The sequence below is a fragment of the Protopterus annectens genome, chromosome 6.part0 (genome assembly GCF_019279795.1).
Source record: "Protopterus annectens isolate FY-2018-M chromosome 6.part0, PAN1.0, whole genome shotgun sequence".
NCBI lineage: Eukaryota > Metazoa > Chordata > Ceratodontiformes > Protopteridae > Protopterus > Protopterus annectens.
In genome coordinates, this window is record NC_056737.1 from 1,457,250,519 (window position 1) to 1,457,322,607 (window position 72,089).

Below are 72,089 nucleotides of genomic sequence, written 5' to 3' on the forward strand. Positions count from 1 at the left end.
AGAAAAACAGTGGCATATAATCAATCTGCAGGAAAATCTCCAGAGATAGATAGTATTCCTGTAGAAGGTGGAAAGCTTTGAGGGAAGAAAGTGATAAAGGTCTGGACGGTTTTATTTAACATTATTTGAAAAGTTGGGGAAGCACCGACATTCTTGAAGAAATCTGTGTAGGTGTAATATCTAAAGATTGTAAAGAGTCATTGGACCCAGCTTCAATTTTTAAACCATGGTTATAAAGTGTTTATGTCTATAATAACTAAAAAATGGCAAATGTGCAGCCAAAATTGATAGATATGGATTAATGTGGTTTTGTAGAGGGGATGCAAAGATTTGACAACATTAATAGGACAACAATGATCCAGAGAGAAGCAGAATGTAAGTGAATACTGCTGCTATCGGTGGGTCTTGATGCACAGAAAGCATTCAACAGAGTAAGCTGAGATTTTATGAGTAGGGCAATGGAAGCATTTGATTTCCCTGATACAATAATAAGATTAATTTGGAGGATATATGATGGATCAGAGACAAAAATTAAAGTGGAAGTGTACTTCTCTGATAAGCTGTATCTGAGCAGGGGAACCAGACATGGGTATCCTCTTTCCCCTTTGTTATTGCATTATATTTAGCAACACTGGCAAAGAAAATAAAGGACTCAGAAATTCAAAGATAAAATTAGTATGGTTATCAAGTTAAGTTGGTTTTATTTGCAGAAAGTATTATTTTGTACCTTATAAAAACATAAAAGGACATCTCACTGTTATGGAACATTCGGGTCTATATTAAATCAGTGAATGCTTAAAAAAGCGAACACTGATTTATTGACCCCATGTAAGCGAAAGCTTGCAATCTCGAACACTTGGAACAGCGATTTGTTTTCTCCAGAAAAAAAATCACTGTTCCACAAAAAAATAACTAACTAAATAAATAAATAAAAATAAAAACTTCAAAACATTACATAAAGTGGGGGCTTCACCCTCCACAGTCCCCTACTTAAGTATACTAACTCCGAGATCGCACTACAGTGAGGAAAATGGCAAACTAACGGAGGCGGCCAAGTGATTTCTTTCCGAGGGAAAGAAATCACTTATATGCTGTTTCACTATTTTGCTGTTTCGTGCTTTCAAGTTTGATCAAGATGCATTTGAAGGATTGCGTCTTCGGTTATATAATAGGAACCCAAACATTCTGAGACAATTTCAAGTTTTTTTGGGATATAAAATTAATGAAGACAAAAAAATGCTATAGTTGTAAATGATATACCTACACATGAACTGGTTCAGCAATACTCATATTTATAAGGACACAATAAAATGAAGTATTTAGGAGTATGGGTTAAAAAGGATTCTGTTATGGCAGCTAAGGAAATGCGGTAAGAGATTAAATAAGGATAGTACAAAAACTGAGAAACTGGATGCTCATTTTTATGGATATGGATAGCAAGATGTAAGCAGCAAAAATGTTTTTAGTCCCTTTAATTTTATATACAGGTTTGGCATATTTTTGTCAACAAGAGGAGAAGTTGTGGACACTTAAGGCAACCACACTGCCCTAATCAGTTATGTTCCTATCAACCCTTTAAGTCAGAGATGGTTTGTTGTTATAGGTATACTTAGGCATACGGACTGTGTCCATACTGTGGGGAGGGGATGTAGGGGGACACGTCCTTTATCTGACATACTTACTACACCCCAAAGGCTGTGCATACTGATCCCTGCTATCATTGTCAGAGGATAAGGATCCTCAAACATCAAACAGTGGTAGGCCCACACTGCTGATGCCAGACAATGCTTCACCTGTAAATGCACCATGAAAATTAACAACAAAAATACCCATAATGAATATGGAAAAAGTCCACAACCATACATGCAAGTGGTAGAAAGATAACTACTAAAGATAACAAATACATGTAAGTATGCCCATACCATGTGCAGGTGGTCATTACAACTCAATTCTAGATGTACCTAGGTACATTACATGATAAAATAGTATAAGTGTATATTGAAAGTTGGATTTAAAAATATTTGAATGTATACCTTGTGCATCATTAATGGAAAATTTTTGGGACTGTGTTCTCCTCAATCTTCAACATCTATCAGCTCAGTGTGAAACTTTGATGAACCACCTGCATACTTGAATGATGATACAAATGCCTCCATTTTGGTAAGTGGTGGTTTGCGAGACTGCCCCCTACCAGTAGCCCTCTTCTCCTGTGAAATGGGCTCTGTTCTGAACATGGCCTTGCGCCTTGCGAATCAAGTCACTGACCCTATGTCAAACCATTACTTATATTCATCTCTGACCACCAACACCAATGACATATTTGCCCACCTGCTCCCAGACACAGTCACAAGAGGGTTTGTCAGAGGTGTATGTATCGAGGAGCCATCGGCAACCATATCCCAGTTGTAATGAAATAAAAATGGATATCACAGCACAAGTTACCACACAAGGTAGTACATCAGGAACTAAGTATATCAGTACAACAGTCAGTAAATAGCATGGTCAAGAGTAACAGAAACATGACAGCACCCATAAATAATAGAGACACAGTCTAAACAGGAATGCGAGTTGTCTAGCATAACACTTAACATAACCTGTAATCTGTAGAAATAAAAACAGCACTGTGATAGCCTAATGAATCCCCCACCCTCCAAAAAAAAAAAAAGAAATAGAACACTAAAATGAAGACTGGATAGAGGAATGTCCTCCTATCAAGTAGACAACATCATGCGCATATCAAATAATGTAACAAAACCTATAACTTACAGTGTCAGCGGTGTTAAAGATTCTTCAGTTCCCCATCATTGCGCCAGCACATGTAAGCAGACTTACATCTCCAGAAAATGAACCTATCAACTGTTTGCTTGTTATATAACTACAAAATTCTGTATCCATGAGTGTGTATTGCCCCGACCCAATCAATTACATTTCAAATGAATTTAACAGATTAAAGTGAAAAAATATGAGTGGACAGAACAAAGCAAATATATATCACCATAGTACAAATGAGCAGTTGTATGGAAGAAGACATATCTTCTGACAGTTTTCCTCCCTAATTGTGCAGCAAAGGTGTTGAAACAAGTTAGTTTCAGCAGTACTTGAGAAAGAAGGCAATCTTCCATAACACGATGGAAGATCTGTAACCTACTTCATGATTACAAGGTATAAATAAAACCCTCTAGGCATGTGGACTATGCTAATTAGCTCTCAACTCATTACACTTTCTGAATCACTTAATCTGCGTAATGAACATTGGAGGTAAATATTATGTTGATTTCTATTGAATGACACACACCCATGCCTGTCCAGCAAAGAATATGGATTAAGGCTTTGACATGCTAATGCCTTCCAGTTGTGCCACATTATCAGTACTGGTGAGACAATGATGTGTCCAAGATCCAACCTCATCAAAATCACACTTTGAAAGAGTGTCAGGCAGGAAATTCTTTCAACTATGTTTAAATGAGACTGATAGTGAAATCTAAATGAACCTTGATTAATATACTGGCCATGTCACATCAACTTTATGTGAGGTGGCTGTGTCCACATCTCAAACATGGGATGAAGACACATAACAATGTGAATTATATCCCAAACAATAAGAATGTGTATTAAAGTTAATTATGTGTACACATTAAAACAATAGATTTATATTCATGTTAGGCTTTAAGACATTCCATGAAGAAAGTTATTAGGTTCATTGGTAAGTACTAAGCTAGATGCTATTGTGGGCCATTTTAAGACTAGCCAAATTGCCTTTTTTGTGCTCAAAATAACCTACCTCATTTGGTTATAGATTAGCCTTACTCATCCTATTGTCAAGAATTATATATAACTCTAATGAGAATAATTGGGATTATACCATAGATAATTTGAAGGGACCCATACATGTGATAAAGCATTTAGGAGCTGCATCTGACAATTAGTAGTACAGGGGCAAGTCCTGGGGTAGATGTTCTGTTTCCCACACATAGATCTAAGTTGCACTTAAAAAGAGACTGGGATAAACTTTGTTTTATGTGAATAAGGAATCTGTTCTACAGTAGCGGTACCCTGTGCTAAATATGCCCGTCTCTCCAAACCATTCTATTTATGTTACAGAGGAGATTTAGACCCCTAGACATAGTATGCTGATGTGCATATAGTCCATCTGTAATGGGTCAGAAGATTCCTTGCATGTAGCCTCTTATCAGTCTGTAGGATACTGAGTATAGTGACAGGGCTTTGAGGTGGTCCATGTAGGACACATTGTTTAGGACCTGTATCCTTTTCGTAAGGAATTTCTGTGGAAATTCCAGCTGTTGTATGTTTCTGGACAGATACATGCTAAAGGGAGCATTATATTCAATGACTGGTCTAAGAAGTGCTGAATAAAGAGTGGAAATGACATCCCTAGATCTAGTTACTGTCCCTTGCTCATAAGCTGTTCAATGTAGAAGGACTTTCTTACAACAATGTTGGTCAAATGTTACCCACTGTCCACATACGTTTCCAAATCCTGAACATCTATGTGAACTCAGTGTTGTCAATATGGTAATTCTCTGGTGCAGATGACTTCCCAAAGAACAGTATAACACATTTTTGGCATTATTAATTAATTTCAAACTATGATTTTGACATCAGTTATTTATTTGAGGCAAACTTTCCTGCTGGTTGGCTAAGTCATTTGAGGATTCAGTGATATTCATCTGCAAACTTAATGAGCCAGAGTCCTTTTGTAGTGGCTTTTACTTCAGAAAAATAGATGCCAAACAGAAGAGGTCCCAGCAAAGACCTGTAGGGGACTCCACTGGTGACTGTTCTCTTTGTGGAGGTAACTTCTCCTGTTTTGATTATCTGCATCCTATCTGAGCTAGTTGGCGATCCAGTGGGTGACACAGGAGTTTATTCCCAATTTATTTAGCTTTTTTACTATGCCAGAGTGGGAAATTGTGTCAAACATTTTGACCAAGTCAAGGTGTATGGTGTGCATTGTTTTGCCTTCATCCATTGCTTTGGTGACCTTTTCAGAAAAATCCACCAGGATGAATAAGCATAACCTGCCTTTATGAAATTGAAACTGGTTTAGTGTTTGGACATTCCCTATGTCTTGATTGATTAGTTCCATGATAAGCCTTTCCATGGCATTGCATCTGAGGTTGGTTAGACTTGTGGGTCCATAATTGCTTGGGTCTGCAGGGGAATGACTGTAGCTATTTTCCACTTGCTTGGTATAAAGCTTGCATAGAGCCTGAGACTGAACAGAGTTGTTAGACATATGGCTAAATCATGTTTCATGCTATTTAAGATACATCCAGGGATATTGTCGGGACCCATCAAAGCAGCATTTTTAGCTTTTAATAGCACTTTTAGGACTTGGTCTATTGTGATAGCTGGAGATGAGCCAGTTTCAGGTATGGCTTGATGGGGAGATGGAGGGTAGAGGGGGTAAAGTTAGAATTAAATTTATTGGCCAGTAAGTCAGCTGTACCTTCAGTTTAGGTAACATTGTTCACAATCAACTCTGAGAATTGCTGCATTCTGCCTTTGAGATTATGAACATAACTAAAAATACCTTGTGTTGTCTTTGACTTGTAGCTATTTTAACCTCAAATGAGGTTTTGGTGGATTTTATTAATCTCCTGAGTTTTTTGTTTATTTCAGTGACAAGGACTCTAACATTCCGAGAATTACTCTTCTTGCATTTAGTCAAAAGTTTTTTCCTTTTATTATAAAACCTGTTGATATTATGGTTCCAACATATGGTTTGTTTCTGGGGTTTGCTCTGCACTTATTATTATGGGCTACATCTGCATCTATGCAGCTATTTACATGCTGGAATAGTGTGGTGGTATACATTTCTGCATATTCTATGGAAATAACTGGGTTTGGTGGGGAAAATACAATTAATACGTCACAAAAATGCTAGGAGTAATTCCAGCCTGGAGAGATTCTTTGTATCCTTACTTTCCTTTATATTGTCATATTTGTCCTACCTCTCCAGTATCACAATTGTACTCTGTAACAAAAAAATCAAAAGTCTGCGAGTATAACTGTAGTACAGACTCATTGCCCATTGCAGAAGTAGAATGACTTGAACTTGTATTTCACTTTCTACTTTTTATTTTACTGTCCATGTGGTGCAACATGTGCATTGTGTTAATGTTCCTTTGCAATGCATTTGTTGCAGTGTACATACCTGTGGAAGTGCTCTTGACCATGTGTTGATATAATATTCACTCATTGTGATAGTGAGATCCCCCTAAACTTGACAAATCCCATGTCATCTTCATGCGCCATATGGGATTTAAGATTGTGCATCAGAGATGGTCATCAGTGATAGTTCCCATTCTATGGCAACCAAAAATACAGTAGAATCACTGAAGTACAAGTCCACCAGTAACCACAAATTAACTTCAGTTGTATTACCAGGGTCAATAAAGGCTGCCACACAAAAATGTGAGTTTTATTCCAAACACAAAACAACAAGATTAAGTTCTTTAATTTCCTATCTGAAAACTTCATCAGAATCATTTTACTACATGACCCTGGTTTACTATGGATAGAAGAGATATTGATAGAGTTTGACTTTTTGAACCATACTGCATTCTGTTTGATATTAAAGAGAATAGAACTAGTGCCGAAGAACAATTACATATACTTTCAGGGTGAATTATATCATCAGATAGATGGTGTCACTATAGGTGCGGCATGCACACCCATTTTAGTTAACTGAGAAAAGATATGTTTTTGAGTCACATTATAGAGACAGCATAAAGGCATATTACCGGTTCCTGGGCAACATGTGTATTATTTGGAAAGTGCCCAGACAAGACATTCAAGGCTTTATGGAATATTTTAGTAACACCACTGAATTTTTAGAATGTACACATGAGGTATGGGACCAGGAAGTACACTATCATGATGTGACAATTACAAAGGGCAATGACAAGGGGAGATTTATTTCTAAATTATATAGAAAATAAATTAATAATCTAGTATCCTAAGCCTCCCTAGCATTCCTTATGTTAGTACTCTCACTCACCCTCATCTCATCTTCAATATCCCAGTAATTCCCACATACCCTCAACTCATACTGTCCTCTAGGCTATTCCACTACCTGTTTAGTGTGCTATACTGAATCATTTAACTTGCTAACCCCATACTATTACCCTGCTAATACTTTATATATCCCCCTTTTCTTACAATTTGCCTAAAGTGCATAACCTAACCTGAAAAAACAAATTCCCAACAAGAACAAAAAACTTGGAAAAATAGAAAAAATGATCCCAACAACGACCTGGAACACACCAGCTTTATTGACAACAAATGTTCCTTCGACTAAGCACTTTCACCAGTAATTGGCTTCATCAGAGTCAAAGAAACCTCTAACTACAACAGAATAAATAGTGAAAAAGTTTTTTACAAACACTTAATTAATTAATTGATAAGCCAATCATCAGCCATAAAATAACATTAGGTGAACCGCCCTTAAGAAAGTGCTTAGTGCAAATCATTTCATCTAAAAAAAATCAAAGAATCCATTTAACAATGCATAGAAGGTGCACTGTGGGAATGTAATAGTGTTTTGAATGTCTGAAACCATAGTTTAGTATTGTTTCAAACTTCAAAAGTTAAAAGCTAATAGTTGTTCAGCTTGGGTATGTTTACCAGCATTGCCTGCTGCTATGTTCTTTTTATATACATGTTTTTTATATAACAATGTTTTTAATTCATGGAACACATTTTTATAGTATTTTTTATATGTTCACTTAAACTTTTGAACCAGTTTTGTTGTTTTTGGAACCTAGTGGATATGTTTAAATTTGGCTAGGTATTATATGCATTGTTAAATGGATTCTTTGATTTGTTTTAGATGAAATGATTTGCACTAAGCACTTCCTTAAGGGTGGTTCACCTAATGTTATTTTATGGCTGATGATTGGCTTATCAATTAATTAATTAAGTGTTTGTAAAAAACTGTTTCACTATTTATTCTGTTGTAGTTAGAGGTTTCTTTGACTCTGATGAAGCCAATTACTGACAAAAGCGCTTAGTCAAAGGAATCAAAGGAACATGTTGTTGTCAATAAAGCTGTTGTGTTCCAGGTCATTGTTGGGATCATTTTTTCTATATAACCTAACCTGAAGCCTCCCACCATTCCAGTTATTCCTGGCTTCCAGACAGAAAAAGAACCTCCTTGCAGGGATCCTCCACTGTTCTCTCAACTTCCTTTGCTTGTCCTATGACATTGGCCTAAATTGTATGTATCCTAAAGGGCATGTCATTGTAACCAGTCACTGTTGTATTTAGCCCTGCGCTCCATTGCTAGCAGCCTACCGCAGACTTCTTTTACCCCACTATTTGGTACTTACATTACTTTTTAACTTTCCCTACTCTGCTCTAAGTACTCTTGTCATCTGTTGCTTGTCCACTAGGTGGCAGCACATACCTATTGCATAAGTATTCACTTTATCCCCCAGGTTACACATATACTGAAACTGCTCCAAAGGATCCATTAATTCCCTGCCTCTAGCCTACAATCTCTGTGCTCCTCTCTGTTGTTACCTAATAAACAGTTACAGTAAAGTGCTGTATCCTCCATACTTTCCTTACCTCTGAGCTCACTTACCTAACCACTGATTGCTCTTCACAGTCTTGCCTTCTTCCTTCTCCTTGGGTCTACCCACTCCGTTCACCCTGCAGGCTCACTCTGCTCCCCTACCCTACCCCAAAATCTCACCCACCCCGAGTGCTCCTACCCTTATCCTACCCATTAGTCCCCACCCCCCTGTATCACCCAATCCACTCTCATGTCATCACTAACCCCTCCCCTCCCATCCTCCAATACTCTCTCACTCCACCCATTTCTAATCCTTAAAGCTCTGGAAACATTTCCATACTCCTCCCTCCTACACTTTCAACAATTATCCTATTACATCCTCAACACCTAACCCACAGCTATTCCATCATACCTACACCACACCATGTCTCTTCAAACCATTCTCATCCCTTCCCTTAGCCTACTACTCCTACTACCTCTTTACCATGCCTCCTCCTATTCCTCTTATAAACTACCACTTCTTTCCTATCCCCTCCTCACCTCATCATCACCTTGACACAAATCATAACACTGCCACATCTCATTTCCACACTATATCGTCCTCCCTAGTGCTTCCAAACCCACTTATCTGCTTTAAACTTAAACGCTTACCTATCTCAATGAAGCATCATCTTCCCAAAGTACTCATCGTACCTCCCACCAAATGCCAGGAGCAAATCCAAATCCCTGCTCTCTTTCCCATTTAATTTCCTATGCCTAGCAGGAGACATACACCCCAACCCAGGACCTAGTACCAGGAGTAATCCATCTCCCCCCATTACCACCCAAACTACCAACCCCAGATACCTGAAGATCTTGACTATCAATACTCAGAGCCTAAGAAACAAATTATCCCACTTCCATGCTTGGCTATCCCAAACCCAACCTGACATAGCAGCGGTCTCTGAGACATGGCTAAAACCCCATATTTCAGACCTGAAATAATACCCCAAGGGTTTCAAGTACTTAGACAAGACTGCCTAAAAAAAGGGTGGAGGAGTAGCCTTAATCTACTCTAGCCTACTCTCTATCACTCCCTACCAAAACCCTATTTCACAGTTTAACAATGCTGAACTAGTCATAGGAAATCTCAAACTAAATTACCAGAAAAGCATTTGCTTTATAGCCCACTATATTCCCCCCCCCCTGGAAACAACATTAATACATTTGAGGAAATCCTTCTATGGGCCTCATATAATATCAAGCTTGAGACATATATCCTAGGAGATGTGAACATCTACTGGAAAAAAATTACTGCCAACAACACCACTATTTCAATCAATCTATGTAATTTCACTCAGCTCACAAATGCTATAACCAGACCTAATTAAAAAAAAATCCCAGGCTCCATACTGGACTGGATCCTTGTCTCCCACCCTAACAAAATCTTCCACTCTGACACCTTACCAGACTCCATCAGTGATCACTTACCAGCTTTCATCCATAGATCAACCCCCTCCCTTCCACATCCTCACCAATATATCCATACTCGGAATATCCACAACTTTAACACAACTTTTTCCAATTCTCTTAGACTGATAAATTGGGACACCCTAAAAACTCTACCTCTGGATAGTGCTGTCGAATTCTTCAATTCTAACTTCTTAACACTCTTAACTCCCAAACCCCTCCAAGAATAAAACGTATAAAAAACAATTCTGCCCCTTGGCTTAGTAAAGATACCAAAACACTCATGCAACAAAGGGACAAGACCTGGAAACTCTATCATTGTGATAGGCAACCTAACACCCTTCTTAAATACAAACAACTCTGTAACTTAGCAAAAAAAGTATCATACATGGCAAAAAAGCATATTATATCAAACTCCAGTCTAACCACTCCTCTAACCCCAAACAATTCTGGAAATCTATCAACTCACTTCTCAACCCAAGCACCAAAAACAACCCCTGCCCTGACACTAGTAAATCTGACCAAGAAATAGTCACTCTGTTCAACTCCTTCTTTACTAACTCAATAGCTGAACTCACTAAAACATTCCCAAACAACAGCAGCTCCCCTGAAATCAGACCCTCTGCTCAACCTTCCACCCCAAATATACCTCCCATATTCCACCTCAAACCTATCCCCACCTCTTATATTAAAAAGTCTCTCTAAGCTTAAACCCTGCTCCAATGCTCCAGACAATATCCCCTCACTCTTTCTAAAAATAGCAGCAGACAACCTCGCCACCCCCATTAGCATAATCTTCAACAGATCCATACAAAAATCTTATGTCCCCAAACTGTGGCATGCAGCCTTTATCCTTCCCTTCCATAAAGGAGGCAAAAATAATAACATCTCCAATTTCCGACCCATAGCAATCCTCTCCCCATTTCAAAAATTCTTGAGAAATGCATCCACCTCCAGCTCATGCCATTCATTACACATAACCAACTCCTCACCCCAACACAACATGGGTTCTGTCTTGACCATAGCACAATAACAGCTCTTGTCTCCTTTCTAGACATCATTAACCATGCCCGAGACTCCAGAGAACTCATATCCACTGTCCTCCTTGACTTCTCCAAGGCCTTCGACACAGTCTCCCATACCCACCTTCTTCACCACCTTTCCAATCTTAACCTCTCACAAAATACCATTACCTGGTTCAACAGCTACCTCTACAACAAATCTCAGGCAGTAAAATGGAAGACTGGCACCTCAGCCTTCCTTCCCACCCCAACCGGAGTACTCCAGGGATCCATTCTTGGCCCTATGCTCTTCAATATCTTCATTAATGATTTCATACAGCCATTCCTAACACCAAGATAGTACAATATGCAGATGACTTAACGTTAGTTTGCTCGGCATCAAACCTCCCAGAGCTACAAACAAAAACTCAGACTGCCTTCTCAACTACAAAGAACTGGATGCTCCAAAATCACCTCTCTTTGAATGCCACCAAATCAAAGATCCTTCTATTCTCTCCCTCAAAATCTATCCACCTAGGCAAAACCTCTTCAAGATTACAAGCCTTGCCAACTCCACTATGGAAGTTGTTCCTTTTGCTAAACTTCTTGGAGTTACTATTGACAAACACCTAAAATTCGATACCCATATTCAGCAAAATATAAAGAAAACCCATCAGAAACTTGGCATGCTGTATAGAAACTCCCACTTCCTCTCCCCATCAACAAGACAGACCCTCACCATTACCTTCTTACTACCTTCACTAATGTATGGCGTTCCTCTACTAATCAGCCTATCTTCCTCCATCTCTTCTAAACTAGAATCTTGTTACAATAAAATCTCAAAGTTCACCACCACCTCCAAATACTCCACTCATCACTGTAAACCTCTCCACCAGCTGCAATGGCTAGAACTCCCAAACTACCTTGGCTACCTCCAACTCATCACCACCCACATGCTCATTTTCAAACCAACTATATGTCCTGCACTATCAAACATCCTAACATTATACACCCCAAACAGAACTCTAAGATCTATCCACTAAAATCTAATTTCTGTTTATAAACCAAGCCATCTCGCTGGTTAGCTTCTCCTATATTTCTCTATTGCCAAAAAATGGAATTCTCTCCCTCCATCCTTAAGAACTTCTGAGAACTCTGAACTCTTCAAAACCCTGCTGCATTCTTACCTCTCCCAAAAATGGAAATGCAATTGCACTCTACCTACCTAACCTGCTCAACACATAAATACTTTATCACACACAAAGTTTGTTCTTCCTTACACACTATTGTTTAACCCTCTGTACTGCCTTCATGTGAATGTTTCCTCTATACCACTTTCAGAGGATTTAAACCTCTGTATTAATCTAACTTATGCTATTATTCATGCATACAGAACTTATCCATGCTAATGTTACTTCTATATCATTGTATTAATTTAACCTTGCACCGCTGTTCTCAACCACTAAATACGTAAATATGCTCACATCCTTTTCTAAGCTACTGTTTAACATTTGTTTAGTTTTTTTTGCTATTTTGTATGTAAAATTTGCTGAGCTTGTTTCTGTTTCCACTACGCATTGTACATTATATTTTGGAGATTATACTATGTATTATTGGAGCTTTTCTCCCCGGGCCTCCACTGAAAACGGGCTATTTGAGCCCAGTGGACCTCCCCGGTCATCAAACTGGAAATAAGTAAGTAAATAAATAAATAAATAAAAAGAATGCTTCTCAAACTCCTACTTATATTATAGTAGTAATCACCCAGAAAGACAGAAACACAACATTGTAAAGGGACAAATGATTAGGCCAGCATGCATGACATCAGAGGAGGAAGACATGAACAAAGAACTTGATTATATTGAGGAATTATTTAGTGAATGAGGTTACCCCAAAAGTATTACTATGAGAGCCAAGGAAGAGGTTAGAGGGGGTTGGAGAAGTAAATACAAGCCCCTATTAAGAATGGAAAAAGGAAACCACAAGTATGGACAAGAAAACGATGATGAACTTGACAGTAACAAGAAAAAGGAAGGCAAAGAACTTTATATGATATTAACATACAATCAGGATACTAAAGGGATAAAAAATACAACACAAAAAAATTGGAGGATGTTCTCTACCATGCCTATCAAACCAAAGGTGTTAATAAGGCCCTTAACATTTGGATATAGAAAGAACCCCAACTTGAAAGATAGTTTTGAGAAGTAAAAGAGAGTACATGGAAAAGGTAAAAAACATACAAATGTGGGAGATGTCCTCAGTGCCCCTTTGTATACAACCAAGAGACTTTAACATTAAATAATCCAAAGCCTATTTTCTGCCCTAAGGGATACTACAATTGTTACACAAAAGGAGTGATATACTTAGCACATTGTAAAGAATGTGGTTCATAGTATATAGGAAAAACAAAAAGTACATTAGAATATACGAACATACCTATGAAATTAACAGAAAAAAGATACTAATGCACTATATAGACACACAGTAACATGTACTAAGGCAGACTTTAAGTTTTGGATTATTGAACAGGTTTTACAAAGTGATAGGGGGGACTGGGAGACTAAATTGGAGCTGAGAGAGCTAATATGGCAGTTGGATGGTTGTTTACCACCAGGGCTTAATGACCATGTTTCCTTAATTTCAGAGTTAAAAATGAGAGCAAACAAATATTGAGGACATCAATATTTTTAAGAATTGATGGGGCATACACTAACATTGCATATTTTTTACACACTTATGGTTTCTAAACTTGTGAACACTTTTTTGCAATTTTTCAAGATTTTGTAATTTTTTATGACATATGTATAGATTAGTAAATTTATATTAAATTTACATTTAATTTATATTGAATTTACTTGAATGAACTAGAAATTAATACATTGTGTAATAAAGTGGTGCAAACAGTGAGGTTTAATTTAGGGAAGTGATGTAATTAGTGACAGCCAGTAGGTATGGTATTGGGTCTTTAAATAGAATGCAAGGATGTAGTAAAATGATTTTGATTAAGTTTCCGGACAGGAAATGAAAGTGCTTAATCTTGTTGTTTTGTGTTTGGAATAAAAAGTCGAATTTTCATGTGGCAGCCTTTACTGAGCCTAGTAATACAACTGAAGTTAATTTCTGGTCCCATTCTATGGCAAAAAATGGAAGAAAAATAATTACGCATGTACACAGACTTTCTCATCAGTCAAACAAATTGGACATTAATGAATTCCGAAAAGCACCTTCTCTGTATCTCTGTAATTTCCTTAATGGCTCAGTGTGTCATTGATGTCTGTTCATAGTTGCATAGGATCAGAGGATCATAGGAGGTTGCTAGGTCAATGACCTTAGGGCCCTTACAAGCCTAGCCAAATGCAATCCCTGTTACCAAGAATATCAAGGTATTAAGTGGAACTAAGTGAACAACTACTGTCCCTGTCCAAGAGAGTGCAGGTGAAACTCCCAGTGTGAATTTATAGTTTCCCATCCAGTCATCCAAATTACCCTTAAATAGGGTCAGTGAGGGCTGCTGCTTCACCTGAATTGGAAGTTTGTTCCAGAGGAGAGGTAAACTCTGTGACACATATTTGTCTCTCCAGCAAGTACTGTTGATGCCACATACTAGGGTGAGTTCTCTAAACTGAGTACATTTTATACCATTTGATTTATGCATGTGCAGTGTAGAATAGAGCACGTGTGCTGTATCTTTAAGAAGCATTTCAAGGACTGAACATGCATATAAACAGTCAGCACATGCTAGCTTCAGTGTCATTTTGAGAGTGCAGCCAGAGAGTGAGCATGTATGAGTGTAATAGCTAGCTTATTTATAAGGTTATCTAAGTTAAAGTTATTAGACCTCAATCCTGTTGTGTTTGTACATAATAAAGCTGTTGAACAGAACCTGCGGAGTCTCAACCTATAGTATTCTGACTACAGGAGTGACATGTTGTCAGAACAGGGATTCCAGAGACTGATATTCAGAGCTATGAGGTGCAGAAATAACAGTGAATGTAAACTAAAAGAAATGAGCATGAAAAAGAGCCAGAAAAGAACAAAAGGTAATGAAAACTTGTACAGTTCATTTAAAAAAAAAGATAAAATGGGGCATTACAAGGCCACAAACTGCATTATTAAACACAAGAGGCACAAAAGGTTTATTGATTAAACAAAATGTTTACAATTATGATATTTGATAAAACGATTGTCAGAAAAGCACATAAAGGGTTAGAAATTGCCTCGAAATTGCAAAAAGGGCATGTTTAGAGTAAAACAAGCACAAGAAAAGTACTATGGGCATGAAAAGAGATTAAATGAGCAAAACATATATAATAAGGGCAAAAAGGGCACATTAAGCATAAATAAAGTAAGGCAACTGCATGCTTTTTGGCAAAGTGCTGTGTTTTGGCTTAACTACTGTTTCATATTGTATTCAGAGCATAACTAGAGTTATTCAAAGTCTCTCAAGGCATGCAAACAGGAATTGCAATGTGTGATTATTACTGTCCATTTATTCTGAAGAGTTTGATTGTGTGCAAAGTGCAACTATTAAGTAAAGTGCAGTCAAAATACAGCCATTTCGAAAAGTTTCTTGTGCTGGGTGTGTCTATTCACAAAGTGCCACCATTACAGAGTGTTTCTTGCATTGTAAAGAGTTATTTAGCAAAGTAGCACCATTTTGGGAAAGTTTCAGTGTGCTGTGTACTGTTTATTTACAAAGTGCAGTTATTTGAAATGTTTCTTACTTTGAGCTTATTCTGCCCAGTTCATTCACACAGTACAATTATTTTGAGATGTTTCTTACACTGATGATGTGATTTCTTACAATACAGTGATTTCAAGAGTATTACAGTGCCTGAGAGACTTATTTTACAAAGCTCAGTTACTCAGGGCTTGTTGTGCTGTTGGGCATAGTTACAAGTACTGGCATAAATTTCTGGAATATGTATATCTGTGTATGTTCGTGCATATTTGCAAAACCCTTCACTGGTATGTGTTAATTTGGCAGATGGATTTTGAAAGTCCTCACCACTTTTATTTGATCAGAATATTGCAGGGAATTATGATATTTTTTATAGAAGCAGCTTATTCTGACAAAGATGCATGCACTAGGGCATTAAGTTTACTAAACCTAGCTGGGTCAGAAGCCATTGAAAGAGAGCATTCATTTGTGTATGCACCAGCTGTATATAAAGGAGAAAGTGAAAACCATCATATTGTTGCACAGGCTGAACTGAGGGAAAACCCTGAATGTTTGAAGTGCAACTTCAGGGAAATGTGTAACCCCCAGACAAATATTACATTAGAGAGGCATGTGTTTTACACAAGAGATCAGAAACCAGGGGAAACCTCTGCAGCTTATATAACTGACCCGAGGAACAGAGCTAAAATGTGTTGGTTTGATGACTTAAAAGATGAGTTGATAAAGGACAGGCTTGTATGTGGTATTAATAGTGCTACTGTAGAAAGATTTTGATTCCTGACAGTGATTTAACATTTGGTAAAGCTATAGAGATTTGTCAAATCCATGAAGTTACAGAAAGGCACACAAATATGCTTGCAAGTGACAAGAGTATCATTTCAGCAGGCTCTAGAGCAGATGTAGACAGCATGCAACACATGGCAAACAGAAGCAAGCCTAAGCACATGGCAGCCACAGCCCCTGCTGGTTCACCAGGGAAACCACGTCATTTTCCACCAAGTTTTAAGAAAGGAGCATGCTCAGTGCAGTACAAGCGTGAGTCAGCAAAAAACATTTACAGCTTTTTTTGTTAACTGTCACAATTGTGGTGCCAATCATGAGTCTGAAATAGAGAGAGATGCTTAGCATTTGGTCAGCAGTGCCACAAGTGTAAAAATAGTATCATTTTCAAAAGTTTTGCAAATCAAGTAAACTTATCACATATCCTCATTACTGACTATTTTCAGTACCTCTTTTCACAGATATAGATTCCTCAGAATGACATTTGGAATGAATTCTGCAAGTGAAGTCTTTCAGTGTGCAATGGATCAAAATTTTTCAGGTTATCCTTGTGCTATAATAGTAGATGATTTATTGGTTGGAAGAAATGGTGTAGCAGAGCATGACAGAGACCTTAAGAGAGTTCTAGACAGAGCACATGAAGTGAACTAAAAGCTCAATGCTCTGAAGTGAACATTCAGACTACAGGAAGTTACATATGTAGGTCATTTATTTTCTAGCACTGGCTTGCAACCAGACATGTCCAAACAAGCAGCCATTCTTGACATGCCAGAATCAGATTATGCCCAAGCTCTACAACGTTTTCTTGGTATGGTCAACTATTAAGCAAGTTTATACCAGACTTCAGTGAGTTGACAGCACCTTTGAGAGAGCTGATATGCAAAAATGTTACATGGTCTTGGTTGGAACAGCACCGAAAATCATTTGAAGACCATATGCAGAAAACTGCCACCCCACCTATTTAAGATCCTATTTATTTATTTATTGATTGATTTATTTATTTATTTATTCATATTTGTTGACCGGGAGTGTCTGACTGGACGTAGGTCCATTTTCAGCGAAGGCCCGGGGAGAAAAGCTCCACAGTTAAAATAAACAGACAGTAGTTACATTGGATTACATAGTGATTAACAATTTACATAGCAATTACTTACAACATATTTACAGATGAAGAACATAGTACATCAGTAGATAACTAGAATCTTTATCTGTGAAGTACATAACAGACATTAACAAATGTTACAATAAGAAGTTCCTTCTGTATAATAAGTACTAGGCTTATGAGCATTTGAGCTTGGTATAATCAAGGTAGTTAGTGGAGTGGAAAGAAAGGTAGTGGTTGGATGGGGTGGGTGATATTAGAGTGGGAGTTGCAAGGGCATAGTCAGCATGTTTTTAGGTGCACTTTTAGTAAAGTTTTGAAGTGTTGATATCAACAAACCAGTAACCCTTTCCTATGATGCTTCGAAATTTGGTCTTGGTGGAGTTATTCTTCAAGAAGTCAGAACAGTGGCATATGCATCAAGAACTCTTACCCAAACTGAAATGCAATATGCTCAAATTGAGAAATAACTTTTCGTGAAAGCATTTGCATGTTCAAAATTTCATGATTAAATCTATGGTCGAGCTATTCAGATTGAAAATGATCATCAACCTTTAGTTATTATTTTAAAGAACCCTATGAATTCAGCTCCAGCAAGATTACAAAGAATGATGCTCAAATTTCAATAGTACAGCTACAAAATTGTCTATACAAAAGGCAAACTTTTTTATCTGGCTAATACCTTATCCAGATCACCCTTAGATACAAAGGAACAGCTTCATGCAGAGTTTTGACTTTGACATCATGGAAGTGCATAGTTTTTCTACCACAAGACTTGATGAGCTGAGAGATCATGCAAAGAGTGATCCAATTTTACAAAAGCTCAAGCAACATGTTAATGTTGGATGGCCGACAAAGAATCTAGTGTACCACCTGAGGTGCAAACTTCTTTTCCTTACAGATATGAGATGTTGATGGAAGATAGCATTATTTTCAAAGATAGCATTATTTTCAAAGTCCTAAAGTTGTTGTTCCTCCTTCCTTACAACATGAGTATATCCAACTTTTGCATCATGGTCATCCAGGTTCCGCATCTACCAAAAGAAGGGTGAGATGACTAGTATTTTGGCCTTCTCTAAAAGAAGACATTGATAAAGTACTTTTGTCTTGTTCGATATGCTTTGCAAAAAGAGCCAATTCAGCAAAGTCAAGTTCCTAAACTCCCTTGGTCAACAGCAGCCCCTTCATAGGTTCATTGGTTCATAGTTTCGTACTAAACTATCAGACCTAGGGCCTATACAAGCTTAACCATAACAATTACCTGGCTATTTCTTCCCACAGTATTTACCTCCCTGTACCCATGTCTAGCAGGGCGACTGACATGATCCCTGGGGTGAATTTCCTATCTCCCATCCAATCATCATGGTGTCTTTTGAAGAGGGCCAAAGAGGCGCTCTGCTTGACATGTATAGGCAGTCTATTCCAGAGTCTGGGGCGACTCTGGGTAAGGAACCTATCCCTCCAGCATGTTTTGTTAATTGTGATGACAAGGTTTAGATCCTTGGAGCATGTGTCTCTGAGGGATTGGTATTTCTTTAAGTGTAGCATGTCCAACAGCTCTGGGTTTGACATGGCCTTGTATGTTAAGCAGAAATCGCCTCTGAGTAGATGATATGCTACAGAGCATAGGTGGAGATTTTTTAGAAGATCAGCATAGGGCATCAGCTTTAAGCCTGTGATTCGTTTAGTGAGACATGTCTGCAGTTGTTGCAGATGTCTTGAGAGATACGTGCTAAACGGGGAGTTATCTTCTATAATGGGTCTAATGAGGAATGAGTACAGTGGGACAATGACCTCCTTTTTTCTGGATGAAAAGCTCTTAGTGATGAAGGATTTCCTGACTGTTGTGATGATGTGTTTATCGAAGGTGAGACCACTGTCCACCTGTGTCCCTAAGTCTCTTATCACACTTTTGGTGTTTAGTGCACTGTCACCTATGTGGTAACTCATGGGTACATGTTTTTTTTCCAAAGGGGATAACTATACATTTCTTGGCATTAAGCTTGAGCCCATGGCTCTGGCACCAAGCATCTGTTTCTGTAAGGCCCTTTTGTAGAATATCCACATCATATGGGGATTCAATAATGGCTCCCAGTTTGCAGTTATCTGTGAACTTTGTTATCCAGAGTCCCTTAGTGTTGGCCTGTACTTCAGAGAAGTAGATGCCAAACAAGAGCGTTCCCAGGACTGAACCCTGAGGTACTCCACTTGTCACTTGTCTGAAGCTGGATTTGGAGTCGGCTGCTTTTACAGTGTGGGTTCTGTCAGTAAGCCAATTGGCAACCCATCGAGTGATGTAGGGATTAATGCCCAGCTTAGTAAGTTTATCTATGATTCCAGAGTGGGGGATGGTGTTGAAGGCCTTGACGAGGTGCAGATAGGCTGTGTGGACCACCTTAACCTTGTCCATGGCTCTGGTGACTGATTCAAAGAAGTCAATTAGGTTCAGGAGACAAGATTGGCCCTTCACGAACCAAACTGCATGGGGTCCAGTGCGTGAAGTTTGCCAGTGTCTCTGTTTATAAGTTCCATGTTAATACGTTCCATGGCCTTGCAGATCAGGCTTGTCAGACTGATGGGGCAGTAGTTCCCAGTATCCAAAGTGGATCCCCCCTTGTGGAGTGGGATAACTGTAACTGTTCACCACTCAGTGGGCATGAAGCCTGAGGTGAGGCTATGATTAAACATGACACTTAAGTGAGGTGCCAGTTCTTTTTGTAGATCATGTAGTACACAGCCTGGGATGTCATCTGGTCCCATGGATGCTGTATTCTTAGCTTTGGAGAGTGAGTTTTTTACCTGTGCAGCCATTATTACCAGAATTTGGCAATCTTTCAGTATTGAAATGGGCCCTTTAGTGAGTGGGGGGGGTGAAGTTTGGACTGAATCAATCTACCAGGATATTGACAATATCCTTGGGATCAGTATATTTAATATATTTGAGTGGAAAAAACAGGATTACTTGTTATTGGTAGAGTCTTATTCAAACTAGTTTGAGATTGATTTACTACCTAATCTAATGTCCACTGCTGTTATTACTAAGTTGAAACATTATTTCTCAATCCATGGTAGCCCACACAAAGTTATTTCTGACAATTGTACTCAATTTACTAGTCAATTGTTTCAGAAATTTGCAAAAGAATGGTACTTTGTGCATGTTACTAGTAGTCCAGAATATCCACAGTCAAATGGTCTAGCTGAACCTGCAGTGCAGAGTGCAAATCAATCACTTGAGAGTTCAAATCGTGACAATATCGATATCTGTTTGAATTTACTTAATCTCAGGAATATACCCCATGATGATATATTTGGCTCACCTGCTCAGAGACTTCTTTCTAGGCAAACCAGTACAACATTTCCTATCATTTCCATTTTGTTGAGGCTTAAAGCTAAGAACAACAGAACAATTAGTTCAACTATTCAGAAAGCATTCCTTCCAGAAGTCTAGCTATGATAAATCAAGCAGATTTCTTTGTCCATTGAAAGAAGGAGAGACTGTGAGGATATGAATGGCGAAGGGTTTTGACCAGATTGGTCAAGTAACAGGTATATGTACCAAGCTGAGATCTTACTTCATAGAATCTGAGGGCATGGAGTACAGGAGAAATTGCAGACATCTCCTTCTTATATCAGAATCAATATTGCAGCATTGTTTCTGTGATACAGATTCTAGATCTCAGAGCAACCCAAAAAATGTTTCTGTTGCAGAACATGTCTTAACTTCTACATCTATTCTTGATGATGTTTCTGATGTTCCTAAGTTGAACATTCAGCAGAGACAGTCCCAGTTGCTAGACCTAATTCTAATTTCTATGTCACACAATTTGATCATATTTCCAGACCTAGTGTGAAATACACAGCAACCTGAACAAAATTGTCTATATGTATTTAGTTCTGTATAATTGCATGATAAAGAATTATTTTTATTGATTGCATGTCAGTTAGTGTTGTCAACATTGCGTGATTTATTTCTCAAAGAGGAAGGATGTAGAATAGAGCATGTGTGCCGCATCTTTAAGAAGCATTTCAAGGACTGACCATGCATATAAATAGTCAGCACATGTTCGCTTTGGTGCCATTTTGAGAGTGCAGCCAGAAAGTGAGCATGTATGAGCATAATAGCTAGTTCATTTATGTTTATACAAGTTAAAGTTATTAAACCTCAATCCTGATGTGTTTGTACATAATAAAGTTTCTTGAAGAAAACCCATGAAGTCTTGTCTATTGTATCCTGACTAGATGAGTGACATGCAGCATTTTCATTAGAGCAGGATCTGAGATTGCTTTATATGGAAGGCAGAGCTCACTTCTGAGTGAACTAAGTGATTAAGTAGACTATACTCTACATCACAGATTATAGTGACAGTGGTTTCAGTCTGTCAGCATGTGACATATGCTGAAGATCCTGAATTTTCTTTTTAACAAAATTTTGAGGTCTTTCCAGTTGCTGCTGGTGCCTGGTAAGGTACTTTGCAAAGGTAGCACTGTACTCTATTATTGGCCTGATGAGTGAGGAGTACAGTGGGGTTATAACTTCTTTTGTTCTAGATAAATGCCCTTACTTATGAGGTGGGTGGCACAGAAAGTCTTGCTTACAACTGTGGAGACGTGGTGGTCAAAGGAAAGGTTGCTGTCAACCTCCTTGCCCAAATCTCTCACCACTGATTGCATGCGTAAGGTGTTGTTATTAATGTGGTAATCTGCAGGGATGTTGCCCTTGCTGAAGAGGATGATAATGCATTTTTTTGCATTCATTTTTAACCAGTATCTGTCTGTATAAGTCCCTTTTGCAGGACTTTGACATCATTTGGGGACGCAATGACTGCACCCAGTTTGCAATCATCAACAAACTTTGTCAGCCATAGGCCTTTTGTTTTAGTCTGTACATCTGAGAAGTAGATTCTAAACAATAGGGGCCAGCACCAATTACTGTGGAACACCACTGATTACAGGTATGCTGGTGGAGGTAGAGTCACCTATTTTGACTGTGTGCTTTCTACCGGTAAGCCAGTTTGCACCCCACCTGTAAATATATGGGCTGATCTCTAGCTGCATGAGGTTATCAATGATGCCTGAATGGGGATAGTGTCAAAGACTTTGGCCAGGTCCAGGCAGACTGTATGCATGGATTTGCCTTTGCCCAGGGCATTGGTGACTGTCTCAAAGAAGTCCACCAAGTTCAAAACTTGGGATCTCCCTTTAATGAAGCCAAACTTGGTCGGGTTGAGCATTTTAGGGTCTCATATTTTTGTTAATAAGGTCCATGATTATTCTTTCCATAGCATTGCAGATTAGGCTGGTCAGACGTATGGGTCTATAGTTCCCAGGGTCTGTGGAGGTGCCTCCTTTATGTAATGTGATGATGGTTGCTGCTTTCCATTCAGCAGGTGCAAACCCAGTGTTTAGACTGAGGTTAAAAAGAGTACAAAGCATGCAGCTATTTCCTGTTTTAATCCATTTAGAATGCAGCCTTTGATATTACCAGGTCCCATAGAGGCTGTGTTTTTGGCTTTGGAGAGAAGGACCATGACTGCTCCTTGGAGATAGAAGGTGGAGGGTAGGTGGTAGGGATGCTTTGGGGGATATGTAGCAGGAAAAGGGGGATATGTTTTTACTGAACCTGCACTGCAATAAAAAGTGCTTGAATCCACACAAGAGACTGTGTAACTCTAATCTGTTTTGTGGTATCATATGTGTGAAAATAGGTCATTGTACATCATAATGTACTACTAAAAAGTGCCTTTCATTAAAATTACTATATTGCATGCCTCAGAGTATACATTTTATGGGTATGTATCAGATTACTGCAGTATTACTCTGTATACCTTTTATGGGTGTGTATCACATTATTGCAGTACTACACTGTTTAAACTTTATGGGCATGTAACACATTACTGTAGCATTACTCTGTATACTTTTTATGGATATGTATCACAGTACTGCAGTATTTCACTGCATACATTTTATAGGCATGTATCATATATACATACAGCTCAGCAAGCTCCTGCCTGGTGCCCTGCAGAGTTCTACAGCAACAGAGAGACAAAAGAGACACTTTGGAGTGATTATCATTTTTCTGCATTTTCTTGCTGCCTTTAGCTAATTCTGCCTAAAACACCAATTTTCTAGAGTTTCTGTGATTTAAAAAGCTTGTTTCAGCTACATATTGTACTTATTTTACTGCCTGCACTTTAACAAAGTCATTTTTGTGTTTAAATTACCTGTTTAACTGTTGTAGGCTACACACTCAAGTGTGATAGCCATTTATGTGCATTTAAAGTGTTTTTTTATTGTATCTGCTTTATTTAAAAAAAAAAAAACCCAAAAAATATGTACTAGTTTTCTCACCTTTCTAAGGTAGTATAATCCAGTTTTCAGGTTAGTGCTGAATTCAGGGCTGTGTTACAAGTTTCTGTGTTTGCCCATACCTTACTTGGATAGAAGGAAGTTTCTCTGTTCACTGTGAGAGAAGGAGCTTTGAGCAGCCTATCTGTCCTTGGAGTAGTGGATTCAGCCCAAAAATTCATAGTTTATTGTCCATTTTGGGCTAATTTCTATCTCTTTCATTTTCCTGCTTTAAAACCTGCATTTGTGAGGTTTTGGGCTAGTATACAGCTCAGCAAGGTCCTGTCTGGTGCCCTGCAGAGTTCTACTGCAGCAGAGAGACAAAAGAGAGACTTTGGAGTGATTAAGTATAATTTTTCTGCATTTTCTTGCTGCCTTTAGCTAACTCCGCCTAAAACGCTGATTTTCTAGAGTTTCTGTGATTTAAAAAGCTTGTTTCAGCTACATATTGTACTTATTTTACTGCCTGCACTTTAACAAAGTCATTTTTGTGTTTAAATTACCTGTTTAACTGCTGTAGGCTACACACTCAAGTGTGATAGCCATTTCTGTGCATTTAGTGTTTTTTTATTGTATCTGCTTTATTTTCTGAGAAAAACAAACAAAAAAATATACTTGTTTTCCCGCTTTTCTAAGCTAGTATAGTCCAGTTTTCAGGTTAGTGCTGAATTCAGGGCTGTGTTACAAGTTTCTTTGTTTACCCATACCTTACTTGGATAATAGGAAGTTTCTCTGTTCACTGTGTGAGAGATCTTTGAGCAGCCTATCTGTCCCTGGAGGAGTGGTTTCAACCCAGAAATTAGTAGTTTATTGGCCATTTTGGGCTAATTTCTATCTCTTTAATTTCTCTGCTATAAAACCCGCATTTGTGAGGTTTTTGGGCTAGTATACAGCTCAGCAAGCTCCTGCCTGGTGCCCTGCAGAGTTCTACAGCAGCAGAGACAAAAGAGAGACTTTGGAGTGATTAAGTATCATTCTTCTGCATTTTCTTGCTGTCTTTATCTAATTCCACCTAAAACGCCGATTTTCTAGAGTTTCTGTGATTTAAAAAGCTTGTTAAAGCTACATATTGTACAGATTTTACTGCTTGCACTTTAACAAAGTCATTTTTGTGTTTAAATTACCTGTTTAACTGTTGGAGGCTACACACTCAAGTGTGATAACCATTTATGTACATTTAAAGTGTTTTTTTGATTGTATCTTCTTTATTTTCTGAAATATATATATATACTTGTTTTCTCACCTTTCTAAGCTAGTATAGTCCAGTTTTTAGGTTAGTGCTGAATTCAGAGCTGTGTTATAAGTTTCTGTGTTTGCCCATACCTTACTTGGATAGAAGGAAGTTTCTCTGTTCACTGTGAGAGAGGGAGCTTTGAGCAGCTTATCTGTCCCTGGAGGAATGGTTTCAGCCCAGAAATTAGTAGTTTATTGGCCATTTTGGGCTAATTTCTATCTCTTTCATTTCCTAGCTATAAAACCTGCATTTGCGCTGTTTTGCATGCCGGGCAGCGCTGGTTAGCAAGGGTATAACTACACCTGGCTCCACAAAGTTTACTCTCCAATTTTCCCTTGGAACTAGACAAACTTTCAACTTAAGCACTCAAACCAATCACTTCTCATCTCAGCACTTGCTCAAAACTCGTAGCAAGCACTAATAAACCTTAGCACTAGACCCCCCCCCCTATACTGTAGAGAAGGACAAGGCTCTCTATTTGACCTTACAAGCCAATCAGTAAAACAGTTCACTGTACCTATCCAGGCATGTCCAAAGGGCAGTTTCAGGTGTACTCTCCAGTCCAACTGGTGAATCTGGACATTTTGAGGCAATATTACAATTGCCTCATGTACACAGACAACCCTCTCCTCCTTCTACCAAACATTAATACATGCGAAAGATGCAATTATACAGCCAAACTAGGCTAAGTTCTCTCAACCCAAGACTGGACCAGGCAGTCAAGAGGAGAAGGGAATTACTTGCATCACACCACCAGTCTCACATAGACCTATGAAACCAGCACCAGCAAAAAACACATATAAATACACAAAAACATCCTCAGAGGCTCTAAATAAAAATCTGCAAAAGCAACAGAGATCGCCAAAGCAGACATCCAAGCAACCTCCACCCCCCCCAATACAAACCATGAAACACATACTTCACAAAACCAGTGTGCCATGCAATCACAGCCTTAAGGGCAAAATAACACACCCAACACACTAGTAATAGGTGATTCTATAGTCAGGCACACTGACGTCCCACTCACTAGGCTGAACAAGGAGAAGATTACTGTTAGCTGCCAGTTGGGTGCCAGGGTCCACCACATAACACAAGCACTCAGGTCACTCCAAAGCAAGCACAAATATTACTCTGTCATTGACCATGTTGGTGTGAATGACCTGGGCAATACCTCCCTGGATTACATGAAAAGAGACATGGAGGAGCTCTCTGATCACGTAGCCCAGGCCAGTATGACCCTGACCCTGAGTAGCATCCTACCCTTGCCAAGAATGATACCACGGTATAGAGAAAAAATTATCAATTTCAACAGTTGGCTAAGCTTCTGGTGTCATTCAAAGGGGATCCAGTGTCTGTCAGCCTGGGATGACATGCTCGACAAGCCACGCTGCTTCACTAGATATGGCTTGCACCTGTCACCTTTAGGCTTTCAAATACTGGCCAAGGCTCTTGCCACCCCCATAGTGCCTTTTTTAGGCAAGGCTCAAAAGACAAACCCACTGCCGTAAATAGCGCAAGTAACAAAAAACTGAGGCTAATGCTACTTAATGCCGGAAGTCTAAACCTCAAAATGCACGCACTCGTAGCACTCCTCAGTATGGAAAAAATCGATATATTTGCAGTAACAGAAACATGGTTTAAGGCTCCAGAGAGCACCCCAGCACAGCCAGGCTACAACTCATACCATACATTTCGGCCACAAAACCCATATCAAAATAAAAAGGCAGGGTATCCATATTTATCAAGGATACCCACACCTCCAGATTAGTGGCACAGCATGATGCTTCAGAGATCATCCATGTGCAATAAGCAATGGGCAAAAATGCTATTCAAATTATAGCTTGCCACAGATCGCCCACCATGTCACAGGACCCCCACTCTGCATTCCTGGAAACAATGGGAAACATAAAGGTCCTACCAAACACCCTGATATTGGGTGATTTCAATTACCCAAGCATTAACTGGGAGAACTACTCAAGTACAAAATCGCTTGCCCAACATTTCCTAGAATTTATAAACTCAAATCCCTGGATCAACTGGTCAACACCCCCAACAGAGGTGACAACATATTGGACCTGGTCATCACCAACATGGGCGACCGGTGTTCCACACTGGACAATAACCCCTTGTTGGTTAGATCTGACCATAAACTAATCACTCTGGATATCCACATTCCGCCACCACCCCTAGTCAAAGAAACCACCATAAAAACTTTTCAAAAGCAAACATCACGTTACTTAAGACCGAGGTGGGAAGTTTCAAAGCCCCCATGCTAAAGGATAATGCTGTCCAAGCTGCAAACTTATTTACTAATGCACTCTACAGACACCTACAAGAATGCATGGATCATGCTATCCCAAACAAAACCAAGACTCACTCCTCCAAGAAAAGGAAACCAGTGTGGTGGACCTCTGCCACAAACAAGCTATACAATAGAAGGAGGAAACTAGTACAGGAAACAGTAAAATCCCAAGAAGGGATGACAACCCTGATCAGTATCAGCAAGAAATTATGTTTCCTCATAAAATCATCAAAGGCTAGCTTTGAAAGAAAGATTGCCATGGACTCCAAAGATAACCACAAGGCATCCTTTAGCTATGTCAAGAATCTAAGTGGCAATTTTCAGAACTGCTTGGAGTTAGTGCAGAATGGCACAAAATGCATTGAACTGACTGATATAGCCAACATCCTGGCAGACAGGTTCAGTGCAAACTTCACCCCCCCACCCCCAAAAGGGCCAATATCTATACCAGAAGAATGTAGTGCCTCTGAAATCACAGACACTCAGGTTAAAATAGCCCTCTACAAAGCCAAAAACACAGCATCAGTGGGACCGGACAGTGTCCCAGGCTGCGTCCTACACAAGCTCAAAGATGAACTAACTCCTCACCTAAACGCACTGTTTAAACTCAGCCTCTCCACAGGCTATGTGCCCACAGAGTGGTGCACAGCAACGGTTATTCTGCTCCACAAAGGTGGAGCCACAATGGACCCTGGGAACTATCGCCCTATAAGCCTGACTAGCTTGGTCTGCAAAGCTATGGAGCGCATCATCATGGATCTCATTAACAGAGATATTGGGATACTCCAAACACTGGACCCTACCCAGTTCGCTTTGTTAAGGGCAGATCATGCCTCCTAAACCTGGTGGACTTCCTTGAGACAGTTATCAAGGCTATAGATGAGGGAAAGGTGGTCCACAAAGCCTACCTAGACCTTGCAAAGGACTTTGACACCATTCTCCACTTAGGTATTATAGACAAGCTCACCAGCCTGAACATAAACCCCTACATCACGAGATGGGTTGCTAACTGGCTCATGGATAGAACCCACATGGTAAGAGTTGCAGGAGCTAGGTCTGACTCTAAATTGGTTACAAGTGGTGTTCCCCAGGGCTCAGTCTTAGGACCCCTCCTGTCTGGCATATACTTCTCAGAGGTACAGGCAAGCACAGGAGGGCTATGGCTGACCAAGTTTGCAGACAACTGCAAACTAGGGGCTATAATTGACTCTCTGGCTGACACAGACATGCTCCAAAAGGTTCTCACTGAGACAGATACCTGGTGTCAAAACCATGGCCTCAAGCTAAATGCCAAAAAGTGCATAGTCATCCCGTTTGGAAAAAACAAAGCACCCATAAACTATCACATAGGTCATAGCCCCCTAAATACGAAAGATGTAATAAAGGATCTGGGGACCCAAGTAGATAGTAACCTCTCCTTTGATAATCACATTGCCAAAGTGGTTAGAAAATCCTTCTATGTGGCCCACGTAATCACAAAAGGGTTTGCATCTAGATCGAAAGAGGTCATTGGGCCCCTCTATCCATCACTCATCAGACCCATCATAGAGTACAATGCCCCATTTGGGATGCACCTTACAAGACACCTGCAACAACTGAAAAGACCACAGACGTACCTCGCCAAGAGGATCACTGACCTCAAGCAGATGCCCTATGCAGCTCGACTGAAGAAACTCCAGCTGTACTCAGTTGCATACCACCTACTCAGAGGTGATCAATGCCTGACATACAAGGCTATGTCCAACTCAGAATTGATGGACATGCTCCACCTAAAGAAAACCATATCCCCTCGAGCCACATGCTCCAGGGATATAAACCTCACCACCACAATAAATAGGATGTGCTGGAGGGATAGATTCCTGTCCAAGAGACTTCCCATGCTCTGGAACAAGATTCCAATCTACATTAGGCAGAGCTCTTTGCTAACCCTCTTCAAGAGAAACCTTGATGAGTGGATGGGAAACAGAAATTTTACCCCAGGGATCACTTCAATGGCTCTGCTGGACAGAGGCACAGGGAACTAATCTAAGGGGGCAGCGAAAGCCAACACATTCCAGCTAGGCTTATAATTGCCTTCGGGCAGATAGCCTAATACCTACCTATGAACCTATATTACTGCCTTACATTAAAATTACTATCTTGGTATCTTTTATGTCTCAATCTATACATTTTATGGGTATGTATCAGATTACTGCAGTATTATTCTGTATACATTTTATGGGTATGTATAACATTACTACAGTATTCATTTGTACAGATGTGCTGTGCAAGTCTAAGTCACACAGCATAACATCAGTTGAAATAACTGCTTCCAGAAAGCCATGACAGAAATACATACAATTAAACAGCGTTGAAAACATGTAAATCTCACTGCTTTAGTTGAATAGCATAATAATGGTCATATGTAAATATGTCTGGAATATGCTTGGTTTTATGTACTCTCCCATGCAGTCTGTATGGCCCTATCCTCTATATTTGGCCTCACCTAAAATAAGAGTGATGTCAGTTAAAACAAAGGCACATCACACACTTGCACAACAAAAATATTGTAAACAGCTGACATTTTTGTGGTCATTCTTTCCACGATGGTTGGCATGAAGCAACATCGGTGGTCAGTGATTACTGTATAGAAATGTCAGTTCTCATTCTATGGTAAAAATTAAAAAAAATACCCAATTGTTAATGCGTTACCATTGGCCATACACTTGACCTTGATATCAGAGCATATCAATTAACATTCAAGATATAAACACAATTAATGCAAGGAGAAAGTATTCCATGTATAAGAATTTGCGCTTCAGTTTATTTCTGTATTTAAAGAACACTGTAGAGTGTAACAGTTACAGGGTTGTCATATACAGAACACATGTTCATTTGACCACTACCATGTTAGATTGCACATGTAACACATTAACAATCCCAGACATGAGCAGATGACATATGAAGATTTGCTTTACATGAGAAATGCACATTCTTACCAGATATACTGCTTATGTCCTGATGCGCATAAAGATGTAGGCTATGTTGCATATGTATATTGCCAGTCATGTGCACGTTTGTAGTTCTCATTTTACATACATCTAATGTAAGTTCCTCCATGATGTTAGTAGTTAATAAACAGAATTCATTAGTTTAGATACTTTGTCATGGGTTCACTTTCAATGTGCTATATATAATCAATCACAAAATATTTTTATGTCAAAGCATCCTGTAATACTGTTTATAAGGACAATACAGAGGAACATGAATATCATGCATGTGATTGCTTACATGTGTGTAAGACTGTTAACCTTATGAATCTTATTAACCATCCCTGAGCACATAAACAGAAGAAGAAAATGTTACTTGAAATGTGTGAGATATCAACAATAACCTATATATATATATATATATATATATATATATATATATATATATATATATATACACACACACACACACACACACACACACACACACACACACACACACACACACACAGTATATATATGTATGTGTGTATGTGTGTGTGTTTGAGTGTTTGTGTATATGCTCTACAGCATATCTATAGCTATATATATGTATATAACTATATATGTATTTATATGTATATATATATATATATGCATATATATATATATATACACACACACACACACACACACACACACACACACACACACACACACACACACACACACACATTGATCACCACACATGGCCAAGTGTGTGATATCATATTTCTTACCTAAAATGGTCAGTGCAAAATAACGAATGCAGTAGTTTTGAGCTATTTCTCTACCAACTATTGTGCAAATGTAGTAATCCATGGTGCTCATCGTTACTCACAGGCTGTTGCATGCAAAATCAGATTTGGGACCTAATTCTTTGGCATTTTCCTCAGATCTTTGTAGGGAAGACATGACAGGTGAGGGTGCACAGAGAACAGAGGTAGTACAAGAATAAGTCTGCCATATTTCTACACCTCCTCATAGCAATTGCAGCCAGAGGATACTGCAAGGGGGTGGGCTATACCAGGATTCAGTATAAGGCTGAGGCTTGGAATAGTTTAGCCAAGGCTATCACCCATGTTACTGGCATCCCACAAATGAGTGAACAGTGCAGATATTACATTACCTTAAAAGATAAAATAAATGACCTCCTTCATAGATGGGAGGTATGCTATAGGACCCCCTCACCACCACTGTACTGTAAGTATATCCCCCATCAGCATACAATGCAATACAGTGACATGACAACACAGACAATTCTCGTTGCTGTTTTGTTCTAATGTGGAACCCTTCTAGAAATTAAAATAAACTAGGGGGGGTCATAAGGAGAGACTAATAAGCATGGGTTAGGTGTGGATTCAGTATTCCTGCTTGCCATATAAGACTAGAACTGATTTTACCAATAGGCTATTTAGTATGTGGGCATCAGGCCACAAGTGGTTGTCAGGCAACTACATGAGTATGGATATTCTACATTTACAAACTCTACTTACTTGTATGATTAACTTTGAACTAATCAGTTGACTAATAAATGTGGGTCCAATCCCAGACAACAGAAAGTATGTGTAACATGCATTTTACATTTCAGTATTTTGACTACCTGTAGTGACATCTTAGACTAACATGTGGTCAAGCTAAATGCATGGATAATTAACTGTTTTATATAAACCATTTGTAAAACAGTAGAATGGATTGCTAACTATCCCCTCAGTGTTGTCTCCTCTTACATTTATTTACCATCTTACTTCATAGAGCAGACCCTGTGGTAACCAAATCTAACCTCAATATTGCAGGAGTTCTGCCACAAGGCCCTACACCTACAAGTTTACTGAGAATTTTGATAGTGTTTAACAGCCTGCTGTCACCACATCTTACCTCAATATTGTAGGAGCTCTACCATGTGGTCAGGCCCTACTCCTACACATTTACTGAGCATTTTTGACAGTGGTTATAGCCTATGGCCACTACATATGACCTCAGTATTACAGGAGCTGTGCCACATGGCCCTACACCTATATTGAGAATTTAGTCAGTGTTTAATGTAAGCCTATTTATCATGAAGAAACTTGCTGTATACTAACTTAGGTTCATAAGTTCATAAGTGTATACTAGGCCAACATTCCTGGTGCCTTTACAAGCCTAGCCCATAGACGTGCCCTGGCATCATGCCACCATTAGCTCCCAGTGCCTGTATCAAGTAAAGCCACTGGAGTGATCCCTTGAGTGAACTTTCTATTTCCCATCCACTCATCAAGACTTCTCTTGAAATGGGCCAGTGAGGTGCTCTGCTTGACACGTATGGGAACTTTAATCAGTTAAATACATGTCTGCTTTGTGATTGAAAGTCTCTGTGAAATGATCTAAACAGACAGACTCCATGGTGTCCTTTGAAGTCTCACAAACCCAGTATGTCAATATACTGCATACAACAACAAATAATGAGGAAACTTCTCTGTGTGGAAGATCTAAGATTCTGTAGAGTTTCTTAGAGTTCAGGCACCTAATAAAAACCATACTGTGAATATCCAGGGGAGTACAAGCTAGTTCAAGTCGAATCTTCTTTATTTAAAAATAATAATATGATTCGACTTGGACTAGTTTGTGCTTCCCTACTTTCATAAGTGGATTTATACTTTGCAAAGTTTTTAAAGAAAGTATTTCTATGACCTTTTATTGGGTGGGATATTCACAGTATGTTTTTTTATTAGACGTCTCTGTGAAATAATCCATGGACTCTAACGACCTGTTACTAAGTTGATCACTATCTCCTTTTGCTTGACAGTAGATTATACCACATATGTCAGTTATTTAGGTTCATAGGTTCATAGGTTCATACTAGGCTATCTGCCCAAGGGCATTTATAAGCCTAGCCCATAGTTATGTGGCTTTCGCCACCCCTTTAGTTTGAATAAAAACTATGCCTATCATTTTGCTGTGCCTTTGTCAAGCAGTGACACTGAAGTAATCCCTGGGGTATATCTGCAATCTCCCATCCATTGGTCAAGATTCCTTTTGAACAAGGCCAGAGAGGTGCTCTGCCTCACATGTACCGGGATTTTGTTCCACAGCATAGGGAGTCTCTGGGTGATGAATCTGTCCCTCCAGCACGTTCTATTTATAACCGTGTCAAGGTTTAAGTCTCCCGCCCTTGTGGTTCTGAGGGATCTAGATTTTTTGAGGTGAAGCATATTCATCAAATCTGGGTTTGACATGGCCTTATATATCAGGCACAGGTCACCTCTGAGCAAGCGGTATGAGACTGAATAGAGCTGGAGTTCTTTCAGTCGAGCAGCATAAGACATATTTTTGAGACCCTTTATCCTTTTGGTGAGGAACTTTTGGGGCCTTTCAAGCTGCAGCAGGTGTCTGGTCAGATACATTCGAGCGGGCATTGTACTCAATCATAGGTCTAATGAGTGATGAGTACAGGGGGACGATGACCTCCCTTGATCTAGATGTGAATCCCTTCATGATCAGGTGGGCGATATAGAAGGTTTTCCTAACTACTTTAGCAACATGAGTGTCAAACGAAAGTCTACTGTCAACCTGGGTCCCCAGATCCCTGATGACTTTTTCTGTGCTCAGTGGATTGCCACCTATATGGTAGCTAGGAGTAACCTTGTTTTTCCCGAAGAGTATGACTATGCCATGGCTCTGGCACCAGTTATCCATTTCTGTGAGGTCCTTCTGGAGGATATCTGTGTCAGATGTGTTTTCGACTATGGCGCCCAGTTTGCAGTCATCTGCAAACTTTGTCAGCCATAACCCTCCTGTGTTTGCTTGTACTTCAGAAAAGTAGATGCCGAACAAGAGTGGACCCAGGACTGAGCCCTGTGGGACACCACTTGTGACAGGCTTTGAGTCTGACATGGCTCCAGCAACTCTGACCCTGTGGGTTCTGTCACTTAGCCAGTTTGCAACCCATCTTGTGATGTATGGGTTTACATTCAAGCTGATAAGTTTTTCGATGATACCTGAGTGGGGTATTGTGTTGAAGGCCTTTGCCAGGTCGAGGTAGGCTGTATGGACTGCCTTTCCCTCATCAATGGCCTTGGTGACTGTCTCGAAAAAGTCAACCAAGTTTAAGAGGCAGGATCTGCCTTTGACAAAGCCAAACTGGGTTTGATCCAAAGTCTGCAAGTTCCCTATGTCTTTATTTATGAGTTTCATTATGATCCTCTCCATGGCTTTGCAGATAAGGCTTGTCAAGCTAATGGGCGGTAATTTCCAGGGTCTGTGGAGGCACCGCCCTTATGAAGTGGGACCACAGTGGCCCGTGTGCCACTCCTTGGGTATGTATCCTGAGGTGAGGCTAAGATTAAACAGCTGTCCTAACTGTGGGTTTAATTCCTCGTTGAGTTCATGAAGCACACAGCCGGGGACACCATCCGGTCCCATGGATGCTGTGTTTTTTGCCTTAGTGAGGGCAGTTCTCACCTGGGCGTTGGAGATGTTTGGGGGGCTTCAATCCTCTGGAATAGATATCTCTCCTTTTGGGGGGGGGGAGAAGTTTGCACTGAACCTGTCAGCCAGTATGTTGGCAATGTGTGTAGGTTCAGTAATTTTCACATTTAATCTTAGGAAATAACAGACAACTTGTTTTACTTGCATCTCTGTGTTAATTGCTTTTTTTCTGGATATAAATTGATTGCTCTCAGTTTTTAAATTGCCTTGAGGTTGGGAATCCTGCTCTACTCAGCCTCATTACACTCACCTTCTTTGCTCCCTTATCCTACTCCAATTCCCAACCACCCCTTCTTATTCTACTATTATACTTCCTACATACAAATTTCACTTGTGACTCTTATACCAAAACCATCCCCAAATGTCCTTACTACTTCTATACATACACTTCTGTTTCTGGTTTCATACTTCTCTGTAATTTTTAGCCCCATTCCCAGTTACCTTTCTCCCTCCAATACAGCTTTACACTATATCCATTTATAATCACTGCCCTCCCTAATAGCATCCATATATTCCACATTGCATATTTCTCTTTTCCAAAATAAACCCTCATTTATTTTTATTTTGGCTATATTATTATACTCTAGCCTTTAATAGCCCTCTCTTCCTTACATTCCAGAGAAGATACCAGGGCAAAAATACAACCAGCAGCAAATCAAGAAAAAATAGCCAAAAAACAACAATAGGAATCAGATCCACAATAAAATGTATTACACTGACTTAGAGCCTCGGCCACAACAGCCTTCAAAGAGTACTCCTTGAAGGCTGTTGTGGCCGAAGCGCTAAGTCAGTGTAATAAATTTTATTGTGGATCTGATTCCTACTGTCATTTTTAAGATACCAGGGCAACCTACCTCTCTTCTTTTATAGAAAATATGTCTTTCCTTAACTATCCTCTTCCACCTTTCAGAATCCACCATCACTGAATCTCCTACTGTCCTGCTACTTCTTGTTTCCTTCTTAATTGTTAGTTCCCACTACCTGATATCTATAAAATACCAATTTGTGTACTTAATTATGCTACTCTTCAGCTTATCCTCCATTCTTCTCCTCCTCTTACCATGCCATCATTCCTCCTACTATGACTGAATAACATTTTGCAGCATATCTACAACTCTGTCCCAAACACCTAGCCATACTTCCTTTTTACACTCTTCACACATTGCACCAAACCTATTTAATATTGCCCCTCACCTTTATTCCCAATATAGGCTGATAAATTGCACTTCATCTCAAACCAAAACAAAATTAGGTGCAATAATCCTTTCCAAAAAACAAGTATGTATAATTCTACAATATACTAAAATCCTTCTAATCCTGGCCCCACCTATCATAATAAATGCAAAGATAATTCTCTCCCATACACTTTTGTAACCTAAGGACAGCCAGTACCCAACCTTGATGATCTACTTTTTTTGCTGCAATAAATGTTAAAAGAATAAGAAATAAAACTGCTAAACTACCTGCCTGGATCATCCAACATAAGCCCGATGTTCTCACTGTAACTGAATCTTGGCTTAAACCTAGGATAAATGATTCCAAAGTTATACCTCCTGGCTTTAATATCATCTGTAATGACAGTATAAAGAGGAAATGTGGTGGTATTGCTTTAATATTTCCCAATACCTACCACATTTCCCCTTGCAGCAAACCAACATCAAAATTCAGTTCAGCAGAGCTTCTTATTTCATTCCTCAAAATAAACAATTATAAACAAATATGTATTACTGTTCTTATTGTCCCTTCTGGTGACAATGCAGCTATACTGGAAGATATCCTACATTGGCTATCCATAACATTTCCACAAGAAAAAATATTACTAGGCAAGGTGAATGTCAGTTGGTTGGACATAAACTCTAACTCCCCTACATCTAGCATGAACTTATATGGTTTCTCACAGCTAATTAATAGCCCCACACATTATAGCAAGACATCAAATTCTCTATTAGACTATAACTTAGAATACGACTCTAGCAAATACTCCACCACAGGTACAATGTCAAACTTTCTCGGTGATCATCTCACAGTCTATATAACTAGATACCTCACACCACCAGTTAAACAGCATATTTATAAAAGAATGTGCAGCCTTTCCAAGTTTAACCCAGAAATGTTCATTACTACACTATCATCTATTAACTGGAACTTTCTAAAAATCATTCCCTTAGAAAATGGTGCAATTGAATTCAATACAACTTTTCTAAATATCCTAAATAGCCTTGCACCTCCTAGAAGGAAGAGACTGAAAACAAATAATGCAATTTGGCTATGCAAAAAAAGTATAATGCTAATATGAGATAGAGAAAACATGAAAGAATGGCAAAAATATAAAACACCTTAATATTTTGAAAACTTCAGAATACTTTGCAATCATACTAAAAAGCAAATAAATGAAGACAAAAAAACTATAGTATAATAACTTTCAGAATATTATTAAACACAACCTTAATAATTTTGGACACTCTTTAAAGAAATATTAGAACCCTGCCAAAAATTCAACCCACATCCCTCTCCAAATAACTTACCACCAATACAGTTAAACCCTTATTAGATAGACTTGCATCTCTAACCAAGGATTCCTCGACATCTAATCTCAGCCTTGCTCAACAGCCACATATCACCACATCCACTTTCACCTTAAAACCTGTGCCTGCATTGTATATAAAACTACTTTTAAACAAACTTAAACCAGGCTCTCCTTCAGTTGATGGCCTTCCAAGTGAGTACTTAAAATAGCAGCCAATAGCATTGCCTATCCTGTCCCAATCTTTATTAATACATCAATCTGGGAATCCCACATTCCCTCTCTCTGGAAAAAGTTACATATTATCCTTCTGAACAAAGGAGGAAATTCAACAGACATTAATAACTTTAGACCTATAGCAATCATATCTCCCTTTGTCAAAATATTTGATAAATGTATTCAAAAATTGTGAGACTATCTCCTGCAGGAAGAACTCCTATCCCCTACACAACATGTCTTCTGTCCTTCTCGTGGTACTAGCACTGCCCTTCTAACTTGTATAGATACTGACAATAATGCTAGAGATAATGGAAAACTAGTCTCTTCCTTATATCTAGACTAGTCCAAAGCCTTTGACAGTTTATCACAGCAAACCTCTACTTTAAATGTATTCACAAGGTCTCTTTCAGCCCATCCTTCTGTGATTCAAATGCTACTGGTCCAATAGGTATCAGTCAGTAAAATGGTACTCCACACTCTTTCCTTACCTCCCTGTCACCACTGGTATACCACAAGGCTCTGTCCTTGGTCCCCTCCTCTTTAGCATTTTTGACCAACACCTTTTATACTTTCACACAACAGGCCACCCTAATAAAATATGCAGATGATTCCAGTCTCATTTGCACATCTGACAACATGCTACACCTCCAAAACTTACTCACGAAGCTTTACAGCCACTGAAACCAGGCTACATAAATCAAAACTCATGCTTAACCCAAAATGACCAAAGTACTATTTTTTTACCTAAATCCCTGCCTCATGAAAACCAAAAGTTAAAGTCTTCTCTCTTGATAATACAATTGGAATCACTTTTCATAGCTAGCTATTAGGTGTGATAGTGAATGATAATCTTACATTTGACCTGCATATATAAAGTTAGGTAAGAAAAACTCATCAAAAACTAGGGATGGAGGGGCGTGGCCAAGATGTGCCCAGTATAGCAGCAGTTCTACTCATCTCTGCCTATAAAATATTTGTATGACAGGAATTATTAGCTAAACGTTATTTGAGAAGGTTAATTTCTTTATTAACTAAATCTTATTATAAAGATCTATGACCTCATATAAAACTTTTGAAGAAATTCAGTGATTTTCCTATCAAAAATACTTTGGATTTATTATCTCCTCATCAGCAGTGGAATGGCTACTTCAAAATCAGTACACCAAGAAACTTCTCTCAGAAAGGATTTACAAGCATTGCTAACTAACGTACAGGATTTATCTACCAAACTAGATAAAATGGATCTAAAACTGGATATATTTAAAAATGACTGTACCAAACAAATGGAAAAGATTCACGAAGATCTTCAAATACAAAAAACCTCAAATGTCAGGTTTTGAACTAGCACTTAATGACATTGACAGCAGAGTACATAAAGAAAAAACAAATATAGAGTACTTATTGAAGCAAAATAAATTTTTACAATCTAAAGTGGATGATCTGGAGAACTGGTCCCACAGGAATAATATCAGAATATTTGGTTTACCTGATAATATAGAAGGCAATAATCTACTCAAATTCCTAACATCTTGGATACAAGAAGTCTTAGACCTGCCAGAATCCTTGTCATATGGCATTGAGAGGGCTCACAGATCCTTGACTACATCTAAAACAAGTAATAATAATTAATCTAAATCAGTAATAGTGAGGTTTTTATCAACATATGACAAAGAACTAGTTATTAAAAAAGCCTAGGCAAAAACTCCAATTAAATTAAATCAAAACATCATCCGTTTTGACAATGACTATTCTCCACTAGTAATAACAAAAAGAAAACAATTCTTACCATTAATTAAGGAACTTAAAAAAAGCACAAATAAAAACTCATCTACTGTTCCCTGCTAGACTTAAAATATTCTTGCAAGATGGCATCAAAACATTTGAAGAACTGGATACTGCCCTTACTTTCATAAAATCTAATAACATTATTGAAAAATTAGAAGACATGGATTGGGCAAGTGCAAGTCTTAAAAGGTTAGCAGAAAATGACAGTTGGAAAACATTGGAAAAGAAGAAAAAGTTCAAAAAATAATATATTTCTTTTCAACTAGAAACTCTTAATATAAATTTAGTGACTTGTGAATAAAACAATGACTTCATGCCCATGTAAGTGCACAACTTTAAATACTATGTTATTTTAGAATATGTATATTTAAGTCTGTGTCAGTAAGTCATGTATATGCATATAATACCATTTATTTATTATAGTTATGTTTATAATTGTTTAGTCATATATGGTTCCAAAATAGAATATAATCTAAGTATTTTTTTCTCTTTCTTCTTTGTTTTTTTTCTTTCTTTCTCTCTCTCCTTCTCTCTTTCTCTTTCTAATAGTGTCTCTATTGTGTATTGTGTGTAGAAGTAATGTTTCATAATAATTTACTCTATTGGGATACTTATGATCTAATATATTAATTAGATAAATTGAATGCAACTATAATATAAATAGGGTTAATTGAAGGGATCAACACTGAGAACAGCATTTAAACTGACAGTTTATAAGAAGGTACGAAACCTGGATTATTGGCCTTGTGTTATTTCAGAACAGGAAATATGGCAGGATGGTCTTGATGTTGCTTAGGCTGCACTGTACTTTAACTTCATGATGTGTTTTGTGGGTTTAAAAGTGCAGCTGATCTTCAATTTTCTCAATTCTTGAACAGTGGGGCTTACGGCAGCTTCGATTTGATAGAAAAGCTTTTGAACTGTATATATATATATATGGGTCTGTAATTTGAAGCACATAATTAATAGTATTGCAATAATAATGCAAAACAGTTTGTCTTGCGCTTATCTCTCAAGAAGTGATTCCAAAGGAAAGCACACTTACAGTTCCCCTTATTTCAAGAACAATCTTTTTTTTTCTTTAGAGCACGAAGCAGCTGGATGACTTCACTCAAGTCTGTGCGACCAAATATCTAATCTTTGAACCCGTGGGAACGTCGCAATGGAATGTTAAAACGCATTTTACCCGTGATGAGGTTTTAAAGTACTTTAAAGCACTCCACAAACATTCAAAACATTATTATTTCAACTTTTATTCTTATTTTTTGCTACAATTAATAGTAAGAAAGGATAAAGAATATATGTATGTGTATGTATGAGTGGTTGTATGTGTATACATATATATATATATATATATATATATATATATATATATATATATATATACGTAGATGTATGTGTGTATGTATGTATAATCATATGAGGGTATCTATATATGTTTGTATGTACATGTACATTTATATCTATACACTGTGTTAAATGAAAATTGTTTAAAAAGGGGAGGGGAGGGAAAAAAGGAAAGAGAGATTTAAATGAGAAGACACACTTTTTATCAACATTTTGACATGTACATGGGTATATAATAGTACTACTGCTGTTCGATTCTCAGCTAAAGCATCTTCTATGTGGAGACATGGGTGAATGGGCGTACCTTCGTTGAAGGTTGTGCGTCAGGGCTGGCAACTCGGTAAGTAAAAATCTTCTGCCAATCATTAGCAGACCGGATTTCCGCTGTGGTGACCCCTAACCGGGAAAAGCCGAAAGATACAACTGCATTGTACAAGCAATAACCACACTGACATTGTAACACAATGCAAATTTTACTAAACAAAGCAAAAAACACGAAAGCGAGGACGAATGCAGGCTGGAAAAGATCCTCCAATTTTATTGACACACAAAACCACAAAATAGTAATCCACAGAATGAACGCCTTCACAGTTACAGCGTTTTCGTCCGAATGGACTTCATCAGATAAAATTACCTTTTACTTTATGATGTTTATATATAAAACCAATAAAAACTTGCACCAATCATTTATCCATCTCATTTAAAACGTACAAATCAACCTACAAGCTGCTGAATAAATAATTAATTCATCACTTCCTGTTTCCATAATAATTGATTCTTAGTTATGAATAAATAAACTTTTAAATAAATAAATAAGTATAATTTATACATTAAAAACTCCTAAAAATGTTAACTGTTTATAAATATTCTAAATAACATGTTAAAAATGTGTTAAAAATGTTCGTTAAAAAACCTTATTAATGAAACTGTTCTAACCTGAATGCTTAATACAAATGTTACTTAAAATACAGCAAGGGTGCCACCTACTGCCAGAATCTGGTAAGGGAATGCAAAAATCACACTCTAGCAGATCTTATTTTCAAGAGGGGCAAAATAGAAATATATTCATTTAGCCCTGGTTTTTTGTTTGCCTCCAGGGTCACTTGCCACCATAATTCTTTATAGGCAATATTTTCCTCCCAAAGGCCTCCTCTTATATTTCTTTTTATTTGATCTAAAACAAAAAATTGGAATTTGGCCCCCACACATGTCTTAGTGTGCCTGTAAATAGCATTTGTTTCTTTTCTCTTTTTAACATCATACATGTGTTCATAAATGCGTCTCTTTAATGTCCTTTCTGTCTTTCCTATGTAAAATGAAGGACATTCCACGCAAATAGCCAAATACACCAGTCCTATAGATTCACAATTGTAATAACCCTTACTGGTTATGCACCTTCCCCTGCTGGTCAAAAAAACTTTTTCTCTGTTTATAATATGCTCACATTGTTTGCATTTGCCACATTTGAAAGTTCCAAGTTTGTCCCTAGTTCCAAATTGACTTCCCTTATTACCACAATTATTATTTTCCAAGATCCCTTTTATACTTGCTGTATTTTTAAATACTATTCTTGGTGTCTCCTGTGGCAACCCATCCAAATCCGTGAGGGCCCTAAATCTCTCCCATTCCTTTTGGAATACATATTTGATATTTTTGTTCAATAAATTATATTCTAGAATCAAGGATTTTTGGAAATTTCCTTCTTTGTCCACTTCTTTTTTATTCTGCTCACCATTCATACCAAAAATAGGTTCAAACCTCCCTTTTCTCCCTTCTTCCACTTCAATTCTAATATTTTTAATAAATTCAGGTGGATATTCTCTTTCTAGGAACATTTTCTCCAACAAATCACATTCTGCTTTAAATTTTTTCTCATTATTTGTCATCCTAGACCCTCTCACAAATTGCCCTTTCACTATGTTTTTTTTGCAATATATTGGGTGGGCACTTTTGAAATGCAAAAATGAATTCACATATGTGGGTTTTCTATAGACACTTGTTTCAAACCTTTTATCACATTTTGTAATTTCCACATCCAGGTATTGAGTATTAGTTTCAGAATAATTATAAGTGAATTTTAAAAAATCTGTAGTCTTTTCTATATATGTAATAAATTCATCCAAAACATCCTTACCCCCTATCCAAAAAATTATGATGTCATCAAGAAACCTCTTATATAAAGTCCAGAACTTAGCATAGGAGGAGCTCAATACATAACGTTCCTCCCAGTTTGCAAGAACTAAGTTGGCAAAGGTAGGTGCACAGGCTGCCCCCATTGCTACACCTTGTAGCTGTCTAAAAAATTCACCGTTAAAGGTTAGATAATTATTTTTTAATACCAGGTCCATTAAACCTGTGCACACTACCTTTTCATCTAAAGTCAACTTACCATCCCCAAAAATTTCTTCTTCAAACATTCTTATACCAGCCTCATAAGGTATAGATCCAAATAAATCGACAATATCTATTGTGACAAAAATCAACTCTTCATTATAAAGACTGTTATTCAGCCCTCTCAATAAGTCCCAGGAATCTTTCAAAATGGCTCCCTTTTCTAGCCATATATGTTTGGCCCTTTGATCCACATATTTTGCTAAAGAGTTAGTTTTGGACCCTCCCGCTGAGACAATGGGTCTCAGTGGGGGGTCCAAACTATTTTTGTGTATCTTTGGTATACCAAAGATGGCTGGTATTATAGGCTTCTCTGTTTTCAAAAAGGAGAAAGTTTTCATATCAAAGAGGTTTTCATTTAACATATCTTCTAAAATATTGTCAATACGTTGATAAGCAGTCTTAATTTCATTTAATGAGACTGTACTGTATTTAACTTCATTTCTTAAAATATCATTCATCTTTCCTTCATATAAAATTACATCCATCACAACTATACCCCCACCCTTATCGGGTTTCATTACCCTTACATCTTTATTATTTTTCAACTCTTCCAACTTCTTATATTCTTGGGGGTTAAGATTATAGTGTATCCTATTATGTTTCCCATTTCTTTCCATCTTCCTAATTTCCTTCTCCATAATAGCTTCAAAGTTCTTCAACTGGTTATGAATAGGGGGGTTAAAGGTGGATTTTTTTACTAACTGATTTTTATTGTTATTAACATTCCCTATTCCCAAAATATTTGTACCTATCCCTTCCTTATGAAATAACAATTCTAAATTCATTTTCCTAAGAAAAAGTTTCATATCAATTAATGTCTGAGTTGAATTGCCTTGGGTAAGTGGGATAAATTTAAAACCCTTCTCTAAAAGTTTGAAATGCTCAACTTCTAACACAATGTTACTAAAATTATAAATGGTGAACCCCTCAAGGGTATTATTATTATCTTTGACTTCTATTTCAGGTGTATTCTCATTTGGGTGGGGGGTCCCTAATAAAATGGTCTCCCCCTCCCCCTTCTCCCCCCTCGTTTCTGAAAATTTCCATAACTTCTATTGTTTTCCCATCTCTCTTCTACATACCTATCGAGGGGTGGAAATTCAACATCATATTCATTTCCATTAGTTTCCATCCCTTCCTCATTTTCATAGTGGTTTTCTACCACTTTTTTATTTTTGTTATAATAATTAGTATTATTATTATTATAATACTGTTTTCTAAAAAGTGGGGGTTTTGGGTAACAAACCTGAATTTCGTATTCATGAATATCCCTTCTTAGTTTGTCCATTTTTCTATCCACCAAAATCTTACATTTATTGTCAACATCATCCTTTAGTTTAAAATACTTTTGTCTTTCCATTTCTATTTCAAACATCAAATCATTTTTAATAGAAACATCCAAAGAATCAATTTGTGCTTGTAGGTTTTCTAAATTCCTATTATTCTCCTCTATAATCAATTTAACAATGTTCAAGCCACATGTATTAAATACAGCTAACAGTTCTTTATGAAAAATAGAGCCAGCTTGCACATTATTCGGATATTTCCAGGTCCTAAGACCTTTAGGTACAATATCACGTTTTAGGCATTCATCCAAATATGCATTTTCAATGACAATACTTTTATATTTGTGCAACAGTTTGTATAAATTGTCCATCTTTTTATTGTAAGAATCCATGTTGTTACCGTTGGGTAATCTGTTACCAGAAATTTGAAAGCTATATTGTGCTTGCAACCAGTCTTTCAAATCAACAGTTTTTTTATGACAAACAGTACCTGGTAAAGAGCGCCTTGTATCCATTTGTTTCTTTTCAGCGCTCGACACACCACCTTCCTGTGTATCCCCACATAGAATACCGGGTGTAGCTGCGGGATTAAAGCTACTGCCATTTATTTCATCTCCTTCTCGGCCGTTTCTTTCACCGCCATCCAAATCCCGCTTACGCTTACTTCTCGGCCCGTTAGCCACTTGATCTCCATTTCCGTACTCATTGCCACACGCTCCTTTCACCTCCTGGTTCAACATAGATTTGCAAAGGGGCGTTAGTAGGTCTATGAGCTCACTTAGTTGGCCAATGAGCTTCCTAGACTGCCCCGAGTCCATTGTCTCATTACTTCTCCCCTGCGTCTCCGCTTCCATATCACCACTACCAACCAAGAAACTGTAAAGAACTGCTCCAAACTCCAAACTCCACTAAACAAAGCAAAAAACACGAAAGCGAGGACGAATGCAGGCTGGAAAAGATCCTCCAATTTTATTGACACACAAAACCACAAAATAGTAATCCACAGAATGAACGCCTTCACAGTTACAGCGTTTTCGTCCGAAGACATGCGTGAATGGGCGTACCTTCGTTGAAGGTTGTGCATCAGGGCTGGCAACTCGGTAAGTAAAAATCTTCTGCCAATCATTAGCAGACCGGATTTCCGCTGTGGTGACCCCTAACCGGGAAAAGCCGAAAGATACAACTGCATTGTACAAGCAATAACCACACTGACATTGTAACACAATGCAAATTTTGTAAAAAAAATGTTGACCTCATATTGAATACACATTTAGTTAGATTACTGCATGAACCTTCAGTTATAGCTGTATTTTTCTCATACATGTAGTATGAAAAACAAAACTGTAAATATCTTTACCATTAGATGGTAGACAGAAAAGGCATTTAACCTCCTTACACTCTGTTAGTAGAAATTGGCACCTAGTAAACTTATTACATAAAATTTCTAATGAGATGCAATAGTGTCACAATATATATACTTCTAAGTGATCTTTAGTTAACATTTTGTCTTGCATATTGAAATAACAATATATCCATTGTAGAAGTGTATATAATGAAAATAAGTTAATATACAGAGTAAAGAATTTATTTATCTGTTTTATATATATATATATATATATATATATATATATATATATATATATATATATTCATAAGCCTAGATAGTCTATATCTAATCTAATATTATTAATAGGGAAATTGTTTAAACAATACATGATTTTAATGACAAATACATCATAAAGACTACCATTTAACATTATAAAAGAGTAATTTTACAGACAGATAGCATTCTTCTTTGAAGTATGCTATTAGATTTGTTTTTCTGTTCATTATTTTATAGTAATTACCTATGAGAAACAATCTTATAATTAGTTTAAATCTTTATGGATAAGTTACATAGAATGTACTAAACTTGCAGTATGTTATAAAAATATGGTTTAAAACTTCAGCTATATAAAGTGATGAGCTTTTTTATTTTAGTAATTATAGTATTCCTAGTTACAAGTAAAGATTAACAGTAGCTTGAGTACTGTTGCTATTGGAAAGGACTATACTTTAAGTGGTTATGCTACTCAAATTAGGGGTTTTCAACTCCAGAATGGGGAGGGCTAGTTATGTTATATTAAAGTTATGTTTTAATGATTTGATACCATCTTTTCTGATGTTTACAATAACATGTTGTAATATCTCACAGTATAATATTGATTTATTACTAAGGTTTTCTAGCATTTATTATCAACAAGATGACAAATTACTGAATAACTATGTACACAACAAACATAAATACAAATGTTTCTTTTAAAAAGCATTTCAATTAATATCAATGGTCTAAATAATCCCTGCAAAAGAAGAGGTTTAAGCAAATACCTTAAAACACATAAATCACACCTTGTCTTTTTACAAGAAACACACTTGGTATCTTCAGATATTGATCATTTAAACTCCAAACCTTTTTCAATTCTAGCTAGCTCAGAACATAATGAAAAAAAGAGGGGTAGCTATTTTATGGAGTAATTCCCTTCCTGTACCTAAAATATTGGAAGTATACAAAGACAATAAAGGGATGTTTTGTTCAGTCACAATAGAATTATATAAGGAAAATATATACTCTAATAAACATATATTGGATACCAGGTATAGGATCAAATACAGTAAAATAGCATTTAAACAAGATTGTAAGCTTAGCTAAAGGTAGCATTGTAATTGCAGGTGATTTTAATTGTATTTTGAATGAAGCAGATACTAACACTACAGTTACAAGGAAAATTTCCACCTCTGCAAAATTATTAAAAGACTTCGCAGATTTATTTTTATTAAAGGACATAAACATGTTTGCAAAACCAGACTCACTCTCATATACCCATTATTCTTATAGACACAAAACAAATTCAAGAATTGACAGAGTTTTGATCTCAAATGAGTTATCAGATAATCTTGTAAAAGTAAAAGTCATCTAATGTCCCATATCTGATCACAACTCGATTACCTTTGAACTATTAACTAAGAAAATACACAATATTACAATCAGAAGGATTCCAGCTTACATAACAAAAATGAAAGAATTTAAGGAATTTCTATTATTAGAGATACAAGACTTTATTACTCTAAATAATACTGGAGAAACTTCAGAAATATATATATGGGATGCTTTAAAAGCATACTTATATGGAAGAGTACTTGCATGGTACAATAATTAAAGAAAATCCTGGGATAAAGATTTATTAGACATACAAAGTAAACTGGACAAGTTAAAACTTAACACTGAAAGAAATAACAGGAAAAAATAAAGAAAAAGAAATAAACAGACTAAATAATAAATATTTGGAGATTTTAAATCACAAAACAATGATTAACATAGAGAAATTTAAATTTATAAACATTTCAATTAATCCTAGATTTCTAAATATCTTAGCAAACAAAACCAAAAGACTTAAACAATTCAATCATATCAAAGAGATTTATTCTCCAAAAAAGCGAAAACTAGTTTCAGAACTACAAAATATCTTATCTGAATTCAAAGAGTTTTTTTTATAAAATTAATCAGAAATCACAAAAGGTAAACACTAAAGACTATGTTAAGTCTTTCATATCTAAATACATTAAAATAGATTATCACATGAACAATCTATTAATATAGATAAGCCAATATCTTTTAAAGGTGTACAAAATCAAATAACAAAACTTAAATCAAACAAAGCACCTGGAAATTATGGTATTATACCAGAAATATATAAGATTCTTCCAAAAATCGGCACTAAACTTATTACACAAAGTTTTTAATTTATCCCAAAATAACACAATTATTCCCCCATAATGGAAATATACTTTTATTACTCCAATAATTAAAACAAATAAAGATCCCACCAAATGTTATTCTTATAGACCAATCTCTTTATTAAATGCTGACTACAAAATGTTCATGTCCATATATGCGGAAAGGATTAAGATTTTTTTACCATCCCTAGTTAATGAAGACCAAACTGGTTATATAGTTAACAGAAATACGTATGATAACATTAAAAGAACAATTACTTTGATGGATGCTGCAAAAACATTAAATAGAAACTTAACCCTAATAAGCTTAGACATAAACTGTGCCTTTGATTCAGTTAATTGCGATTACCTATTCATACACTTAGAAGAGGTGAATTTCTCGAATAATTTTACAAACCTTATATTCAATTTATATAAAAATAGTCAAGCTTATATTAAAATTGGTACTACCATTTCTGAGAAAATACCTATTATAAAGGGAACTAAACAAGGATGTCCCTTGTCACCACTATTATTTACACTAGTTATGGAATCATGGGCCAACTTAATAAGGGATAATGAAATAATTGAAGGTTTCAAGTTGAATTCTACTACTTCTTATAAATTACAATTATTTGCTGATGACATTTTAATAACTTTGAAAGAAAATAATAAATCTATCCCAGCAGTATTTGACAATATTATGAAGTTTCAAAAAATAGCAGGTCTAACTTTTAACAATAATAAAACCAATATACTTCTTGGTAATATAGAAGGAATTACAATTCCTCAGAAATACAAAAATATATCCCTCAGAACAATCAAATAACATATTTAGGAATAGTAATTACAAATAATATCAAAATAGATTGCTCAAGTAAACTACAGTAACTGTCTAACTAGAATAGAAGATTTAATAAATAAATGGAATAGACTATTATTTACTATGGAAGAAAAACTGTCAGTCATCAAAATGATTATCCTCTCTAAAATACTTTACATAATTCAATCATTGTCTTTATTTCCTTCCAAAATTATAATAAAAAATTCAATACATTAATGATTAAATTCTTTTAACCCAGCCACTGAAGATGCACAAGCCAGTGCATTTCTTTGTGCCGGTCCCAAGCCCGGATAAATGGGGAGGGTTGCATCAGGAAGGGCATCCGGCATAAAAATTCTGCCACATAACTTATGGCACGAAAATTTCATATTTCCATACAGGATCGGTCGAGGCCCGGGTTAACAACGACCGCCACCAGTACTGTTAGCCAACAGGGTCCTGGTGGAAATTGGGCTACTGTTGGCCAAAGGAAAAAAAGGAGGGTGAAGGCATGCCCAAAGACAGGAAGAGAGGAGGAAGGTTAGGATTGTAGCAGTGAGGGTAGGAACTTTCAATGTTGGCAGTATGACTGGTATAGGAAGAGAGCTAGCTGATATGATGGAGAGAAGGAAGGTTGATATATTGTGTGTGCAAGAGACCAGATGGAAGGGAAGTAAGGCCAGGTGTTTAGGAAACAGGTTCAAATTGTTCTATCATGGTGTGGATGGCAGGAGAAATGGGGTAGGGGTTATACTAAAGGAACAATATGCCAAGAGTGTTTTAGATGTGAAGAGAGTGTCTGACAGAGTGATGTTTATGAAGCTTGAAATTGATGGTGTAATGATGAATGTTGTTAGTGCATATGCTCCACAAGTTGGGTGTGCGATGGATGAGAAAGAGAAATTTTGGAGTGAGTTGGATGAAGTTGTGGTGAGTGTACCCAAGTGTGAGAGACTAGTGATTGGAGTGGACTTTAATAGGCATGTTGCTGAAGTGAGCAGAGGGGATGAGGAAGTGATGGATAGGTATGGTGTTAAGGAGAGGAATGCAGAAGGTCAGATGATTGTGGATTTTGCGAAAAGGATGGACATGGCTGTGGTGAATATGTATTTTAAGAAGAGGGAAGAGCATATGGTGATGTACAAGAGTGGAGGAAGATGTACACAGGTGGATTATATCCCATGTAGGAGGGCCAGTCTGAAGGAGATTGGAGACTATAAAGTGGTGGCAGGGGAAAGTGTAGTTAAGCAGCATAGAATGGTGGTCTGTAGGATGACGTTGGTGATCAAGAAGAGGAGGAGTGTGAAAGCAGTGCCAAGGATTAAATGGCGGAAGTTAAAAAAGGGTGATTGTGAAGTGGAGTTTAGGGAAGAATTAAGACAGGCACAGGGAGGCAGTAGAGAGTTACCAAATAGCTGGGTAACTACAGCAAAACTAGTAAGGGAGACTGCTAGAAAGGTGCTTGGTGTGACATCTGGACAGAGGAAGGAGGACAAGGAGACCTGGTGGTTGAATAAGGAAGTACAGGAGAGTATACAGAGGAAGAGGCTGGCGAAGAAGAAGTGGGATTGTCAAAGAAATGAAGAAAGTAGACATGAGTATAAGGAGATGAGGTGCATGGCAAAGAGAGAGGTGGCAAAAGCTAAGGATAAGGTGTATGGAGAGTTGTATGAGAGATTGGACACTAAAGAGGGAGAAAAGGACCTGTATCAATTGGCTAGACAGAGGGACAGAGCTGGGAAAGATGTGCAGCAAGTAAGGGTGATAAAGGATATTGAGGGAAAGGTACTCACAAGAGAGGAGAGTGTGTTGAGTAGATGGAAAGAGTATTTTGAGAGGCTGATGAATGAAGAGACTGAGAGAGAGAGAAGGTTGGATGATGCGGGGATAGTGAATCAGGAAGTGAAGCAGATTAGCAAGGAGGAAGTAATAACAGCTATGAAGAGGATGAAGAATGGAAAGGCTGTTGGCCCAGATGACATCCCAGTGGAAGCATGGAGGTGCTTAGGAGAAATGGCAGTGGAATATTTAACTAGATTGATTAATGAAATTTTGGAAAGTCAGAGGATGCCTGAGGAGTGAAGAAAAAGTGTTTTGGCACCTATCTTTAAAAATAAGGGTGATGTACAGAGCTGCAGTAACTACAGAGGGATAAAATTGATCAGTCACAGCTTGAAGTTATGGGAGAGAGTAGTAGAAGCTAGGTTAAGAAGGGTGGTGATGATTAGGGATCAGCAGTATGGTTTCATGCCAGGAAAGAGCACTACAGATGTGATGTTTGCTCTGACAGTGTTATTGGAGAAATACAGAAAAGGTCAGAAGGAATTACATTGTGTCTTTGTAGACTTGGAGAAAGCATATGACAGGGTGCCTGGAGAAGAGTTGTGGTATTGTATGAGGAAGTCGGGAGTGACAGAGAAGTATGTAAGAGTGGTACAGGATATGTATGAGGGTAGTGTGACAGTGGTCAGGACTGCAGTGGGAGTGACAGATCCATTTAAGGTGGAGGTGGGATTAAATCAAGGATCAGCTCTGAGTCCTTTCTTATTTGCAGTGGTGACGGACAAGTTGACAGATGAGATCAGACAGGAGGCCCCGTGGACTATGATGTTTGCAGATGACATTGTGATATGTAGTGAGAGTAGGAATCAGGTTGAGGAGACTCTGGAGAGGTGGAGATATGTTCCAGAGAGCAGAGGAATGAAGGTCAGCAGGGCTAAGACAGAACATATGTGTGTAAATGAGAGGGAGGGTAGAGGAATGGTGAGGATGCAGAGAGTAGAGTTGGTAAAGGTGGACGAGTTTAAGTACTTGGGATCAACAGTTCAGAGTAATGGTGAATGTGGAAGAGAGTTGAAGAAGAGATTACAGGCAGGGTGGAATGGGTGGAAAAGAGTGTCAGGAGTGATTTGTGATAGACAGGTACCAGTAAGAGTGAAAAGGAAGGTCTGCAAGACAGTAGTAAGACCAGCTATGTTATATGGGTTGGAGACAGTGGCACTGACAAAAAAGCAGGAGTCAGAGCTGGATTTGGCAGAGTTAAAGATGTTAAGATTTGCACTCGGTGTGACTAGGATGGATAGGATTAGGAATCAGTATATTAGAGGGTCAGCTCATGTTGGACAGTTTGGAGACAAAGCAAGAGAGACGAGATTGCATTGGTTTGGACATGTGCTGAGGAGGGATGATGGGTATATTGGGAAAAAGATGCCAAGGATGGAGTTGCCAGGAAAGAGGAAAAGAGGAAAGCCCAAGATAAGGTTTATGGACGTGGTGAGAGAGGACATGCAGGCAGTTGGTGTGTCAGAGCAAGATGCAGAGGATAGGAAGAAATGGAAAGAGATGATCCACTGTGGCGACCCCTAACGAAAAAAGCCGAAAGATGATGATGATGAATGATTAATTTCTTTTGGCATCCTAATAAGCCTAGAATTGCTTTAAATTACCACATGTATGATTGGACAAAAGGAGGTATAAGTTTTTCAAATTTGGAATTATATACAATGTCCTTGATTATTAAAACTATTTCCCTCTTAATTAACAACTATTCTTTTAAATGGAAATTATACTTAACTTTATTATGTTGGGATTCTACTATCTCGCTAAATAATCAAAAAACATTAATAATAAAGAACTCTATCCTATGGATGATAAAAGATTTTTTTATAACACATTCAATTAAATCATATAAATCAAACTATATGCTAACTCTTTTTAAGACACTTAGAAATTATATCTTTAACTTTACAAATTATAAAGTTTGGTTCTTTCTTCTTTATCCAATATCCTTCACTCAAGGTCTTATACTCTCAATAGATCTCACAAAAATGTTAATTTTCAAAGAGAGAGGTTTAATTTATTGGTCTCAACTAATGAGAAAGGACATAATTAAGTATTTAGAGGACCTGAAAAATGAATTTAAAATAGAAAACATATACTGGTTAAATTTACAAGAATGTAGACAACATTTATCAAATGCTTTAGACTTAATGCCCCGAGATTTAATACAATCTATACCAAAAATAATATAATTTCTAATTACAAGCATTCAAAATGCAAATACTGCTAATATTACATTATCACATATTTGTAAAATATTAAGAGATGAAACAAATCAACATCCTCGAAAATATTGGGACTACTTTAATACAATTAATTCTCATCTTCCCAATGATTTAGATAAACTTAATATTTTAGAATCAGCTTATAAAACTACATCTTCTTTAAAGTGGAGAATTTATACTTGGAAATTTATGCATCGATCTTTCATTACACCACATATCATTAACAAATTCAATAAGAACATAAACATGTGTTGGAGATGTAAAAAGATATTGAAAGCCGACTGGTCACGTATGTTCTATGATTGCATACTATTAACAAAATATTGGGAAGATATAAATTGTTTCTTACAGGCTTGTTTGCAGATAACTTTATGTTAACCAAGTCTTTAATATTATTTAATACTCCAATGCATCATAGTGTTAATAAAATGAAATATCCAATAATATGGACAGTACTGTCTGTAGCAAGGAAAATAATAACAATCAATTGGAAATCTGATTCTCCTCCATCATTTCGAGAATTTAAAATACTTCCCATTGAAGTCTGCAATCTAGAGCTATTGACTATCAAGCCAAGAACAAATAAAAACATAAACAAAATAAGTTTGTGGAAAAATATATTTGATTTGCTAGAAAAATATTAACTGTGAAAAACATATTTATTAAAATCTGATACACATGTGAGCATCATTGTAAATAGTTATGTTCCTTTGTTAGTTATAAATTGTTTAACTTTTGTATTGAATATACTTGAACATCTTTTGTATTTAGTTTTTTTATTGAAAATTCAATAAAGTTGTTTTCAAAAAAAAAAAAATAGGGATGCTTTACAGAACCAAAAATGTTCTCATCAATGCAACTAAAAATGCAATTTCCACTGCTTATCATCTCCCCACTCTTCTTTATGGCTATCCTCTCCTTACTAACATCCAGGCTTCACAAAACTTAACATGAACAGTGCTATAACAAAGTTGCTAAATTTGCAGCAAATACCCCTTTCAGAACCACCCTCTCTATAGCACTGAAAAGCCTTAATTGGTTAGAACTGCCACATCAACTAACATATATGAAACTATTACCACCTATAAAATTATCTAGCATCCATCTGCCTGTCCAGCACTAAAAAACATTCCACACAATTATGTTCCCAGTCAGTCATTGTAATCCAGTGACCAAAAATTCCTGTCTGTCTACAAACCTAATGAATCTGGGCATTATCTGTACTCATACAGGGTTGCTAAGGTCTAGAATTCCTTACCTGTATCCATCAGGTTTATACCCTCCCTCCCAGATTTCAAAACCATTCTGAAAGACTTCCAAGCTAAAATCTGGCTTTGTTTTTGCTCAAAATAGGATAAACTATATCCCTAAGTGTGAACAAGTACCTTGTTATTCATTATATCTCCTTACTCTCCCTTCTTCACTTGCTTCCTTACTGCTATCAAATTCTCTTCCTTGACTTTCTCTCTAACTATACCATAAGGCTGTTTTCTCTCACTTCGTATTGCAATTCTTATTTGTATTAGACTAACTTACCTTTAATTTCTCTACAAACTGTCTAAAAGTTCTATAAATATTGAATGATTGGCATATACCTTGTGAAGTAAGACGTATCACTTCACAAACATGGACATAAGACCTCTGAATAGTACAACAAATTTGTCATCCTAGTAACACTGTTGTGTGATGCTTGACATTGAGCAGCACTGCTTATTTAATTTTAAAAATGGTTACTGATATTTTGTCTGATGAGAATTTGCCTTTGTCTGCATTCATATCATACTAGTCAATTTAATAAGTTTTGCCCTAGTGTGAGACAGAAAGCAGTACTGATATCAGTATTTGGAAAAGTTATTATAACAGGCTCAAATATTTAATGTCCTCTTGATGTGATGTTACAATAAAAACAAGTTATGTCTTACCATAATGTTCCATCTGTGTTGTTCATCTTCTTTCATTCTTTACTGATGGGTTTGGTTCCGAGCCCTCGGAACCGAGTTGGCCTTTTTAACAAGCTTGCACCAGCCAAAAAACTCTCTAGCTACGTTTCTACTCAGAATGCCTTTCTCGCTGTTACCTCAGATCGAATTTGCTAGAGAAAGAGAAGTAAAGCCGAGGCCACTTCTGTGCAAATACCCTAGGACACCACTTGGACCTAAAGCATCCTGCAGGAGCCTTTGGAGGGGGAAGGAGGGTGGGAAGTGATGAATGAAAAAAGATGAACAATACCGATGGAACGTTATGGTAAGACATAACTTCTTTATCTGATGTTGTTAATCTTCTTTCCATTCATCACTGATGGGACAGAATCCCAAGCTACCTTGAGGTCCATGGGCAGCCCTTATGGAAGAGCATTCCTGAGTACCATTGAGCCAAAGGCAGCTCTCCTTCTGGAGACCAAGTCCAATTTGTAATGATTGATAAAGGTATGAGGCTTAGCCCAAGTAGTTGCTGTGCAGATGCCATCCATGTAAGCCCTAGAATGGAAGCTACAGATTTTGCCATAGATCTAGTAGAGTGAGCTTTAACTTTTAGCATAGGTTCATTACTGAGGGAATAGATGAAATGTATGCAGTCCCTTAGCCACTTTGGTAGTGTAACCTTGGAAACAGCATCTTCCATTCTGGGCCCAGAAAAAGAGATGAGAAGCTGTTCAGATTTACAGATATGTTTGGTCCTGTCTAGGCAAAATCTCAGTCGCCTATGTACATCCAAGGAGTGAAGGTAGTACTCTCCTCTATTGGAAATCACTGGTAGGTCAATGGTCTGGTTTATGGAGAATTCAGAAACAACTTTGTGAAGGAAGGATGGATTCATCCAAAGTGATACTCTGTCTTTATGAAAGACCAGATAGGGCCTCTTGATACACAATGCCTGCAGCTTCAAGACCCTTCTGGCAGACATGATGGCTACCAAGAACAAAGATTTCCAAGACAAAAACTTTAGGTCACACTTCACAGCAGGTTCAAAAGGTTTTTGAGTTAAAGACCGAAGGACTAAAGTGAGGTTCCATGGTTCCATTGGCTGTCTGACAGGAGGCCTGATATGAGAGATCCCCTTGGGGAAGGCCTTCCATAGGCTTAATGAAATAAGAGGGGTGCCATCTATACCATTGTGGAAATTAGAAATTGCCACTAGGTGTTCTTGTATGGTAGAGGCAGAGGCTCCATTATCAAAAAAACGTAACCAACTATTGAAGCACCGCAATTACTGGAGCTGAATATGGGTCTAGCATGTTATCCTTGGACCAGATGGAGAACCTTTTCCATTTATCATGATATAGTCTTCTGGTGGATGGTTTATGAGAGGCCAAAATGATGTCTTGAACAGGCGAGGAGAGATTAGCTTGCCTGGCGACTAATGGAAGTAGAGAAACCAAGCTGTCAGCTTGAGACTGGAAAGATTTGGATGGCTCTTCCCTTGGGGGTGAATAATCAGATCTGGTAGAGGGTCCAGAATCCACGGCAAGTATACTAGGTGACACCGAAGGAAGGGGAACCAAACTTGTTGAGGCTAGAACGGAGCTATGAGGATCACCTTGCATCTCAACCGAAGAGCTTTCTTTAGAAACTGTGGAAACAGGAGAATGGGAGGATAAGAGTAAAGAAGTCCAATGGGCCAATCATGGATTAGAGCATCCATCAGGGACTCCCCATCTGGGGGAAGAAGGGTGAAATAGCTGCTTCACTTGTTATTCAATAGGGAGGTGAAAAGATCGCAGCAAGGCTGGCCCCAGTGGCTGAAGATTTCTGTTGCCACCTTGGGATTGAGGGAACCACTTGTGAGGCAGGAGGATGCATCTGCTCAATTTGCCTGCAATTACTTCAGAGCTCACTGGGATATGTGTTGCTATCAGAAAATGGTTGGAAGCTATCGCTCACTGCCAAATTCTCATAGCTTCTTGACATAGGGTGCAGGACTTGGTTCCTCCTTGCTTGTTGATATACCAGATTACTGACATACTGATTGACTGAATTGCAATTGTCCTGGAAGGGAGAGCCAAATGAAAGATCTGCAATGCTAACAGCACTGCTCTCGGTTCCAGAACATTGATATGCAGGTGGGCCTCTGAGGTGGACCACGTGCCTTGGACTGTCTTTCCCTGGAAATGCCCCCCCATCCAGTCAGGGAAGCATCCATGGTCACAATGGCTCTGGGCTGAGGGGGTGAAATGGGGACTCCAAAGTTCTACATCTGGCCTCATCCACCAAAGGAGATCCTGTTTGCAGGAGTTGGTTATTTGAATCTGGTAACAGAGGGGGTGATAGTTTGGGAACCATTGACAAAGAAGGAGCCATTGCAGGATTCGCATATGTAGCTTTTTAGAGGCACTATTGGAATTGAAGCTGCCATGAAGCCTAGGGCCTGAAGGACTTCCCTTGCTGAAACTTTTGTTTGAGAGAGTATCACTCAGAGCTGGAGCCTCAATCGGGAGAGTCTTTGAATTGCGAGTGATACTAGACAGGACTGGGTATTAAACGTTGCTCCAATGAATTCTATTTGTTGTGTAGGAGGAAGGTTTGATTTCTTCCAACGTATTGTTATTACCAACAATTTTGCCAGAGAGAGAGAGTATAATGCAGTGCTGTTACCAGAAGATGCTCGGTGGAGGTGGTGAGGAGCCAGTCATCCAGATAATGGAAACACTCGGAATTCTTGTAGTCTCAAATAAGTTGTGACCACTGCCATGCATTTCATGAACACACTGGGGGCTGTAGAGAGACCAAACAGCAGGGCACAAAATTGTGATAATGACTGGCCCCTAGCCAGATGTGAAGCAGACTCCTGGAGAGTTTGTCCATCTTGATGTGGTAATACGCATCCTGGAGCTATATTGAGCACATCCAATCACCTTCTCTTAAAAAGGGGAGAATGGACTGAAACTGAACCATGACCATGCAGAATTTGGTTTGGGTGACAGACTTGTTAAAGCTGCTGAGATCCAAAATGGGTTTTCAGTCCCCTGTCATTTTTGGCACCAAAAAGAATCTTGAATAAAATCTGGATCTGCGTTGGTCTGGTGGGACTGTTTGGATGATTCTTTTTTGAGACAGCTTTATTTTCTCTGAAGCTGCTTCTTCCCTTTGACTGGGTGGAACGTCCGGAAGTTTTCTTGGAAGGTTTGGTTGACAAGAAAGGGGAATGGTGTAACCTCTGGTATTTATACTGTGCACCCAATGATCAGTGGTAATAGATTGCCAGGCAGCTTGCTGCAGAGAGAAATTACCCCGACTGCTTCCAGAGGTAAGTAATCTGGCTGCCCCTCAGGAGTGTTGGTAAGGCTGTCCAGAGAAGGAATTCCTGAAGCCTTGGTTATGAAGGCCACCTCTGCCTCTATAGGGGATTGTTACTCTCTGCCCCTGGGGGTATCATCATCACCATGTGTGGCACAGAAAGGACCCTGAGATTTTTTGTGCCACATTTTCCCACTCCTGTGATACCTGGAGAAGGTACATTGAGGATTGGAAAACCGTAGGCTTACAGCAGACAGGATATTTCCATCTTGCTTACACCTGGTTAGCGTGTCCTTCACTTTGGAGCAAAAAAGGGACAAAGCTTTGATGGGAGCATTCAAAACGGAAGACTTGAAGGGTGCCATGAGGTCACAAATGCGCATCCAGGCATGACACCTCATGACAATGCCTGAACCCACTGCTCTAGCCACCCCTTCAGTCACATGTGAAAGCAATCTCATGGATGACAAGCGGACGAGAGACAAAAGAGAGACTTTGGACTTGATTAAGTATTGTTTTTGCTTGTTGTTTCCCTGAACTGCTACCCTTCTGTGGATCTCTAGTGATATCTGCATTGCTTACTGTACTTATTTCTTTGTTGCACTTGTCAAAAGTTGCTCTTTGTCATTTTTGCATTTATGTGACCTGCAATACAGTTGCAGGCTACACACTCAAGTGCGCTAGTCTCCTCTGTGTATTTAAAGTAATTTAAGTTCTGCATTTCTGCTGTTTCTGAAAAAAAAAATTCCTTGTTTTCCCGTCCTTCTGAACTAGTCTAGTCCAGTTTTCAGGCTTTGCTGAATCCAGGACTGTGGTAAAAGTTCCTCTGTTGCCCATATCATACTTGGATAATTAGGTGGCATCCTTGCTCACTGTGAGAGAGGGAGGGAACTCTGAGCAGCCTATCTGTCCCTGTAGGAGTGGTCCCAGCCCAGCAACTTGTAGCTCGTTGGCCATTTTGGGCTAATTTCTACCCTTTTTGATCTCCCTGGTATAAAAACCACTTAGTGCGGTTTTGCATGAGTTTGCGCACCATGCAGCATTGTTTAGCTGCTGTTAAACTATTCCAGGCTCCACGAAGTCTGCACTTCAGTTTTTCTCTTGAAACTTGAAACACTTCAACCCAGCACTAAAAATAAGGCAATTTAAGACCGGCACTTACTAAAACTCACTAAAATTAGCACTAGCTTACAGCTTGCACTTCAGCCCTATACTCAGGAAGTATAAGGCTCTTTACTCATCCAATCAGCAATACAGTCCCAACCATATATTCAGGCATGTTCAAGGGACAGCTTCAGGTGTGCTCTCTGGATCAGCTGGTGAATCTGGGCATCCTGAGGCAATGTTACAATTGCCTCATGTACACAGACAACCCCCTCTTCCTCCCAACCAACACAAACATATGTGAGAGATGCAGCTACACAGCCAAACTGGAGGCTAAGCTCTCTCAACCCACGACTGGATCAACTAGTCACAAGGAGAAGGGCGACACTAGCACCACATTACCAAACTCACATAGACCAGTCATAGCTGCACCAGAAAACAACTCTCAGAAACACCCAAAAACATACTCGGAGGCTCTAAATAAGAACCTGCCTAAACAACAGAGACCTCCTAAGCATACACCCAAGCAACCCAATCCCCACAACAGAAACCAGGTAACACATACATCACAACATCAGTGTGCCAAGCAAAAACAGCCCCTAAGGCTAAATACCACACCTAACACACTAGTAATCGGTGATTCTATCATCAAGCACACAGATGTCCCACTCACTAGACTGAACAAGGAGAAGGTTACCGTAAGTTGCCTGCCGGGTGCCAGAATCTGCCACATAACACATGCACTCAGGTCACTCCACAACAAGTACAAATATGACTCTGTCATCGTACATGTTGGCGTAAATGACCTGAGACGTACCTCCTGGACTACATGAAAAGAGACATGGAGGAGGTCTCTGACCATGTAGCCCAGGCTAGTATGACTCTGACTCTGAGTAGCATCCTGCCTCACCCAAAATGATGCCAGCATATGAAGAAAAAATGATAATTTTCAACAATTGGTTAAACTACTGGTGTCATTCAAAGGGGATCCAGTACTTGTCAGCCTGGGACGACATGCTTGACAAGCCACGTTGCTTCACTAGAGACGGCTTGCACCTGTTGCCCCTGGGCTTTCGAATACTGGCCAAGACTCTTGCCACCCCAATACTGCCTTTTTAGGCAAGGCTCAAAAGACAAACCCGACTCCATAAACAACAATAATAAACAAAAACTGAGGGTAATGCTGCTCAACGAAAGAAGTCTAAACTTCAAAATGCACGCACTCAAGGCTCTCCTTAGTATGGAAGAAATCGACATATGTACAGTGACAGAAATCTGGTTCAAGGCTCCAGAGAGCACCCTAGCACTACCAGGCTATAACTCTTACCATACCTTTAGGTCCCAAAACCAGGACCGGAAAACAAAAGGAGGGGGTGTGTCCGTATTCATCAAGAACACCCACACCTCCAGGTTAGTAGCAAAGCACGTGGAATCTGAGACCATCCAAGTGCAATTGACAGTGGGTAAATTGACTGTTCAATTTATAGCTTGCTACAGATCTCCCACCTTGTCTCAGGACCCTCACGCAGCATTCCTGAGAACATTAGAAAGTACGAAGATTCTACCCAACACCATGCTACTGGGTGACTTCAACTATCCAAATATTGACTGGGAAAACTACTCAAGCTCAAACGCCCTAGCCCAATGCTTCCTTGAGTTTATAAACTCAAACGCCCTTGAACAGCTGGTCACCACTCCCACAAGAGGTGACAACATACTGGACCTGGTCATCACCAACATTGAGAACCTATGTTCCACACCTGAGGTAAACTCGTCATTGGTAAGATCAGATCACAAACTAATCACACTGGACATCCACATCCCGACCCCCAGTCAAGGAAATCCAGGTAAAACACTTCTCTAAAGCCAACTTCACACTCCTCAAGACTGAGGTGGGAAGTTTCAAAGCTCCCAATCAAATGGAAAATGATGACCCATTGGCAGAATCCTTTACAAGTGCATTCTATGAACACCTTCAAGAATGCATGGACCAAGCCATCCCAAGTAAAACCAAGACCAACTCCTCAAAAAAGAGGAAGCCAGTCTGGTGGACCCCGGCCATAAATAAACTTTACAACAGAAGGAGGAAACTCCAGCAAGATAGAACAAAATCCCAAAATAAGAAGGCATCTCTGATTAACATCAGTAAAAAACTGCTCTCCCTCATTAAATCATCCAAGGCCAACTTCAAAAGAAAAATAGCCAATGACTCTAAGGATAACCACAAGGCCTTCTTTAACTATGTAAAGAGTCTAGGGTTAACTCTCAGATATGCTCCGAGCTAGTGCATAATGGCCATAAATACACTGAACCATCCGACATTGCCAACATCCTGGCTGACAAGTTCAGTGCAAACTTCACCCCCTCTCTCCACCAAAGGGGCTAGCACCCATCCCAGAAGAATGTGGCACTCCAGATATCTCAGACACACAAGTAAAGACAGCCCTTGCAAAGCCAAAAACACAGCATCAATGGGACCAGATGCTATCCCAGGTTGTGTGTTACACGAGCTTCAAAATGAACTAACCCCCCATCTCAAATCACTATTCAAACTCAGCCTGTCTACAGGCTATGTACCCAAAGAATGGCGTACAGCAACAGTCGTACCACTCCAAAGGTGGTGCCACAACTGACCCTGGGAACTATTGCCCTATAAGCTTGACTAGCTTGGTCTGCAAAGCCATGGAACGCATTCTCATGGAGCTCATTAACAGGGACATTGGGAACCTCCAGATACTGGACCCCACCCAGTTCGGCTTTGTTAAAGGCAGATCTTGCCTCCTGAACTTGGTTGACTTTTTCGAAACAGTTACCAAGGCCATAGATGAAGGGAAGGTGGTCCACACAGCATATCTGGACCTCGCTAAGGTGTTCGACACCATCCCACACTCAGGAATCATAGACAAACTCAAAATCTTAAATATCAACCCCTATGTCATGCGATGGGTTTCCAATTGGCTCTCAGACAGAACCCACATGGTAAGAGTGGCAGGTGCCATGTCTGACTCTAAACCAGTTACAAGTGGAGTCCCACAGAGCTCAGTCCTGGGACCCCTCCTGTTTGGTATATATTTCTCTGAAGTACAGGCAAAGGTGGAGGGACTGTGGCTAACCAAGTTCACAGATGACTGTAAATTGGGTGCAATAATTGACTCTCCGACACAGACATCCTGCAAAAGGGTCTCACAGAGACAAACACCTGGTGTCAAAGTCACGGCCTCAAGCTAAATGCCAAAAAATGCATAGTAATCCCATTTGGGAAAAACAAAGTACCTACAAACTACCACATAGATGGGAATCCACTAAATACAGAAGAAGTAATTAGGGACCTGGGTACCCAAGTAGATAGCATGCTCTCCTTTGATAACCACATATCCAAAACGGTCAGGAAATCCTTCTATGTGGCACACCTGATCACAAAGAGTTTCTCATCCAGATCCAAGGAGGTGATTGTGCCCCTTTACTCCTCACTCATTAGGCCCATAATTGGGATGTACCTCACTAGACACCTGCAACAACTAGAAAGACCACAGAAGTACCTCACTAAGAGGATTAAGGGCCTTAAACAATTACCCTATGAAGCATGACTAATAAAGCTCCAGCTCTTCTCAGTCGCTTACCGTCTGCTCAGATGTGACCTATGCCTGACCTATAGGGCCATGTCAAACCCTGAACTAATGGACATGCTTCACCTCAAAAAAATGAGATCCTTCAGAACCACTCATTCTAGCAACTTGAACCTATGTACAACAATAAACAGGACATGCTAGAGGGATAGATTCCTGTCCCAGCGACTCCCCTCACTCTGGAATAGAATCCCAATCCATATTCAACAGAGCTCCTCTCTGACCCTCTTCAAGAGAAATCTTGATGAGTGGATGGGTAATCATAAGTTCTACCCTGGGATCACTTCAGGAGCCCTGTTGACAGAGGCCCAGGTTACTAATCTAATGGGGAGGCGAAAGCCATCACTCTGTGGCTAGGCTTATAAATGCCCATAGGCAGATAGCCTAGTACTTACCTATGAACCTATGAACCTATGATACCGATTCCATGGTTGCAAGCTGTGAAGCCACTTTGTCCCTGACTTTGTCAGACAACTGTCCGGCAAGCGTCCCAGAGAGTTTGGAGATCAAGTCCCTCTGGAGCATCGTAAAATGTGCCAAATAGTTCAGGGACCATATAGCAAAGGTTCTGATGCAAAAACTCACTTCCCAAGTTTGCCCATCACTCAGGACTCCCTGTTGGGTGGGTGGACAATAGGACTTTCCTCAGCCAATTCCTTTTTTGTGGCCACCACCACTCCCATAGCATCGATGGGTAACCCTTTGGGAAGGGAAATAATTTTGTCTGGTCTCCGAGGGATTCCCTCAATGGAATCAGGGTTATTCCAAGCATGCTACATGATGAGCTGGATCAGCTCATCAGCAGGCAGGGTCACCCAAGAGGTAGAAGGCCGGGCACAGAAAGCTTGCAGGAACATGGACTCCTCAGACAAAGGGTTGGAGGGCTTCCAGTCACCTCTCTACTTTAGCATTTCCAGGATGTCTCCAAAGGAGACATCATGAAGAGGTGACCAAGGGGCCCCTTCCCCATCAGTGTAATCTATGCCTTCAGTTAAGGACTCCTCGGGTGAGTCCATTTGCTTCCTCTTGCATGTGCTCTTTCGAGGGGGTTCCTCAGTGGGGGTCTCTGAGGAGGACTTGGAAGATTGGGTACCCTGAACAGGGGTTTCCTGCGGCTTCTCTACCCGATGTCCCGGGGCGGTGGTCTGTGGCAGCTGTAGCTCAGGGGGTGAAAACTGGGGTTCTGACATCAAAGGAGTTCTTCAAGAAGTGAGATCCCTCTCCACTGTGTGGATGCAGGCCCACCTGAAGAGGGATGGGAGCCTGGAACCGAGAATGACAACCTTGGGACCAGGGTCACACCCCACTCTGACAAACCCACCCCCAAGGATGGAGCCTCAAGCAGGATTGGTGTGGATGCAGCCACTGGCGTTGAGGATGGAACCAAGGGGAAAGATGGCTCAATGCCCTGGGCAGAAGTGCCCGTCCTCCAATCCCCAGATTGAGGAAGGACTGGTTCCTCAGGAACCGAAGATCAAAGGGACAAACCCAGAGCCAGAGTGAGGTGCACTGTAGGCGCTAAGTGATGGGTTCCGAGAAGGATGTTGGAGCAGAAGGCTTTGGAATCAAGATGGTCAAAGGAGGAGTGTAAGATGGAGTCCGTGGATAAATCAACCCAAGTCCTGCAGGTGGATGGGTCTTAAAAGTGTGGGTATCACCCTGGCTAACAACAGCTGGCCCACAAGACACACCACATTGTATTCTGACAGACTCCTGGCAGATCTAGTGGGTACTCTGGACAGAGAGTCAGGACATTCAATGAACAGGCTATACACCTGGCCCAGAAATGGATTTACAGAAGGGGTCCATGGTGCAAGGTCTGCTAGCACCGAAGTCTCTAGTTTTGAGACTGGGAGTAAAGGGGCCAAATCCAGTGTAGTCAGTACAATGCTCGGTGCCGAAACGGTCAGTTCCAAAATCATAAGTAATGAAGGAGTCGAAGGTGTGCCCTGAGCTGAAGTGGCCACAGATGCCGAAGTCAAGATAGGTGTAGTGAGGTCTATAATCAATACCGGAGGTAGGACTGGTGCCAAAACAAGTGCCTGTATCAAAGGTTTTGAGATGTTCGGAGCCAAGTAAGACGGAGCCGTAGAGACAGATTTATGCTCCGAGGACAACTTTGGGACCTTTGATTTCACAGGCTTACCCTTATCACCCAATGGTGAATTGGGAACAGAGCGGGACCTCTTTTTGTCTATAGTAGGAGGGGTAGAGACCTCCATCACAAAAATGGCCTCTGAAAAGGTAGACTTAAGCAACCCTTTCAGTATCAGTTTATGTTTGAGCTCATTAAGAGTGTGTTGGCTGAAACTCTGACAAATGTCACACAGAGGCTGCACCGAAAGGTGGGGCACTCCCAAACAGTATACCTAATCATCATGAGAATCACTATTAGGTAACTTGCCATTACATGAAACACAATGCTTAAAACGTGAAGTACCCTTCTTATCCCACATCTTGATAGAGACACACCACAGGCCAACAGTATAATCCAGTTAGAACAAAAGTGAAACACCATTCAAAGAAGTCACAATTGTACAAATACAGTGATATGTAGGAGACAAAATGGAAACACCTTATTAAAAACCAAAGCTATCAGGATAGACAGGAAAGAAAATACCAGGTATGGTATTGAAGGAATACCACAAGGGTAAGGGAGGAAAGGCTGTACCAACAATGGTACTTGAAAGGTTTACCAACGGTAATAACGGGTAAAGTAAAGAGGAAAAAAATCTATGTTAGGCAGAAGAAAACACACTAGAAATACTATTCGCTCAATAAAAAATGAAAATATCAAAAATTTTTCACACAAAAATCAAAGTTCCACTTAGCAGAGAGCTCGGTTGATATGCGGCTTTATGGCTATGTGGCAAACGAGATCTGAGGTAGCAGGGAGAAGGGCATTCAGGGTAGAAACTTAGATCCAGAGTTTTTTGGCTGGTGTGAGCTTGGTAAAAAGGCTGACTTGGTTCCAAGGGCTAGGAACTGAACTCATCAGTGATGAATGAAAGAAGATTAACAACACAGATGGATTATTATGGTAAGACATAACTTATTTTTATTACAACATCAAGAGTACATTAAATCTTTGAGCCTGTTATAATAACTGTCTCAAAATACTATCAGTACTGCTTTCTGTGTCACACTAGGGCTAAACTTATTAAATCGACTAGCATGATATGAATGCAGACAAAGACAAATTCTCATCCGTGATGAATGGAAACAAGATTAACAACATCAGATTCTATAGTTTATGTTGTCTTCGACATATTGTCTGTGTCTGAAGGACACTGCTCATTCTTTCTTATATGTGTCATGCTCCATTCAACTGTGTGCCTTCTGACAACTGTGAAACAACTTCTTCTTTGGTGTCAACAGCTAGCACACAGGTATAAGAGAATCTTGAATTAGTTACACAGGTGATCAAATCCAGCAGTGTGTAAAAAAATACAAGTGGTAACAAGCAGGACTTACTCAACAGATCTGATGTATACAATTCCACTTACTGATAACATTTACAGAAGGAGAGGAGTTTACTTCCCTCAAGTGTTGTACTTTTTTTTTAGGGGAGGCCACATGCATTCACACACATTGCTCAAATTGACCCTTCAACTGTGTGTGCTAACAACTGTGATATGACTTTCTGTGGTGCCAGCTGTTGATGCGCAGATCTAGAGAAGGTTGAGCTAGGTAGACAGGTGTTCAGATCGAGCAGTGTGTACTCTGCATGAGTAAGAAAAAGTAACTGATGACAGGCAGGAATGGATTACTGAACAAATGTGATGTGATCTATGTTATTGTTTTTTGATGGGTTGTGGATTTTGATCCACTGACTGCTGTACTTCATTGTAAACAAGATAAGTTTCACAATATCCAGTTTTTTGTATCTTTCATTGTATGACTGCTAGCTCAAAGCAGCATAATTCATTTGTCATTTCTCGTAATATAGCAAAAAGAGCTGAGAATTTGCTTTTGGCTTCATAGCACTGATGATTATTTTAAAGCTGTCTCGCTATGTTAAACCCATTTAACATAGCGAAACAGGGCTGTGTAGAAACTTATTATATCAACTATCACAGTTTCTACAATTCTCTGTAACCCTGATGTGATGTTCTAATTGCCTGTTTTGTTGCACAGTGCTCATTTTCCTTGTCAGTCTTTTATAATTAGTTCTCACACTCCCTTCAAATGTGCACTTTCCCACAGCTGTTGTAAAAATAGCTTTGTTGTATCAGTAGCTACCAAACATGTTATGTGACCATGAGTTGTATAGACAGTGTTTCAAATCCCATAAGGCATATACTTTAGCAGAGTATAAAACGAAGATGGTAATGATGTACTGCACAGATGTGCTGTGATGCATTCTATTTAGATTTGGCACTTTCACAGGGAGTACTGCTTGCTCCCAATGTGTTGTGCTCACTTTTAACCATCTTAATTCACATGCAAACTTCTGATGACCTTCCTCCATATGTGATTTCTGACAAGAGTTGTATAACTTGTTCTGTGGCATCATTAGCTAGTGCATTACATGTGTGATCATGAATTATGGAGGCTGGGTCCAAATCTATACTGACCTCACCTGTGTAATACTGACAACTGACATTATTATATGGTAATAATGCCATGTCAGTATAAAACTGTGTTAAATTGCCATAGCCATCTGGCAGAGTCTATGCTGCACTGACATCTTCCACTGATTTATACATTGTTTTTTGGCTTTGACTCCCCACCTATCTTACACATATTTCCCCTGCACATTTCACATTCTCCTGCATTAATTCTAAATGTACTTGTCTGTTGTGTATTCACACCTCCTCTGAATGCCTTTGTTTGTGGTATATCACTTTTGTTCCTGTGAATTCCCATTACAAATATCAAAAAGTAATGATTTTGAAAACAGATTAAGTGCAGTTTGTTTGCTGATATCAGATTATCCATTCCCCTGACATATATCTGGCAGGGAAATCTCTCCTGTGTACTCTGTTAACATGCCTTGCCTGTAGTTGGGAGTATAAAATTTAACAGGTCATGGGTTCTAACACAGGCATGTGCATTTTGTTTGCCTGGTGGTAAAAGTTCTGTTCCTTAGAAATGCATTATTGTACTCACCTCTGCTTCCAGTACTTCTGTAGCATGCCCTGCTACTCCAGTGTTTTTTGCTTAGAAATGCCCACATAGGTATTTTTATACCCAAGCAGAGTTCAAAGAATTTTTCCTCAGATTGATAACAAATGTCAGAGGTGTGATGGAGAAGAAGGAGGTAGTTGAGAGTGTGTTCTTGGGGAGTGTAATCAGTTGCCAGATTTAAAAAATTCCCTACAGAAAATTGCCAGAAATATTGAAGGAGCTAATGGCTGTAACTAAGGCAATGATTCATTTGAACTGAGACATATTTGCCAAGACATAGGAAGGCCTTATTAAGTTTAATTCTTTTGACTGACATTTACTAGAAAATAGAAATCCAACTGTATTTGAAGTGATGAATATTGTAAATGAGGTAAACAAAGTGGAATTAGAATCTTTAGAAAAGGGAAAGAGCAAATTGTATTGAAATAAATGGAATTAGTCAAAATAATACATGCAGAATAATGTTCAGGAGAAGGACTGAGGTTTAAGGGAATGCACTAATTAAGCCATCATTTAATGTTGGACTGAATAATAGTTCATAGGTTCATAGTTTGGTACTAGGCTATTGGCCATAGGGCCTATACAAGCCTAGCCATAACAATTCCCTGGCTATTTCTTCCTACACTATTTACTTCCCTTGACCCCTGTCTAGCAGGGCAACTGACGTGATCCCCAGGGTGGATTTCCTTTCTCCCATCCAATCATCAAGGTTCCTTTTGAAGACGGCCAAAGAGGCACTCTGCTTGAGATGTATGGGCAGTCTATTCCAGAGTCTGGGAAGTCTCTGGGTCAGGAACCTATCTTTCCAGCTTGTTTTGCTTATTGTGATGATAAGGTTTAGATCCCTGATCGTGTCGCTCTGAGGGATTGGGATTTATTTAAGTGTAGCATGTCCAACAGCTCTGGGTTTGACATGGCCTTATATGCCAAGCAGAGATCGGCTTGGAGTAGATGGTATGCGACAGAGTACTGCTGGAGTTTTTTAAGGCGGTCAGCATAGGGCATCTGCTTTAGGCCTGTGATTCTTTTAGTGAGGTATTTCTGCAGCCTTTCCAGTTGTTGCAGATGTCTTGAGAGGTACATACCAAATGAGGCATTGTATTCTATAATGGGTCTAATGAGGGGTGAGTACAGTTGGACAATGACCTCCTTTTTTCTGGATGAAAAGCCCTTAGTGATGAGGTGTGCCACATAGAAGGATTTCCTGATTGTTGTGGCGATGTGATTATCAAAGGTGAGACCACTGTCCACCTGTGTCCCTAAGTCTCTTATCACACTTTCGGTGTTTAGTGTACCACCACCTATGTGGTAATTCACAGGTACATGTTTTTACCAAAGGGGATAACTATACATTTCTTGGCACTGAGTTTGAGCCCATGGCTTTGGCACCAAGCATCTGTTTCTGTAAGGCCCTTTTGTAGAGTATCCACATCATTTGGGGATTTAATAATGGCTGCCAGTTTGCAGTCATCTGTGAACTTTGTTAGCCAGAGTCCCTTAGCGTTGGCCTGTACTTCAGAGAAGTAGATGCCAAACAAGAGAGGTCCCAGCACTGAACCCTGAGGTACTCCACTTGTCACTTGTCTGGAGCTGTATTTGGAGTCAGCTACTTTTACAGTGTGGGTTCTGTCAGTAAGCCAGTTGGCAACCCATTGAGTGATGTAGGGATTAATGCCCAGCTTAGTAAGTTTATCTATGATTCCAGAGTGGGGGATGATGTCAAAGGCCTTGGTAAGGTCAAGATAGGCTGTGTGGACCGCTTTACCCTCATCCACGGCTCTGGAGACTCATTCGAAGAAGTCAATCAGGTTCAGGAGACAAGATCATCCCTTCACGAACCCAAACTGGGTGGGATCCAGTGTTTGAAAGTTGCCAATGTTTTTGTTTATAAGTTCCATGATAATACCTTCCATGGCCTTGCAGATCAGGCTCATCAGACTGATGGGGCGGTAGTTCCCAGGATCCAAGGTGGATCCCCCCTTGTGGAGTGGGATAACTGTAGCTGTGCGCCACTCAGTGGGCACTAAGCCTGAGGTGAGGGTATGATTAAACATGACACTTAGATGAGGTGCCAGTTCATTTTGTAGTTCATGTAGTACACAGCCCGGGATGTCATCTGGTCCCATGGATGCTGTATTCTTAGTTTTGGAGAGTGCGTTTTTTTACCTGTGTGGCAGTTATTACCGGAGTTTGGCAATCTTCCAGTATTTAGATGGGCCATTTGGTGATGAGAAGGGGGTGAAGTTTGCACTAAATCGATCTGCCAGGATATTGGCAATATCCTTGGGATCAGTATATTTAATTGTTGTTATAAAGAAAGAAAGAAAACATATATGTAATATGTAGTGCATGTAAATGTAAAATAATTTAATAAAGGTGTTTAAAACAGGATGCGTGATGTCGGCAGGGTTTAGTGTGGGTCTATTGTCAGCCATTGAATGGCCTAACCATCAAATGGCTGAACATCGAACAATAAGCATCAAAAGTTCACCCAACAAATTTTCATCATTTCATCGACAGGGTAAGTAACTACTTGTCCAACAGTTCTCCATCTCACACACAAAAGTATTTCAAATCCCTTTTCTCAACTGTAGAGTGGTCCTAGAGTTGGTATATATAGTATGGGGTGTGTGTGTGTGTGTGTGTGTGTGTGTGTGTGTGTGTGTGTGTGTGTGTGTGTGTGTGTGTGTGTGTGTGTGTGTGTGTGAAGAAGCCCCCCACCTTGATGGGTTTGAAACACTTCTGAGTGTGTTATGCTGTTCTTCTTGACATTTGTGGCTGTCTGGAATATCCTTGAGGATTTCAATAACTAATGGCAGAACTTTTCTGTGTCTGATTTCATACCTCTTGGGAACATGCATGCTGCTGCCCCAACTGTTATTCTATCTACTTTAACAACATATAGGAGCACTATTTACAAGTTGTCTCTAAGCTTTCTACCCACTATTTGTGTGTTTGTCCAGTATCCATGCATTGGAAGGTTGAGACATGCATCCATGTATAAATCAAAATGTTTTAAATGGCCATATTGTCCTTTTACAGTTTTTTGTGTTCATTATTTCATGACTTTTATTTGTTTATTTATTTATTTGTTTATTTAGTTATTTATTTATTATTTCTTTCTTATTTTTTGCAAATCACATTGTCAGCAAATTTCAGCATCTCCATGGTTTCCTAAAATGAACTGTACACCATCATCCTAAATGTCTGTTTGGTGCTAGCCTTTCCATTCATTATATATTATTGATTTACATATCTGAATGCTGTTGAGTGCATAGGCACTCACATTCATTCATATGGTTTGCTGTGCACACTAATTAATTTACTCAGTGTACATACAAATGGCTGTGTGATTCCTTAACATGATGTAACCACAAGCCTGTGCTGTTGGCTTGTTGTGAGTCTCCCCATCATATTACATGCATTTTCTGCATGCACATTTGATTAGCAATGCTCTTCACAGCAACACTATGAATCATGTTAGCTTGAGCATGACATGGACACCATGTGAATGAATCACAGGCATTATCTTTGTTTATAGGTTCAGAGGTGTATACTAAACTAATGGCCCTGGAGCCTTTACAAGCCTAGCCCATAGGATTACCATATATCTAGCTATATCGGCATTTCTCTATCCATCTATCTCTCTATCTATCTATGTACACAAAATTTCAGATAATTCTGGATATTCATTTATAAAAAGTAGTTTTGTTGTGCTTTTAAAAACAATACTTACATGACAATCCACTATAAGCAGATGCACAGTGAATTTCTGAATGGTAAAACACAGTTGTGGATTTTGTATAACATTTCAAATTCTGGAAAAAAATCACTTTCAGAGATGCAGGAATATGATATTTTATTTGTTATAAAAGCAAAGTTTATCTTTTTATGCATTGTGTATTTA